Source organism: Neolamprologus brichardi, chromosome 5 (assembly GCF_056152115.1).
Source record: "Neolamprologus brichardi isolate AB-2024 chromosome 5, ASM5615211v1, whole genome shotgun sequence".
NCBI lineage: Eukaryota > Metazoa > Chordata > Actinopteri > Cichliformes > Cichlidae > Neolamprologus > Neolamprologus brichardi.
The window spans coordinates 21,752,006-21,823,201 of record NC_142108.1 but is presented as its reverse complement, the minus strand read 5'-3'; the positions used below and the strand labels follow the sequence as shown (position 1 = coordinate 21,823,201).

The following is a 71,196-nucleotide window of genomic DNA, read 5'->3' as shown; positions in this document are numbered from 1 at the left end:
ATGGTTTACATGTGAAATGTAGCTAAGAAAAAAAAGAAGAAAATGGGAAGTAACTTTTCAAGACAACTTTTCAAAAGCTCTTTTTATTTTTGAATGCTAACCTTATTTTATTTATTACTGTGTTATTATTAGAAAAACCTCCAGTTTGTTGTGAGAAATATGAATAATTGTTGTTGATATACTGTTGAAATGTACTTTTGCTTTACACTACTTTTTCTTATAAGCAAGACCTGCAGCACTGCATGTGGCAGAAGTCACTTCCCAAAGACTTCTTTCACACAGCACGACCACTGGTGATGGGTAAAGTGAAGGTAGTTATCAAACAGTCCTAACATGCTAATAAGGAATGAATGTTTACATGATATACACAAGATTTCCAACAATGTTGCTCTTTAAATTTGCTCTCAAGCTTTTCAACTTGAAATGAAATCCAAAGAGAAATATGAGGACAACATAGTTCACACAATCATTTGTTATGTGTAAATTGCAAAGTAAACCTTCTTATCTTTGTTGAAGTTTCAGAAAAATATAGTAGAGAGAATCAAAGCATCAGAAAGAATGTCGTTGTTTTTTCAGGACGTGAATTTATTTTAGTTTTTTTGGTCAACCTGTCTCATCACAAATCTCCCACTGTCCATATGCTGTGTGATTAATAACTAAGTATGTAATTCACTTACATTTCTATGGCACTAGATTACTACAGTCGTCCTTGGGGCACTTAATATTGTGAGTATAGACCTGACAATATTAAAGACAGAAGCCGAACCAGCCTCTATAAGCACCCGTCAGGCAGTACTGATGGGAATAAAAGCCTAAAAAAAATCCCGCTCAAAAACAACAGGAAGGGCAGCCATCTGCCTCACCTGGTTGCGGTTAAGGGAAAGCAAAGAAAAAAAATGTCTGAATTCTCTGTTTTACTATTATCTTTCCATTTTATTTACAGATAAGCAGAGGAGGAGAAATATAATAATACGAGCCAAGAAATGAAGGTTTCTCAGCAGCCGGTTTCTTTGAACAGTAACACTGTAATAACAGTTTAAGGCACCATGTATTGATCACAGATTTCCACTGTATTATTGTTGTATTTCTTTTAGCACAATGGGACTGGTATCTTCCATGTGGCGTGAACTTAATGTAAAATTTTAAAAGAACTTCAATATGTGTGGATCAATATGAAATATAAACGTATGTGACTGCAAGTGATCCACTGTTTTATCTCACAGTAATTAGACAGTTTCACCTTTCATCTCTTTTTATATTCTGACTCATACAATCTATTTTGTCACTACACTCTCAGTGGGAGAAATGACTGATTTTCCCATTCAGTTTAGTACGTAGGACCAAAAACAATCAGTGGTGACTACAATTCTCCATTTGATACTTTCTATGTGTTAAATTTAACACTAACACTAACCTGTATATTTTATAATCCAGAATCTCAGTAGTTAAGACGGTCTATATCATGGTATCACCATTTTTCCAGAAAAATTATGAACTGAAGGCCTGAAACAAGAAGCAGTGTGAGATAAATAAGGATCGTGTTAAACTGTAAATCATACAAAGCCAAGTTAATAGAATCGAAAGAATAAAAATAAAGTGTTGTGAATTCAATTTAAATACTTTCTTTATTCAACAGGTCTGGCAGTATTCAGCCTGGGTGTGGGTTGTGAAATTAAACTCAGCTTACATGTTGAAACCAAAAATAGCTTCTTCTTCTCACATAGGGCCAGGTGGGTTTGGGTAGGTTTTTTTTCCCTCTAAATAAATAACATCGTCATTTAAAAACTGCAATTTGTATTTACTTGGGTTATTATTGTCTAATATTAAAATTTATTTCCTGATATGAAACATTTAAGAGTGACATATAGGCAAAAACTAAGAAATCAGGAAGGGGTTAAATATTTTTTCACAGCACTGTATGGAGCTGGGAATGACTGTTGATCTTGCCTTAATGATGCATGCTCCCCATGTATCACATTGTACTGACATTAATGCCTCACTCTTGGATCAGCAAGGACAGTTACATGGTGAGTGACTGTAATATGGAAAGTTGTTATTCATGTATATTGGCCATGTATAATAAAAATTATAATAAGCACAGTTGTTTTTGCTGTTAACTTACTTTAATCTACAATATATCAATAAAATGCATAATGTCACATATGCAGCTCAAAGGATGTTGCTAATTAAAACAGCAAGCAGGGCATTTGCTCTCACTTCTGTTATAGTTTTAGTTTTAGCTTTCATCATGTTTTATGTTATTAAAGCTTACATTATTATTACTTTTTATTTCAAGTTGTTTTGATAATCAAAATTATTGCCACGGTTAGTGAGGCAAAACATGTGGAAATAGGAGTGAGAGGACCCAAGCGCAGACACACGGAGATGAGGTGGGATAAACAAAAAGCTAGCCTTTATTGTTGGATGCAAAAACACTTCAAAACAACTAACGAAAACCTAAACTGGGGACAGCTAGACATGGAACTGGAAACATAGAACTACAGAAAACCTGAAACCTCAAAACGCTTGGAGAGATACACATGGGATGATGAACAGAGGTATGCAGAGATAACGCAGACGATCTGCCAAGGAACAGAGGTCAACACGCACAGTATATACACACAGAGGGAAACGAGGAAATGGCACACAGCAGGGAGACACAGCTGACACTAATCAGATGAGAAGAGACCGGGAGGAAGCAAAACAGATTACACTGACATAGGACATGGACTTTCAAAGTAAAGCAGGAAACACACAAACATGGAGGCAAGGATGACAATAAAGACAGAACACAGAGACCTGAAACGTGGGACAGGAAGGCCCAGAGTAGACATAACACAGAACACAGGGGAGGCACATAATCAGTCTAGAAGTCATAATATAGTAAAGAACGAGGGAGCTAGAAATACTGAACACTGAAACCAAGACACTAGCAGTGAAAACTTATGATGAAATCAAAGATCAATAATAGTACAAAACTCAAAACACTGGGTCGCAGACCCAGGACTGTGACAGTTATTATCCAAATTAACCCTAAATCGTAAAAGGCCATTTAATCTTTCAACAATATCGGCTGGCTGCCATTATAGCTTACCTGATTGAGAAGCTGTCCCATGTACTGAGGATTAGAGTCATTATTGCAGAAATACAGCTATTTCTTATTAACTGATGACAGCAGTTCTCCTAAGTGAAGGTCTAGAGCAAACAATAGTCAGGCTAAATTTTAGCTGTGTTGCTGCTGTAATGTAAAAGTGACCACTGAAAGACTCTACAGGACGTATATTGTATGAAACCTGGAGGTTGGCACTTTGGTGATTGTATTTGTTTGAATTATTGTCATTTATAATACAATATTCAACACTCAGTTTGCCCCTGCAGAGAATCAAGATTCTGTTTTTGTTGTTGTTGTTTATGGAGTGCATGCTTTCCTATTAAGAACTAATGAGCCGTGTGTTTTGTAACTTGTTTATAGCCAGAGTGAATTTGAAAACGTTTCGGTGTGTGACAGATTAATCATACTTTTCTTATTCACGTTATGTTTTGTATTACAAGGTGTCAACGGGTCTTGTGGACGTAGTTTCAGTTTGTAAATCTGTCTGTAAAATTACAGATGCTCTAGAGGCGAAGCTTAAAAGAATGTAGAGTTGGCAGCTGGTCCCGAGTAACCAGTAACCAAGCCCTAACTGACAAACTGACAAATCATTGCCATTTATCTACTACAGTCAAGGTAAAGAGAGCATTGTTCTCTTTGTTTGAATTACAAGTGAATAGAAAAGTCAGAACATCTAATCTTGTTGTTAGTTAAGATAATGCTATCTTAACTAACAACTGTCCGTCAGAATAATTGTAATGTTTCAATGCATGAATTTACATGAATCTTCAGATTCCATTACAGTAGCAGTGTTTATTTATAAGAATATAGTTTTATTATAAGTTTATTTATAAATTAAATATGAATAAAGTAAATAAGTAAAATGGTAAATAAATAAGTAAATAAATAAGTAAAATTCATATTTGTAGTAAAGTCAAAGTATGTTTTAGCATCAAAATAGAGTTGAAGTATCTAAAGTAAAAGTACTCTTAAAGCAAAAAAATCTTAAAAGCATGCATACTCTTATACAATATAACAGATCAAACATATTAATTAATTAATTTGTATATAATGTGGATCATTTTAATTATTTATATACTGCAGGGCAGCTTTATTTATATTATAGCAGCACAATAAATTTGTAGATATATATTTTCAAACCTTTAAAATAAATGGAAAGTGCTATATTTGCTATATCAGGAAGTAGAAAGAAGCATAGCAAAGAAATATTACGCATACATTTATCTATTGTAATGTGTAACATATTTCATACATGAGATTTTATGTGTTTTTGAGACCTCTGCATCATCAGTGGGATTTTTTTTCCACCATTGCAGTTGTACCAGAGCACAAAAGCTGTGTTTCCTCATCTGTGAAAGCATCAGCAAAAGGACAAAACCAGAACAGCAGGGTGAAATTAAACTCCACCCCATTGCTGACTTACTCGACCTGAGACAACCAATAAAAGTGAATTCACAGATTCATGTGAGCAGTTGTGCAGAGAATACAGACACACATTGACAGATAATTACTTTCACTATCAGCATAAACTACAAAGTCTGCTCTGGAAACGAGCTGCAGAAAAGAGCTCCTGATACTGTGAGTACTAGAATGTTTGTGGAGGTCATTGAGGGGAAAAAAGGATTAGGTGGGTAAGGGAACTTTACGATTTTTTTTATCTGTGTATCTGCTCTGCTTAAAGCGTCTTTCAGAGAGAAAATGACCACACAGTCAGAGGACCATCTCTCCTGTCCCGTCTGCCATGACATCTTTAAAGATCCTGTTATCTTGTCATGCAGCCACAGCTTTTGTAAAGCCTGTCTGCAGAGATGGTGGCTTGACAAACCAATAAAGCAATGTCCGGTTTGTAAGATGATATCTTTACAGAGTAATCCACCCCGTAACCTGGCTTTGAAGAACCTATGTGAAGCGTATTTACAGAACACAGATCAGAGAGCTTCAAGAGGTTCCCAGACACTTTGCACTGTGCATTCTGAGAATCTCAGGCTCTTCTGTCTGGACCATCAGGAGCCAGCGTGTGTTGTCTGTCGAGATTCAGCAGTGCACGTCAACCACAGATTCAGCCCCATCAATGAAGCTGCGCACACTCACAAACAGGAGCTCCAGGAATGTCTGAAGCCTTTAAAGGAGAAACTGAAGCTCTATGAGGAAGTTAAAGGGAAATGTGTTCAAACTGCAGAACACATTAGGGTTCAGACCCAGGAGACAGAAAAGCAGATTAAGCAGCAGTTTACGAAGCTTCGCCAGTTTCTACAAAACGAAGAGGATGCCAGGATTGCTGCTTTAAAAGATGAAGAGAAGCAAAAGAGTCAAAAGATGAAGGTAAAGATTGAAACTCTGAGCAGAAAGATTGCAGATCTTTCAGGCACAATCAGAGCCACAGAGAGGGAGGTGAGAGCTGAAGACATCTCTTTCCTACACAACTACAAAGCTGCAGTGAAAAGAGTCCAGCAGCTATCTGTGCTTGATGTTCCTCAAATGGTTTCAGGTGCTCTGATTGATGTTGCTGAACACCTGGGCAACTTGTCCTTCAACATCTGGAGCAACATGAAGGACATTATTTCATATACTCCTGTGATTTTGGATCCAAACACTGCTCATCCAGATCTCATCTTATCTGAAAATCTAACCAGTGTGAGACGTGCAAGGAAACAGAAGGTTCCCGAAAACCCTGAAAGGATTTATCTCTATCCTTCCGTCCTCGGCTCTGAGGGCTTCAACTCAGATATTCACAGCTGGGATGCTGAAGTTGGAGACAGTCCAGTCTGGGCACTAGGAGTCTTTTCGAGATCTGCCAACAGTGAAGACAAAAAATGTAACTTATTAAAACTTGTTTTCTGTGATGGTGAGTACACAGCAAACTCCAGTGACGCCCCCCCAACTGTTCTCTCAATAAGAAAGAGATTTCAGAGGATCAGAGTTCATCTGGACTGGGACAAAGGAAAACTGTCATTCTCTGATCCTGATACTGACACACACATACACACCTTCAGACACACTTTTACTGAGACACAGTTCCCATATTTTAACTCAGTGAATCCACACCCTCTAAAGATATCACAACGTCCTCTCCATGTAGTTATGTAACGTGTGTGATGGTCGCTGTTGACAATAATCTTTCATCTTTCACTTTGACACACTTCATGGATTAGCAATGATCCCAGCAGAAAGAATGTAGACCTGGCTGTTGATCCTGTGCGACCAGTAACCCGTCAGGAACCAATTGTACCATAGATTCTATAAATAAGGATGTAACAACTATCATTGTTTGGTGGACTGAAGCAAACCTAATAGTATAATACATAACAAAATCCATCAATTTTCTTCTGCTTATCCAATAAGCAAAAGGAGCATTATGCTATATTCAATAATAAGATTTCATTTCTTTTAATTAGTGAGAGGGTTATTTTCCTGACGCAGCAAGACGACTCGTTTGGCACCCATTATTGCAGGTTTAAGGGATGTCAGCATTAAAGCCCTTTCACAATAAAATGTATTATGCACTGCACTGACTACTAGGTTTGAGGGGACCCCCAAAAAGGTTTTTGTGATCACTCATGGTTTTTACGTGTGCTATAAATGCCCACTCCTGTCACTCTGCATTTCTATTGGTCATGTGCATGTATGTCCACCAATGTGTGGTCAAAGTGTTCCCCACCTGGCTCGCTTATGGCACACTGCAGTCTGCTACATACAGCAGGAAACCATTCTTGCTTAAAGAATGGGTGTAACAGCAGAGTGGTACATTAGTCATGTTCCATGTAAAAGGGTTTTTAGCTTCATTTATTTTACCCAAATGTTGATCTTCATATACAAATGGGGCTTTTATCATTATAGATGTGCTCATGATAATTATTTGCATGCAAAGATTGATCAGAAAAAGATGACCCTTTATGCTTTTGCTCTTTTATTTATGTAAGGAAGTATTACAGGAAGTAACCGTGCTTCTTCGACCTGAAATTGCTAAATATCAATCTACATGTTATGGTTTGTTTATGTCTGTGTTAATCTGCAAAGTAAACAGTGATCTGGTTATGATGTAAATGCAAAAATAAATAAATACCTGATGTGCGGATGAAACAGATTTCAGCTGACTGTCTGAACATGACTCCTTTCATTTTTTATTCTCTTAGCACAGAAAGCAGCAGAGACCAAACTGTGGCAGCTGCATGGTGAAACTTTGTCTTTCTCTCCTTTGCTGCTCATTCTTGTCGGATTGCATTTAAGGTGACAAGAGTCAGCAGAGAGCTTCGGTCGATCTGCGGCTCAGGAGATTTAACCTGTAGCTGTAATCGCTATCGACATCACAGCAGCTTCCTCCTTCCTGCTGTGCGCCTAAGTGTGTAAATGGGACAGTTCTCACCAATTACAGCCCTCGTTCCACCTTGGGGGCATAGCAAAATAAATTTGGAAAGCTCTGAGAAGATGCAGAGGAGGGCAAAGCAATGTTTCTCATTGTTTCTAATTGCGATTTCTTTCGTGAGTCCTAAAGAATGTGTACTCTCCATTCCATTATATTATGAAGTACATGAAGGTAATGATGGTCATTGTATCTCATCTAATTATTACATCCCTTTACATGTCTGAGAGATGTGACAGACTAAACATTACCCATTGATCAATCATGCTTACAAGACTTTAATGTAAACAGACAATGGCAACTTTAGGGGTGTATACGACACTGGCTGTGTTGTGTTACTCAATTTCACAGTTCTGATTAACAGACACTGGCAGCGTTATTCATCTTTTGCTTCATCAGTTCTTGCAGTTGTACATAGGTGAGTGGTAGGAAAAAAGGCGTTTGGCAGAGCGCTCTGTGCTCATACTGGTCAACCATGCCAGACTTGAGAGAGCAGTCAGGTATGACTCCACCTGTACTGTGACCTCCCAGATGCAGCATCCATGTTTTAATGTTTTATGACACACTGTGTCACCCACTGTTGGCCGCACCCTAAACCATCTTAACTGGGCTTTGATCAGGTTGATTCTGTGTAGTCAAAAACCAGCATGAGATTGACACTGCACAATCAACTGCAGAAAACAGTTACCAGAAAATTCAGTATTTGTGAATGATGATTGGTAAAAGGGAGCAGTTATATCTTTCAGCTGCTCCTGTTAATGGTCACCTCAGTGAATCACCTGCCCTACAGCAACACTCAGCATGACCTCCTCCACTACATCCTTGAACCTCCACTGTGGTCTTCTTCTTTTCTTCCTTCCTGGCAGCTCCATATTCAAGATCCTTTATCCAATATATGCAGTATTCCTCCTTTTCACACGTCCAAACCAACTCAGCCTGAGTTGTCTCACTGATGTACCCGTTTCCAGTGTTTATACAGTATTATATTATCAACTTTTTTATTAATGGGATATAAATTTCAGCCAACAGTGTTCTCTTGCATCAGTTTCCCCCTAATGCTTACAAAAAAGTGACTGACACTTTCTGCACTCTAACAGTCGTATGAAAAAAACGAACCCCAAAGGCTGCTAGAGATTATTACAACCTACAGTAACATTTGTTGCTGTAAATCCCTCTACATCTGTCATCCGCCTGTTCATCATTTTTCTTAACTGTTTCTCTAACTATGGTTATGGGAAGTTGGAGCCCATCTCAGCTGAAACTGAACCTGAGGCTATGTACTCTCTGGACTCTGAAGCTTCGTGCTCTGAGGCAAAAGTGCTAACCACCTAACTTCTTCCGTCTATACAGAAATTATAATGTAGTTATAAAGACATTGAGTCAGGAGGAGATATGCGAGGAAGGAAAGGCTGACCTTAGACTTTACTTCATCGCTCAAGCTGTGCCCACTATTCTTTGGAAAAGTTGCAGCATATGGTAAGTTGCATTATTCTTTAAGTAATATTCTAATTATAAACCCAGAGCCATGCCTCCAGCAGTTAGTAGTAGGTGTTGATGAATAATGCAAATTTCTTTGAAATCGGATTCCTTCTTCTTCTTCTTCCTTTCTATGATTTTCTGCCATTTCTGAGCTCTGGAAAAAATACTAATATCGAGAACATTTTTTTAGTTTATTAGCAGAAATTCCCAGAAATCAGAAATTATTACTCAGTGGATTTATAATGGGTTTACAATACATGGGTTTACCGGCCAGTAACAACAGCACTATGGTAACTAAAGACCCCATGGTGTTTTTAGAATATATACACAGTTAATTTATGTGCAGTATTAGAATAAAAAATGAGGGTGTTTTGATTATTTTACTACTGAGATAAAATGGTATAAAATGTCAAAGTAAGGATGTCCACCCTCTGTATTTATGTATCAAACCATTCTGTTTCTCTGTCTGTGAGTTGCATTTAAGCCTTTAATCTGTGGCCTGAGGGGCAGAGTGTGTGTTAGAGTATGTGTGCGAACAGGTGAGGCAAATAGACCATGACAGCAATAATGCTCTGTGTAATGGAAACAACCAGCACATCACAGTGGTGGTTCATTCTGCTCTCAGCTTCAGTTTGCTCCGTGAGTGTTACATTTAAAACTCACCTGTTCAGTCCTACATGGGTGGAGGTCTAATAGGTTCAAGTTGAAAGTGCATCAGTGGGCAGGAGAGCAAGACACGGCTGGATTTCCTCTATAGTTTTGAAGTCCAGTGGATTTAATATTTCTGCAAATCACCATGATTTAATGACTACAATATTGCTTTATAGGCAAATTACTGTTTAGTAGATTGAGCAAGAGATGGTCTTTAGAGAGACAGTAATTCTGATATGGGAGCCAAAATGTGCATGCGTAGGGACCAATCGTGGTCATTGACACTGTCAATGATTTTTTTTATCTCGTGTAAATATAAAATATATAAAAATATTTACATATCTTGATGAGATGATGAGATAATGCAGCCGTGTGTCACATGAGTGTGTCCTCTTTTGTATTTATTATGTCTTGAGCATGTCATGTCCAGATTTTCTGTTTTGATCCCTTGAATTTCTGGCGTCACCACTTGCACTTACACATCTGCAATTTCAAACTTTAAACTTGCACTGAGAGCAAACATCAACCTCTATGGGAAATAGATCCAGTCTTAATGTCGAGAACAATCACTGTTAATGAGAGCTACAGTGCAAATAAGGAAAACTAGTAAATGTGGTCAGAACAAGACTCCCAGAAATAGAAGATGAAGCTATGCGGGAAGTCCACAAGAGCACAAGGAGACTACTAAATTTCTGTTACATGTTTTTTGGACATGGGTTACAATACATATGTAAAGATATGTAGATATAAGTGGTTATTTGTGTCAGTGTGCTTATCCCAGCGTTTTGTTTCACTATAAAGAGTTAATAAAAAAAACATATCTATCTGTCAGTTGGCATCTTTGCAATTCAGAAGTGCCCAGAATCCAAACAAGAATTAATTTAAGATCCAAATAATGAACATTTGTATGCAACACAAATATATGTATTGTTTTATGTCAGTCTAACAACAAAACATTAGCAAGCCCAAGGTGTTAACAAATGGTTCGTTGAAAAGCACTTCTACTAACAAAAGGTAACTGCTGCTCACAGCTGCTCAAAGCACTGAAGCAAAGCGCGCTACTGAGGAAAACTCTACAGGCAAACAAACACAGCTACTCACTAGCAGTTTAGAAACACACCTCAAGCTCACCACAGTACTGAAGCTGGCACTCACACTCTGAAACCGGGCAGCTCGTCTTCTCAGCTTTTATAGCTGTGTAGTTAATTGCTGCGTGGGCTGGTTTCTCAGGAGAAATGGATGGCAGCTGAATCGGTGGGAGTGAAGCACCGGCACACGGTAGGCCTGCTAAAGCCACAACAGGTGCAGCGTTAAACTGCCGACACTAATACAAACCATGGAATGCACAGAACATCTTTAATCTCTGCTGGAGACTCACATTGTAATCCCGTGTTCTTTTAAACATGCTAGTTCCTCAATTAAACATGTCACTACTAGAATTATAACAAAAACATGATCTTAATGGAAAATAACAACAACAAAAAAACAAGAAACAACTGCAACACTCTTCTCAATTCATCTCCACCCCTCCACCCTGAAGCCATCTAAGCCTTTCCCACCAGCCCCTTCTCCTCTCTCCCTTTGCTCCCTGTCTCCTCTGCCACATGATGTCCATCCCTAAAAGCTCAGAGTTTAATTATTCAGTGTTATGGGAGGTGAAGGAGACAGTTTCATGCCCGCTCTACACGTCTGAATTAAGAATCCACCAAGGTCACAAACACAAAATGACCTGCTTGTGAGTTTCCAAGATGTTGGGTGGTTAACACAGCTCAGTCTACACTGCTTGTTAATAAATTCACTGATCCTGTGTGCTGTGCCACTTTGATGGCTGCATAAATCATTAGAAAGTCATGCAAAGTCGCCGGTATGAGCAAGTATGTGGTACGTGTGTATGTACGAGGATGTATATATTTGTACAAGCATTTAAGTGAAAACAAATCCGATTTTGCTATACGCTGAATCTTTCCATCAAACCTCCTTTTTACTGCTGTAGAGCTGTAACAATACGCTTAAAGGACAAACAGAAGATCAAAACCACTCCTTTCCCCATATGGCCGGCAGAGCATTTGTATGGATGTAAAGCTTAGAAGTGACTCGCTAGCTTACCTTTTTCTAAAAACTGCTCACAAGTGGAAACACGTGCTTCCCCTGACACATTTAAATATCACCAACTGACATGCTGAGAGTTGAAAATCGATGCTTTGAAGCATCACTCGAGATTCCTCCAGTCAAGCTTTCATTTATCCATGTGACAACATGCATGCGATGCTCATGTTTAACTCATGAGCTCTGATTCCCTTTCTGCTGACCCAGCCTTTCCCTTTAAGGAACAGGGCCTTGTGCGTAACATGTGTGTAACATGGGTTCAGTGCTGGGATTTGACACACAGATGGATCAGGTAGATGGCTGTGTTGTGATTGGTAACTTTGTTGGGAGCCTTATGTGACTTCAAATCCACCCAACCATCAATCAGGCACAGATGGCAAAGAGCCTCGAGAACACTTTAACTTTGAAAAGTCATAGCTAAAAAATAAATTGCTGTGAATCAAATCATTTCAAATACATAGACATCGGCATATCAGCTGCATAATGTTGTGCTCGAAGCAAACAAAAACTTATCTTGAGAAACAGTTGGTGTCACTTTGTCCTACCCTTTCTAATTAAGTACTCACAAGAATCAGGCGCTGATAGACAGTCACGGATGAACATGCATACGAATGCTGTTCAGGGCTCACTTATAAAAAATTCAGCTTACATACCCATGTGCATAACATGGCATAGTACATTAGAACCAAAGCTCTGTGAAGTTCATCATTTATGAAAGAGGTATCAATATTGCAATATTGCAAATATCAAAATTTGAGCAGTGGAAAATCTTTGGTGACTAAAAACAAACCCTGAGAAAACAATGACTTCTAAGACAGAGCAGGTCAGCCAAAATGTGATTAAGTGATATGAAACAGGCCTGTCAGAGAATATACAAAGACAGAAAAACAAAATTACAGATAAGAAATCATGCATTAGTGTAATGATGAGCTAATGCCTCTCAGTAATCTTGTCTTTGATCCAAATGACAGGGACTGAGCGCAAAACCACAGCGCAACTTCAAACAAAGGACACCCCGGAGGATCCAGCGGCAGTGACTTTTCTGGCCTCAGAGCAATAAAAGTACATTTGGTACTCATTATCCATAATGTGCATTACATGTTTTTTTGTGCATGTTTTTTTTGTGTGTGTGCTTGTTTCAGACTTCCTTTTAAGCTTGTACACCAAGATCCAGAGGGAGACATTTCTGTCCAGAGGAAATGTCGCTTTGACATTTACAGCATTTATCAATTTCCATAGAAACAAACAAGAGACACTGGGTGTATGAAAACATGTATAGTTTTTGGTTTGGCGTTTCTAAAATCTAGTGGATATTAAAAGCAACTTCCACCAAAAATTCAAACTAAAAATTGTGGACTTATGGGACAAAAACCAGAGAAAACCAGTTTCAAGCAAAAAAAACACAGTACCATTAATGTCTCCAGGGCAGTTTGAAATCTGCCCCCGAGGTACATTTGAGAGGAAAAATGTACTGTCAAATGTAGCTGTTAAATCAGTCACCTGCTCTTGTCAAGTCTATTTATCTGCACTCATCATTATAATTAATGCATCAGATGTCATGGACTTGGGAAGCAGAAACGTTTGCCTGTCAAAGAGCCTCTCACTGTGATTTAAACTTATACAACAGAACTGATACAACCCAAGTAACACGTGCCGATAGAAGCGCTTATAAGGATCTCAGCACAATTCATCTGCATGAACAAATAACCAGACCCTGCACAGCCCATAATCTTCACGACAGCTAGCACGTCTGTAATTACATAACATCATCCATGAAAATGATTTGAGATAATTACTTCAGCTGTCAGCTCTGCTCGCCACTGTTTGAATATTGATCTTTTCCATTTTTTTAATAATCCTCTCTTTCTGTATGCCTCTTTCATTGTAAATGTGTTGCAATTCACCACCCAGTTAATTCAATTCACAACTGTTACAGATTATACTTGCTCATTAAAAAGCCCATTGTGTGCAGGATTTAAGGTGTTGGTATTGTCAATACACAATGTGTGAAAAATATGTCTATATATTTTTTCAGGATTACAATGGGCCCTTTATACCAACAGAAAAGCAGATCTTTTTCCACAAAGTCCACCATGTTTCTACAAAGTGTTCTCATTTAGAGTCTCTAATGTTGGTACCATAATACACTGACATTAATGAGATGCGATCATCACTCTAGATTCATAATTTTTCAATGTGCATTGTTGCTGTTGCAAAGGGGTGTCGTTTTTATCTATATAATATTTTCCTGAACATAAACCAAGCTCACTTTAGTTCATAAACATACAAAATAACGACCTGGGGAAAGAATTGAACCCAAACAGGATAGAAAGAGTCTCATTAGAGATTTGCACTCACCACCTCACAACTTCCTGATGCAGAATTTTATGTCTAAATCTGAACCATTTTATCTTGCTGGGGAAAATTTCCGTACCCAGTAAATCCAACGATGGTGATGAAAGTAATGATGAGACACAGACATATTTGTCAAAATCTGTTCCACAATGAGAATGTGTTGTGTATGCATAATCTGTGCTTTAAGGTTGATGGTCAAATTAGCCTTTGGCAGTTTTGTGTTTACCTTTTGATTCCCTTGTTTTCACTGTCAGACAAACCACAAACATACCTACTAATAGTTATTAAAATGGTTGTGGCTTAAGTTAAAATATAGTTCTTCACTAACACTAATCTTGCATTTTAAAAATATGCATACTTAATGCATTTAAATATGACAAGTTGTCCATATTTGACAGAATAGAAGTGCAGACTTGTTTCACTGGAACCAGAAGTGCAACAACATACAGATGATGCAAAGGACACCGTTAGCCCTTTAACACTTGGCTGGGCACAGTTTTTAGGGTTTTCCATTAGGTGGTAGTACCTGTTACCAGGTACTTTTTTGGTACCTATTTGGCTGTGGTTCCAAGCGTTCTGAGGCAATCCAAAAATGTGACATCAACAGACAATATGCCACCGACTGGCTAGTCAGAGGCATCACTTGATGAGTCGTGAGAGCGTGTCCTTCATGAAAATCAAAACAGCCATTTTTGAAACCGGGCAACACTGTGGTCCCTGAGTCTGACAAAAAGCCGAGTCTGATTTTTAAACTATTGACCAAGGAAACACTGGCTCTAGACAGCATTTTTTGCTGCCCCATGCTGGAAAGGGAAGTTTGGATGGTTGCTATGGACAGTCTCAACTGCCTCAAAGAAGGAGATATTGTAGCTGAAAAAAACAAACGAACAAAAAACCATTGCCCCTAAACACAAGACAGAAAACTATAAAATAATACAAGGATGTCATTTACTTCAGCCATCGGCGTACAAATGCTAATCTGGGTTATTTTCATTTTAATTAGCAGATTTTCTCTTTTAAAAGATCTGCACAAAGCAACCTTTTTAATGATGACTGAACAGCTCATCTTCAGTCTCTATGGAGTAGAGCTGCACAGAATGCATGAGTGCACTGTTCACAACAATGTCTGTCAAAACTAGAGAGCAACTAATACATGAAGTGTTGTAAATTCATAAATAATAGGAAAATTGAATTGTGCATCCGAAATAAAGCAAATCTGTCTGAATGTTAAGGGCACGCTACATTTTAATAATGTCTTTAGGTAGAATATAAACATTTCTGAACACCATAATTGTTAAAAAGAATCCATTGTGGAAAACATCATGAAACTTTTAACTAAATTCTTCTTTTTTTTTACGCTGTAAAAGCAAAAATGGGCAATTAATGTAAATTTGACTTCCACCTCCTTTCCCAGAAACAATGCCTTTGTTATTTATGTAAAAGTTTGCATGTTTGTGTTTTCCAATGCAACAAATAATCATTTCAAAAAAAAATTCTATTTTGTTTTTCTATTTTTTTTTTTCTGTTTACTGCCATTTTTTGTTTTCTGCATTGAAATACAAAAACAGAGGATGACTGTTGAAAGACTGCTGGCAGACCTGTTCCACCTCAGTGATACCTGGGGGATATTTAATGGGTGTTGTTTGGGTTGTTTTTGTTACTTTAAAGGACACACCAGGATTTTGCAATGGGAAACAGAATGAAATACTATATATTTCTGTTGTTTGGTCCAAGCGAAATGTACTATTTCAAAATTTTAGGTAATTTTGAGGTCTATGGTTGAAAGGATTGGAAATACATCCAGCCACCAAATTTGATTTGACATTGTAGGTTGATTGTTGTTTTTGTTATATAAATATTCACTTGTAATATGTTTGTGAATCATTAAACTTATCATATAGGATCTGGAAGGGTTACAAGACACCATCGATCATCACAAACCACACATTGTTATTGCCACAGGCTAAGGATGCAAAAGTTTCCACCATCACCAAGGGAGCAAATTTCGCTGGCTGTCTGAACAGGCTGCAGCCCCAGGCTGTGTGTGGTTCTGCTGAGCAGGGGTTTTCCTCTCAAAACTGAGAGGTTTGCTGGGTGAAGACCTCGGGCAAAATAGTGCATCGTTTATATGCAGTTTATGCATCAGAAACTATTCAATAAACTGCATTTTTCATAGACAGAGGAGTTAAGATAAGAAACATTGGAAATATCAGAAAGTCGAGTTGATCTTTTTCTCTTCCATCTGTGCTTGGATTCTCAGTCTGGGTCTTTGGCTGGCTTTTCTTATGGTGTGTCACACATGTCTATTGTAGAATGGAAATTTTTTTCATACAGCCAATCAAACTATAGTCTACTTATTGTCCATACTGCAAACATTGCTGTTGTATTTTCTATCTCTCTGTGCAGGTATGTCCTATGCCCAGACTGGACAGTTTGCTGTTCTGTGAGTTGTGCAGTTAAGAAGCATTTGAAGCTGATATTTTCTGTCTCTCTGTGGAGGCCAGGGCCAACTATACACCACAGCCTAAAGGCAGAGTTGGCTTGCTGAGGCCGGGGTGATTGCCAGCTTATTACTTACAGGGTGGTGGGTCTGGGAGGACAACTGCTGTTTCCTGTCGGAGTTGTCAGCGTGTGAAGTGTAGCTGATTGTGACATAGCTCGCCCTGGCCTTGCACTGTGTTTTATCCCTTTTGCCAGTGGGGCACTGAAAAGTTTTATCCCTTCATTTTTTTAAACATTGTAGCAGATATTGTTTCCTATTGACCTCAGCAATTTAGCTAATAACATATATTTTTGGAATTTTATTGGTCGTCATCGTTTGCTCACAGCTGAGACTCTTGGTCAGACTGAGAATCTGTGTGTAACAAATGATTTCAGCTTTGTATCATAAGTACAATAGAAAGTCTCACTGAGCGATACAGCGGCCGGCTATGCAACCAGCTTTCAGCGTGGTCAACAACACAGTGTAATTACTGCTGCTGCCTTCTTTTTATCTAACATCTTAACATATGCACGTCTCACTTTGAGGTTGTTAAACAAATGACCAAACAAAGACGCGCTGTGCACTGCACATCAGTTTGCGAGCTAGATAACTAATTAGCTGCTCACATTAAAAGCATGTAACTCTTATCTACATATACTTGTAATACCACTCTGGCTGCCCAAGACAAATATCTACAGTAAAGGTACTTTCACTTAGTCTCTTATCCCTTGCAGTGTAACACTGGCAGTCTTGTAGCCTGCTTGCTGCAGAATGCAGAAACCAACAGAAAGAAGCTGCTGTGATTATCAGTAAAGGGCTTTTTTCTTCCACACTCTATTATGTTTACTTTCACTGCAAGTTTTTAACCACGTGAACTTTGCTTGTCTGTCTTCTGATTGCTTCTTGCTCTGAAAGTAAGTATTCTCATGCGTCTTTGCAGCTCACCTCACTGTCACGCTGAGAGTTCAGTTAAATTCATACAGATCAATAAAAGTATGAAAGCATCCCACTCTCTGTTCATGAACCCACACCAACATCCTTTGACCTGAAAAAAATCATTCCTGACGTACGAGTTAAATGAAAAAACACTGCGGCGATGGATTCCTCTGATCTGATGGTAGAGTTCAACAGCAGTACCGCACTCCCAATAGTGAGCTCCCATATTTAATCAGGGGCCTTGATGCGCAAAACTGCTGCTGTGTGCAGTATCCCATCATGTGTTTGATTCATCAAACACAGACACACACGCGCAAAAATAAATGTAGTCTTCAGCGGATATATTTACTCATCGAGAACTGAGAACTCAACAAGGCAGTTTGATTATACAATGAGATCAGAACAGTTTCTACTACAGAAACTGAATCTGAGTTTGTCTCACTGAACATACTGGCAATATGTGAGTAGGATTGTTTTTTGCAGTATGCTTTGGGTCATTGTCCATTTGCATGTGTGCAGCATTGTCTGATGAGTCTTTAGCTGATTCTGAGCAGAGAGCAGAGCCGTGTTCACTTTCATCCAGCTGCTTCGTTCAGCAGTCACATCATCAGTGAACACTAGCGACCTGGTTCCATTGGAAGACATAAGTGTCAGAAAATTAGAGAAATTTGTAGACTCCATTGATGCATTTTCTTCAAGACTGTGGGGGGCTGGAGCCTGTCCCAGTTGTTACAGGCAGAGTACATGAAAAACACATCCCCAATCTAACATTCATACAGGCAGACAGTTATTCACAGTTCACAGTCACGTCGAAGGTCAGTTTTTAGAATATTCAATTAACCCCATACAAGTCTTTAGGCTGTGTTAGAAAAACAGAGTACCCAGGGAGTAGCCACGTAGACACAGGGATGACATGCAAACACAGGATGTGAGGTGATCCTGCTAGTCATCATGCCACGCTTTGTGCTCGTTCTATTAGATGTTTTCTGTCGAAGTCTAACCTGCTCTTCTCGAGTGTAACCAGTGATTTGCGCCTTGCTGTATCGCCTCTGTGTTTCCATTCACGGTGGTGTCTCTTGATTGTAGACTGTGACGATGACACGCCTATCTCCCGGAGAGTGTTCTTTACTTGGCTACATGTTGTGAAGGGTTTTTCTTCCCCAGAAAGGAATACTGTAATTATCCACTTCAGTTGACTTCTGTGGTCTTTCAGGCCTTTTGATGTTGCTGAGCTGACTAGTGTATTTGTTCTTTTTGAGAATGTAGCAGATTGTTGATTTAGCCACTCCTGTAGTTTTTGCTACCTGTCTGATGAGTTTATTTTTTATATCCTTCTAATGATGGCCTCTTTCACGTGCACTGACATTTCTTTCTGACCTCTTAGAAATGATGTACTTGATGTTCACAGCTGATTTTTTGAGAAAGCGAGCGATTAGTTTAGTAATTTTCTGCATCCTGAAAACTCCCAAGACTGTCTATTTAAAGCTGTTGGAATCATACATAGGGACAAAAACCAGCATTACAGAAGATCACACTTGTTTCAGACACGCATCAAACAAATTTTAAATATTAGACAAAGATAACCGGAGTAAATAAAAATTCAATTTTTAAATAATGATTTCTTTTATAAAGGGAATAAAATGCTGTCTATACCTGGGCCTCTGTGAAAAGGTAATAACCCTCTGTTGTTTCAAAACATTTCTGTAGCTGCACCCAGGCCTTGTTATTGCCATACAATTGAATTCAGTTCAATTCAGTTTTATTTATACAGCATCAAATCACAATAACAGTTGCCTCAAGGAACTTTATATTGTAAGGTAGACCCTACAATAAAACAACAGAGATAGCCCCAACAATCATATGTCCCCGTATGAACAAGCACTTTGGCAACAGTGGGAAGGAAAAACTCCCTTTAACAGGAAGAAACCTCCAGCAGAACCAGGCTCAGGGAGGGGGGTGAGGGAAGAAGACAGGGCAAAAGACATGCTGTGGAAGAGATACCTGTTAAATTAAGTGTCATATGTTTGTTTTTGTTTTTTTTTTAACAAACATGCTTGTTGTGTTTACAAGTTTCTATAATAAAGGAAGTAAATTAGTACATGCCGTTACCCTGTCAGACCAGGGGTGCCGCTAATGAGGCTGGGTAAGAAAGAGGGGAGAAGAAGAAAGTAGAGAGAGGTAACGAGATGGAGTGCCGCTGTAAAGCCTGAAATAAAGTGTTGAACCCAGACATCGCCTCCACTGCCTGATTATGAGCTTTATTTACATTCCAGTTTCCACGATTTTGAAGAGCAGACAGGGAGTTGACCTAGGTGATACTGTCTAGCATACAGGCAGTGGACTTTTTCATCAGATTATTTAACACAATCCTGGAGAACAAGAGGATGTCTGAGGGATTGAAAAGAAGTGTACTGGTACCAATTTTCAAGTACAAGACTAATGTGCAGCGCTGTATCAACTACAGAGGGAGAATGCTGATGAGGGAGAAGCTACAGGAAACAGTAGCTGAAGCAGGTTAAGAAGAGAGTTGGTGATCGGTGAGCAGTTGTATGGCTTCATGCCATAAAGAGCTCTACAGATGTGACTTTTGCCCCTTCTTGTAAGGAATGAAAGTAAGAAGTAAGACAGAACGTGTGTGAATGAGAACATGAACATGCAAGGAGTTGTGGTAGTGACAGTGGACAAATGTATCTCCCTGGAGTCAATCATCCAGGGCAACAGAAAATGCACAAGACAGGCAAACAACACAGTACAAGCAGTGTGGATTAGGTGGAGACAACTGTGAGGGGTGATTGGTGTTCAGGAGGTAGAGCAGGTCATCTACTCATTGGAACGTTGGTGGTTTGAGCCCTGGCTGCTCCAGTCTGCATGCCATATGTCCTTGGTCAAGATAGTTTTTCTTTCAAGCAACAATCACCAGCAGAGACAGTGACTTCTGGGGCTGATTAATACTTTATTACCTGCCTGCTGTTAAACAGCAAACATCCATCTGCAGTTAAGCTTACAATGAACTTCACTTCTTTTAAACAAGTTAGATGTTTTATGTATCTTAATATTTCAAGCTGGATGTTTGTTGTTTTATTATTTAGATAAGATCTGCTTTCTTCATCTGTGTTTCGGAAAAATGTCTCATGTCTATGTTGTAATAACACCTATTATTACACACAATACAATTGTTTTTAATTTTTCTCCGGTTTAAAATTGTTTCAAAATATGTTGGGGGTCATAGTATATTTCAGGTTTTATTGAATGGTTTTGTTTATATTTGGGATTTTATAGCTTCATGCTTGCAGAGAATTTTCCTGTTTCTGTGTTCACAATTAAAAACAAGTCCCATAAATCTATTATATCTGTATTTAAATCTACTGTTTTTAATCTTTAATTGTATTTTTTGCTCATATTTATTTATTTGTTTTTACTATGAACTTATTAAGTGAATTCTATTTTTTGTAACTCTGCTTCCACCTTCTGGAATTTGCAGGTGCAACATCTACAATGTGAGAAAATTTGCTCTCTGTAATCATTCCTTCTGTTCATATTGTTGATTTTTTTAAATCCCTTAAAAATATGCATAAAGGGCAAAGAATGGAGACCCTAAGGTTAAAATGAAGCTTCACTGTTGCCACTTTGATAAATAAAGTGAGTACATGGAAAAAAAAAAAAAAAGAAAGAAACATCTTTTCATCATGAATATGATTTCATGTAGAAACAGTTTAGGGGGTACAAAGAAAGCTCTTGTTATTAAAGGACTGTAGCTTTGAAAGATCTTAGTTTAATTAATAACTTTTTACTTTATTGACTTTATGTATTTGATTTAAAAAATAAAAGCCTTAAATTTCACCACAAAACCCTCACAATTTATTAGCTTTCAGCACACAAATCAAATTATCCATCCATTCTATTCTGCTTATCCTTATAAGGGTAGCGGGGACGCTGGAGCCTATCCCTATCCCAAGGTACACCCTGGCCAGGTTATAACCAGACAGGGGCTACAAATTCAAACTTCAAAAATGGAAGAAAAAAAAAGATTAAATTAAAAAAAATAAAAACAAAGCAGAAAAGAAGCACACATCAACATGTGTCATTCTAAATTATAGTGTACATGAGATGTGACCTACAGCTATGTGAAAATACAGCAGGTCTCAGTTTTCTGGCATTGACACCCATTTAAATTAGATGATTTTAGATGCTCTGTCACCTCGTCATTAAATCTTGTGTTTCTGGGCGGCTACATTATAATGTGTTTTCACTGTCTGCCTCTGTAAAAGTAGATTAAAGATATTTTTAAAATCCACTCTCAAATAATGATTTTAAAAAGTGTATTTATAATCGCATTACCATCATTTCAGTCGTTCACAGTGTCATAGGTCAGCCTACAGGGAAAAAAAGTTTAAAATAGCAGCAGATAGAAGTGTGACATCAGCCTTTGCAATTTAGGTCAAACTGTCTGAAAAGTCCTGGAGCAGCCACTAGGTGGGGCTATTTTCACATTTTCTTAAAAAAAACAACTTTACATTTCATTCATTGCTAGAAATCTGGTCGGAAAGCAGCTGTAAGGGTAAAATCTGTAAATACTATTTTTATGTTATTAATGACGGAATGTTACAAATAAACGTTACTTAACACCCCCCCCCCCCCTAAAAAAAAATGTTGTGTAAATTAGTTGTGTAAGATTTATGTCAAGTTAGCTAGCATCTTATACATCCGATGTACTTTTGTATCTAACTTCATAATAAGAGACAGTATGAAGAAAGTAAATAAGCAGTACGCTACTTATTGCCACTGCAATAGGCCCATATTCTCCACTTGCAGATGTATTTATTTTAAAATAAATAAATAAGCATAAAGTTGTATTACTTCTTTCTTATATCTTAAATTATGAAAATATGTACATTTATATTATATAATGTATTTTATAGTACTAGGATGGTGTAGTGGTTAGCACCATTACTTCACTGGAAAAAGGTCCTAGGTTTGAATTCGCTGTCCAGATGGGATGTTCTATGTGTCTGGGTGGGTTTTCTCTCCAGGCAGTCTGGCTTCATCCCACAGTACAGTGACATGCATATTAGTTTAACTGTTGATTCTAAACTGTCTGTGGGTGTGAGTGGTTGTCTGGGTATTTAAACTCTTCTAACTCTGATCCTTGCAGCTTCATTATTACATCTCTCTCTCTCTCTCTCTCGCTCATTTACACACATGTATTCTGTCTTGTTTTTACTGACCTCTGAAATATTGTATGCCACAGTTTATGGCAAACTAGCAGTTCAAGGTGTCAGAAAGTGGTTACTTAAATAAACCAACTGCATACAAATAATGCAAAACTCAAAATAAATCTAGAGTAATTTGAACGTACTCAGTATTCAGTAATTCCCTTGTTTTTTCATACATTGTAGATATGGAGGGCAGGGTCTCAGCGATGTTATTTTGACAGCTGAGGCCGAAGGAGCAAGCGCTTCACACTGGCCGTCTTTATTTTGAAGTTTCAGACCGGAACAAGCTGTTTATCTGCCTCAACTCCTTCCAGAGCAGAGCGAGAACCGCAAAGAAGATGGCGGCGCTACGAGCGGTGGTGCTATCGGGGAACGGGAGGGCTCTCCTCAGCACCCCGAAAACTCTCAGGGCCTCCAAGGTAGTGTAGTAGTATTTATCACACGTGAACGTGTTTAGGACACGATTTAATAGAAAACCGGTACTGTGAGGTGTCTTGCCTAAGGTTAGCTTGGTGCGGACAGCGGGGTGAGACAAGGTCACTCGTGTTCCCACACTTTTTAGGATTTGGCCAACAACTGTAGCTTTAATTTCTTAAATGTTTTATCACTCATAACCTCTTGATAGTGATACGGCATCAGTATCTCCAAAATTAAATGCCACAGACAGTTTAAAGCAGGTTCTCCTCAATGTGTTTAGGAAGCTAGCCGGTGAGCTAAACCATGATGTCGTGTCCAGCACCCGGCAAAGGTGCAACGTGGTTAAAATATACGTTGGCCAGCGATGCATGAAGATTAATGTGAATTGTTTGGCCACTGTATTTGTGCATATTTAAACTCAGCTGACGTGGGTCGCGATTGTTGACTTCTGTCAGTAACGACACCCGCTGAAGTCGCTGAGCTAAACAGCTTGCTAAAGAGTTAGCATCTCAAGGACTGAAAGGACTTCCGGTGAATAAAAACCGTCCTCAATTTCAATCCCCAAGCTAAATATCTGTGCCCTGTCTACAATTCACTGATGCGCGTTTCAGACGATGGATATAACCGAAAATACCTAAGAAGCTGAACATAATTGTCATTTGGCCCCAACTGAGCTTGTGACCTGGTTCAGGGACAAGGAGCCGTTTTTCAGCTTTAGTTTCTTTGGGATCATTTTGTTTGGATTATTGGGGATATAATCTTCAGACTGCGAAGATGTGGTTCCCAAACTCTATTTGCTTATTTACTAATGCTTAATCAGAGGAAGTATCCCAGTAGAGCTGGAGAAGGGCATAGCGAGAAATGGCTAAATGGGGGCATTCCTGTTAGTAAATGACATGCATGCCAATCATTAGGCTATTAACTGCTATATTTATTTTCTTACTTAACTGAAATAAAGTACCCTAAATTAATGTTGCCAAGCATTATTTTATGTCAGAGGTGGAGGTTGGTGTGTTATGTTTGTTTTGCTGATCTGAGGATACTGTTATTGCATGCTGCCATTAACACCTGGTTACAAAATCAGCTGTGAAGGGCAGTTTCATAAGGACAACCAGACTGGATTATAAAAAAGGGCCACTCAATTAACTAAACCTTGCACACAAACTTCTCTACCTGCAGCAGGTTTTGCTCAGCCTTGGCCTTCAGCTCATAGCAATTCTTCAGAGTAGAACAAGGATTATTCTTGTAGTCCACAGAGAGAGCTGTGTGATGTTGAAGGATACCAGCCAAAAGGTCAACACAAAGCAGGAAGACCTTAGGCTCCCTGGGAAACTGTAAACTTGAAAAATAATTATGTACTCAGACCAAAAAATAAATTGTCAAATGTACTTGGATATCCAGTAGCCCGGTAGACTTGGGCGCCATGCCCAAGCAAAGTACATTTCAGCTCTAATATAATTTAAAGTAACTGAATCTAATGGATAGTCGTCTGTAGATTACCCTTATTGGATGAGTTTCTTAAAGTAACTTTTTGTGCTTATTTCCATTCACAGGCCAACATGTCCTTCGCCAGCCTGCCAAGGGGGAAGAAGGTTGCCCTGACAACGCTGGGTGTGGTCACAGCCGGTGGAGCCGGGCTTGCACTGATATTGCACCAGTCGGTTAAAGCATCCGAGTTGGAGCTTCATCCCCCTCAGTACCCCTGGAGTCACGCTGGACCTCTGTCCTCTCTGGACCATGCTAGGTGAGTTGAGTGTATACAGACTGTTCAAGTGTTTGTAAACATCCTTCGAGTGATGAAAGGTACTGAATGTAAAACTGCCACTAAAAAAAATTAGCTGGCTTTGAAGACTTGAGTTTGCAGAGAATTTCACTTTATTTACGTTTGTTTTCTTTATACAGACTGAATTTTTCATTGAAAGTCTGTTTTGGCAGTTTCAGACAGCTCTTATAAAATAACTCGTTATGTTTCATATCTTTCTCTCTGCCTCCCACAGTATTCGCCGTGGTTACCAGGTGTATAAGCAGGTGTGCTCAGCTTGCCACAGTATGGAATACCTGGCTTTCAGAAACCTCGTGGGAGTGTCGCACACAGAGGACGAGGTGAAGACCATCGCAGAAGAGGTGAGTCTATATGTGGGGAGATGTGATCCTGTGAATAGTCTTGATTCTGCCAATATTCTAATTTAATCACATAATGGTATTTTAGTCAGACCGAATCTTTTTTTTTTTTTATTGTCTCATTGTTTTTATCTTTAGAAGTAAGTTCTGCCCGTAGGTGGTGACCTATCTCTTCTCATGATTTGTGTTTAGGTTGAGGTAGTTGATGGTCCTGATGAGAGTGGCGAGATGTTCACCCGGCCAGGAAAGCTGTCAGACTATTTCCCAAAGCCCTACCCCAACCCCGAGGCAGCCAGGGTCGCCAACAATGGCGCCCTGCCTCCAGACCTTAGCTACATTGTGAACGCCAGGTAAGTCCTGAAAACCTGTGTTTACTCTGAAAGGTGCAAAATCTGCAGTATCCTTAGCATTAACTCGTTTCACCCTTCTGCTCCCTGCAGACACGGAGGAGAAGACTATGTGTTCAGCCTGCTGACGGGTTACTGCGACCCTCCTGCAGGAGTGACAGTGAGAGAGGGACTTTACTACAACCCCTACTTCCCTGGGCAGGCTATTGGCATGGCCCCACCGATCTACAATGAAATTCTGGAGTATGATGATGGTAAGAAGTGCAGGTGCATGTTTGGATAATTTTCTCTCCAGCTACAGAAATGGGAGCACTATTTTCTGTTTTGTTTTTTTCCCCCCTCTTTAGAAAGAGTTTCAGTTTGTTAGAGTGAACCAAAAAACGAAGACATGCAAAACATGCCTTTCCTGTTACCTTTTAATATACATACACTTGTGTTTTTGGGTCTCACTGCAGGGGCCTAATGAGCTTCCTGGTAGGGGCATAGGAGACTGCAAGGGCCATGCTGTCTGGTTAGCTATGACTCAAGTTTGAAACTAAGAGTGCAGGGTGGATTGCTCAGTAGTGATCATATTGTCTCAGGCGAATTTAAAAAATAAAATCGTCATAAAATATAATGCTGGATGGAAATGAATGTGGGAATTCACCAAATAGACAGTAAAAAGCATTTAATTGGCTTTTTTTTGTCTGAAGTCTTCTGAAATTCATGGATTTCAAAAACACGTGCAGCTCTCTGCTCAGTGTATCCTTTTCTGGCAGAAAATATTGCCCACTCGTTCCGCAGGTTTACTTTTTTAAACACTGGTGTTTATAGATCAAAATCTGTTCACCATTCTGAGAGGATGTGACAGAAAGACGCCTCTTTGTGACTTGTGGCATTCAGAGTGAGGCCTGAGTGAATCCATTTGCTGTGTTGAGTAGCATATTTTAAGTGTTTCTAGTGCACTAAATTGGTTAAATCAACTCTTTTGCTGCACATAAATGGTTTCAATAACTTTATTGCAATGTAATTTGTTATTACATTGATAAATGAAGCATGACAGTTTGGAGGGGGGGGCTTGGAAGGAACGAATGAAAAAAGTGTTGTTGATGTTTCTGTTCTCTTGGTTTCATATAGGAACCCCTGCCACCATGAGTCAGGTTGCTAAGGATGTGTGTACTTTCTTAAGGTGGGCTGCTGAGCCCGAGCATGACCAACGCAAACGCATGGGACTGAAGGTACACCTCTCACCAACTAAAGTGCCTATTTTTTGTCTTTGCCAGCACTTAAAATGACACCCATTCTTAATTGAGTGATACTCCAAATTTAGATATGTTTAATTAAATCAACACATGCAACTCTGTAAGATATTTTACAGAAAACATGTCGTGGGTATAAAATGCATTAAAAGTTTTTATGTCATGCACTAAGCTGTACGACTTCTTATGACTTTCCTGTCGTCTCAAGAATATTTAAAACATAGAAAACACGTCTAAGCATGGATCTTGGCATTGGTTAATGTTTGTGTTCTCTTTCTCCTATCAGCTGCTGATGGGCTCAGCTATCATTGTGCCTCTGCTCTACTACATGAAGAGACACAGGTGGTCTGTGCTGAAGAGCAGGAAGATCGCCTACAGGCCTCCTAAGTAAATGGAACAAAACACCTCTCACACACCCCAACCTGGGCCGAAAGCGGAGAGGGCTGCGTTCAATGACCCCACAATGCTCACCATGTGATGATCTTAGCCACATAATTACTGAAAAACACAAACATGCCTTTCTGAGAGGGGGAACAGAACTTGGAGTGGATGTACTATGTTTATTCTTACAGAATTTTTTTTTTTTTTTACTAAGCTGGTGGCATGGTAGAACAAATATTTTGAAAGTTTTTTTGTTTTGTTTTTAAGTATCCTGCATATTGTGGTTCATGTTTGTTTCAGATTTGTGGTGTTCTTGAACGCACCTGCTGCAAAGTTTGTTTGATCGGCAACGAGTTAACTACTGGTAGCAGTTCCTGTTTTGACATCTCGTATCAGTCTCTTTGTCACATTTGACTGCTAAGTTGATTGACTGTCCATCTTTGTAAGATACTCAATAGCAATGCAAGTGGTGAGAAGTGAAACATCAGGGTGTGTGAGAAGTCATTCTTCCACCGTCTTCTCCACAAAGCATGCTCTAGACTTCAGTTTTATTGTACAAAATAAATTATCTTAAAGGAACCTTTCTGTGGGCATGCATTTTATTTCAGACCGCAGCAAAATTCACACATTTTAATGCTGCCTGTGACGTTCTCCTTCTAAACTTTGTCACATATTCATTAAACAATCTCCCGGCTTCTGACCTCCAGAGAGAAACGTCTTCAACTCTCTATTTCATTAAACTACAGAAAAATAAAATCAGAGTCACATAAACCGTTTACATTTTTCTTTCTACATGGATGACCCTGCCGCGAATCTTCAGCAGCACCTTCAGATTTCTTTGTTGTTTGAATTAAATTTTGAAAAAAACAACAATTGTATTGATGTCAAGTAACATTTAAGACTTTTTTCAAGCACTTCAACACATCTGAAGTTTTGTTTTCAGACACATTAGCCATGTTAAAGGAAAATAGATTTTTCAAATAATGTGCAAAGTATGTAGAAATAAGACATGATTAGAAAGGAACTTAAAAGGAAAAATTACAATATTTGTGAAATATAAGTGAAATTTTTACATATTTAAACACGTCTTCCAATACTTTGAATGGCATCATTTGCACATACATTCAATTTGCACATTATACTATGATTAAATCCATACATTCAGGTACGTGTTTCCCACAGCTACGTGGTGATGCTGGTGTAAAACCTGTAATTTAATGTATTTGAATGACAGCTGGAATGGCTACAAAAGGTTTTCAGTCAACACTAATTGTAAATCCTAATGAATGAATCCTTAGCACGATACTCCCAAGTTCCTCCCTCAATGGAATCCACACTTCCAGACAAACAGATCCAGGAGACTGATAAACTTCACTGAGGCCCTTTACTTTATACCAAGATATTTCCAAACGTCATGGCAGTGATACGTTTCATATTAAACTTTTACAAAAATCTTAAAAAAGTGCCTTTTTCCCCTTTCTCAGTGCATGTCCAAATTAAACCTTATATTGAAATAGCATCCAATAATAAGCACACATAGAATGCATAAATTAATTATACTAAATAATTATCCCACCTTAAAGTGCCAAAAAAATATATAATTTGCATATGAATCTTAAATATTGCTTAAACTAATGAGTTATGAAATGTGACCAATTTAAAAATGCTAACCCTTTATACTGATCACATCAAACATTGAATATAAAACTAACAGAAATCCTTTAATTAATTAAAAAGAATGGATTTAGACTCCTACACTAATACTGTCTGACCAGGGCTTTAGTGCTATTTTCTTGGGTATTATCTTCAGTGGATACACATTTACAGTGTTAAAATATGGAAACAGCTTCTCTGTGAAAGTGTGTGTGAAGGTGTGTATGTGTGTGTTCGTATCTAGGTCAAAGAACGACAGTATTCCCCTGTACCAGTCCAGGTGAACTCTGACCTTTCTGGGCTTTGTTTTCAGTGTAAGAGCCAACGAGGGATCCGATAAGCACCGTGCTATGTAATTACCATTAAAGCATCCTATTCTCCATAAACAGGACGGGCGCTTTCCCTTTCTCTGAACGGACTCTGCAGCAACACCCACAAACCAGTCCTCGCTTTCTCCAACCTCAACGTCCCAGCTGTGAGTCCCTGAGTTAAAGCCCTAAGAGGCCAGAACAATGCGACAGTAATCAAACCTCTCGGGGTTGTCAGGGAGCTTCTGTTCACTTTCACGTCTCACACTGGTCAGATCTTCAGACAGAACGAGTTCTGGATTTGCTGCATTGGGATCCAGAATCACAGGTGAGTAGGAAAACAGTTTCTTCATGTTGTTACAGATCTTGAAGGCCAGGTTGCCCAGGTGTTTGGCCACATCTATCAGAGCTCCTGGAACCAGCTGTGGGTCATCCAGCAGGGGGCGCCGTTGAGCTCTTATTGTTGCGATCTTGTAGTTCTGCAGGAATGAGACGTCTCCAGCTCTCAGCTCATTCTCTGTGGCACTGATTGTGTCTGAAAGACTGTCTATCTCTCTGCTCAGAGCCTTAATCTTCTCTGTAATCTCCTGACTCTTGTGCTGCTCTTCCTTCTTCAGAAGAGCAATTCTGTTTTCCTCTTCTTCTTGTAGAAACTAGCACAGCCTCTGAAACTGCTCCTTGATCTGCCTCTCTGTGTTTTGGGCCTGGACCTTGACATGCTCTGCCGTTTTCTCATAGTTTTCTTTAACTTGTTTAAAAAGTTGCAGTTTCTCTTTTAAGGGTTTCAGGGATTTTTGGAGGTGAGCTCTGTTAACTGATGCAACTTCATTAATTGGTTTGAATGTGTGTCTGGAGTGCTCATCTGAATGCAGACAGACGACACATACTGGCCGCTGATGGTCCACACAGAAGAGATTGAGATTCTCACCGTGGAGACTGCAGAGGGTCTCAGACACTGCAGAAGTTCTTCTCTGTCCCCTCTGTAACACTGAATCACACAGTTTTTTCAATACTAAGTTGCAAGTTGGGTCACTCCTTGATGATGTTCTTTTACAAACTGGACACTCCTGTATTCGTTTCTCTGTCCACCAGTTCCTCAGGCAGGCTTTGCAGAAGCTGTGGCTGCATGAGAGGACAACAGGATCTCTAAATATATCACGGCAGACAGGACAGGAGAGATCATCATTTGATCTGAAAGACATTTCTCTCTGGGTGAATCTGAAAGCATAGAAGGAATGTAGTCAGTCACAACTTTATCCTCACTTTACCTTTGGATCATGCCTTCAGTAAAACTTACAGCAAACTTCAGCATACGGTGTTGTAGCAGGTTGAAGTGCCAGAATTATGGAACCTCCTCCTGCTCTCTCACAGTAGATGCTGCTGATGAACACTTCATAGACACCTCACCTCCACTACTGGAACTTCAACATTATGCACTACATACTGTACATTAATGCCACTGTTTTGCACAATATCGAACTACAAACCTCTGTATATTTTATATATTTTATTGCTTACTCTATTTAATTTGTAAAATATGTATACACACACACACGTAGAAAAACATATTTAGTATACACATCCAGTAATGCATATACTGTTATATATTGTACATATGTTTATTAGTCTCAGATTGATCCATTCTTATATTTTGCTTGTTTTATGTTATTGTATTTTTGCACAACTCTGTTGCTTGTGAAGCTCGCACACAAGAATTTCACTCGCATGTACTGTACCAGTGTACCTGCACATGTGATGTGACAATAAAAGTGATTTGATTTGATTTGATGTGATCTGCCTGAGCTAAATAAAGTTTCGAGTCACTTGAGTGTGTGTGCTGGGCAGGAGGGGATGGGGGTGGAAAGCAAGATGCGGAAAAACGACGAGCTGTTACTGGAATATCTCAGGTGTGTTACATAAGGGGCGGAGCTTTAACTCTGTAAATATCAATATTAAATATAATTTTTGCTATATCTGGCATTTCCGCATAATGTATTCCTCACCAGAAAAAGCTGCATGTGTGTGATTGTAAGCAGTAGTTTTTCACATTGATGATGCAGAGTGAATGAATAATAATACATCACATTTAGCGTCACAGGGTTAGTAACTGTCATATATTCAGAGCTAAAATAAGGAATTAATATTAACAAAACAAAATATGCTTTCTCTTCCACACATGACAAAAATAGACTTCCACCCTGTTATTAACGATAAGATAAGTCAAGACAAGATAAGGTAACCAGTTTACTGCTATGTAATTTTTTTTATTTTGATTATTTTGATTGTATTTTAAGGTTGTCTCAGTCATTTGTTTCAGCAGGAGTAAAATCCCAAAGCCAATTTAAATGAATTCCAAAGTCTTTATTTAAGAGAGGAATCTTTTCACTTATTGTAATTCACCCTTCTTCCTGCTCGGCATAAACTATTTGTCACTCCCTCGTTTTCTAGTGAACATGTTGGAATGTGCAAGGGATTTTTGATATGCTGCTCTGCAGAAGGAACTAGCGGAGATAAAGTGAGAAAGGCTGGCCTGTATAGAGTGTAAAGATATTTTAATGCGAAACAAAATTATGTGTAGCATTTGGGTTTGACATCAGGGTGTTTTAAAGGCACCAAAATCAGTTTTTATTGGTCAAATTTAGTTGAAAAATATGTAATTTGTAACAAAAATGACTGACAAAGAAAACACTTATTATGTTAAATTTTAAACACAGCACAGCAACAATAGCATTTACAGATGCACAAAAAAACTTAGAGTACACACTGTGTCAGTCATGTCCTCAAATTGTTGGTATGTATCTATGTGTCCTCACACACAATGTTAGGATTTTAGCATGTATACTGTATTCATACCTTTGAAAGTGGCAGATTTACAACACACATAGCCTGTCATCCTCCTGAATGACAAGCTATGTGTGTCCTTATTTTCCTTATTATGTTGAGACAGAAATATCCTTACTCGTTCTTTTTTTTAGTGCTTTAAAGATAACATGCTGAAATTGTTGTTTAAAAATTGTGGTGCTTATATGTTGGCTGTGTTTGTTTCCAGAGTTTGATGGTTGTGCAGTTTGATTTTGGCCCTTGTGTGTCCGTCTTCAACCTCATGCTGGTGTTTGAGGAAGTGTTGATGCTTTAAATCAGACAGATCATTATTATTCCCTTTATTTAAAGCTCCCTGTGTCTGTTGTGTGTTGCTGAATCCCCACATGTCGCAGAGTGCAAACAGACGAAATCTGAGACTGATTTCACACGGGGTCTTAAATGCCATTTGGGAGTTGGCAGTGTTTGTACCTTTCCATTTTAAACAATGCTGGAAATGTTTCTGAAAACCATTTACAGAGAAAACGAGAAGCTGTTACTGCTGTTTTTACATTTCTGTTTCTCATTATTTTTAAATTTGGACAAAGCCAAGGAAGGTGTTCTTCTTTTGTCCCCGGCCTTGTAATAAGTAATGTTGAAATATTGCTTCAACTCTACTGCCACAGTCACACTGAGGTTTAGTTTAAGTGGCTTTTCTCTCTGCATGTAGTCACATCCGTCCCACCTTTCATTCATGGATAAATAAACAAGTGTGCTGTTGATTTAAAGCTGCCTTAGGCCTTCATTAGGAGCTAAGCTGTTTCTGAAAAGGGTTTCCTGCCTGCTGATTCAGACTGCATTCAGACACTACAAGCTTCATCTGCATCACAACACAAACAGATTAGGCTAATAGCATTAGTGGATCTCACTGGATCATTATTATCATTATCATTATTATTAGTTTAACTTCTGCCTCAGTCTTGTAACAGAAGGATGTAGGGTTTTTTTACTGTGAAAACTAAACTGATTTTCTACTTTGCTAATTTAGAAGAAAAGGAGTCAGTGTTGCTTTGTATTTGTTTCATGGTGGCAGTTTTCAAAAAAAGACTTCCCAACCTAATCTCACACATACACTCATACAGTTTATCATCTGGGAGAGAAACTTACACATTGGCACAAATGCTGTCAGATGAGCTGTTTTTGTTTCCTGTGAATTTTGCAAATACTTTTGCCGTCTTGTATTTGACTGGAGTTAAATATTTATGCTGTCTTTAGGTCACACAGACACAATTAGCTGAGATTAGCTCCTATGTGGAACCTCAGGGAATCTTATTCACATGGAAAAAAAGACTTCTTAGTTCTAATTGGTGACCATTGTAAACCCCCATTCCCATTTAAACCAGCAGTCATCAGTTTGTTGTCCTGCTGCTTCATGCACCTCAGACTAAAACAGGCACTGGCCTCTTCAGTTTATTTTAGACCACAGAGCTAAAGGACCACAGTGCGATCAACTACTGCTTGATTTTTGGATTTGTTCTTTCTTTACAACGACATAAGATTGGTGTTTGCAGGCTGGGAGCCCTCGGCTTTCAGGGTTGTTTATAAGTCAGAGTAATCATTATGGCGTCTGTGACAGTTGAAAGCAGTCTGGCATTTTCAATTGATCGGATTCTGGGTTTGGAAAGACCCGGAAACTGCCTGAAACTCCACAGACCCTGGGCAGGTAAGGAACAAAAGGTCTGAAGAATTAGTAATGGGTAGTCTGTTCGTTACTGATGAAGTGCTAACCTCTGGTCTGTAATATGACATGATTTCCAAAGCATTTAAAAACAAAAAAATCTAAACTAAACCAGTTATCATATGTAATATTAAAGTTTAGGTTTAAAGGTTCATTTTTGTCTGTTTTTTTGTAGAAAAAATTGCAATTAGATTAAACTGAATCACAACATTGATTCATCTTGGTGTCATTATAAAACTGCTCAGTCTGTAATTTTTGTAACATAACATCCTCCAGTTGATACTAAACCTTGAGTGTTTCAGTCTGACACTTTCAGTATTTTTTTAAAACCTGACTGGGGGCGATTCCTTATGTCCCATTGCTGTAACAGGAATCAAACTGAGTTTATTAGTCTGTTTAAATAAATCCATTGCTTTTGAAGAACATGCATTATTTTCTCCTCTTTCATGTCTTTCTTTGTTCTCCTGCTTGTTCCTTTCTTGTTGTCCTTCATACCATGTTTCATTTTTATTTTACAGTTGAGCAGTGGCAACAAACTGGAAGTAACCCACTAAACTAAGCTTTCTCTGGCTCATAACACAAAACTATAAATCAAGCCAAAGTAAATTAAACATTTATCTACATAATTTTTCTTAAATTATATATTTCATATTTTGCATTTGTAAGATTCATCAATGTGAAAAGTAACTCTTACTTCCAGTGTTACTTTTAGAATTTGGCTTAATGCTGCCTAAATGTTGCGTTTGATTATAATTGCCGCATTAATGTGAAATGCTCTTTTATTTTTTTCCATTAAACCAGAAAATAATGTGGAGAGCGAGAACAGAGAACAACAGCAGCAGCTAAACTCCCAGCCGACATCAAACTGGTATATCGGACGCAGACCACGCACTGCCTTTACCACCAGCCAGGTAATCAGTTTATCAGCCAGTTCTTCAATAATTCTGTTCAATCATGATACAGTGATCACGACATCCATCTATTATAGGAGGAAATACAGGTTTTTTTTCTGGGTTAATATCATTATGTGCATCCTCCCAGGTGAATATACTGGAGACAGTGTTTCAGGTGAATTGTTATCCTGGTATTCAGCTGAGGGAACAGCTGGCAGAGAGACTCGACTTGGATGAGGACAGAATACAGGTAGCTTCATACAGAATATTGAAAAACTAAATGTATTACCGCTTCACGTTTGTCATTCCCTGCCCTTGCTCCTACTACATTTAATTTCAGGACCCAGTGATTGTGCTTTTCCTCTGAAACTCCTTAGATTTCATCCATCAAACTGTTTGCAGGTCTTACAGGTCAGCTGTGAGGTTTAAACACTACATGTTAGAAAACAGATCTGGATGTGTGTGCTTAAGTTTCACATAGTCCTGTGCCATCTGCCATGTTAGAGTTGGAGTTGATAAATAATTTGATTCAATTGAGCTCAGTTTCATTTATATAGCACCAGATCAGAACAACAGTTGCCTCAACGAGCGTTATATTGTAAGGTAAAGACCCTACAATACTACAAAGAAAACAGAAAACCCCAACAATCATATGATCCCCTATGAGGAAGTGCTTTGGCAACAGTGGGAAGGAAAAACTCCCTTTAAACAGGAAGAAACTTCCAGCAGAACCAGGCTCAGGGAGGAGCGGCAACTAAACCAACTGAACTGAATTTTTACCCAGACTATCAGAACTATGAAAATGAGAAATAACATGTCTGCACTGTTGAGAAGTGTTTTAATAAACAGTACCAAGCAGAACTATCTTAACTGTTGCAAAATAAGTTTCTGTGTCATGTAGTTACTTTTTTAAGGCTGGGGCTTTGTGTTTAGAGTATCAGACTTAGTGCATATAATAATGTGTGTATATATAAGAAACTTAGAATAACCCAGTTTCTCTCTCTCTCTCTCTCTCTCTCTTTCTCTCTCTCTCAGATCTGGTTTCAAAATCGACGCGCCAAACTGAGGCGTTCGCTCAGAGAAACCCGACTGCAGCTGGTTCAGACAGCTGTGGCTGACCTTGGGGTCGGGCACGAGGTCATTGGTCATCTGAAGGTCAGGTTGGGCAGGCGAGGTGACAGAGAGCTCCTCTCTCAGGTTGAGGCAGAAAAAGAAGGCTGACTAAGGACTTTTTCTGTTCCTGCTCTTATGCAGGATTTATTGTTCTACTGCTCCACACATCATCAGTTTCTTTCAGGTTCTGTCTTTTGTCTTTCTTCTGTTCAAAAACATGACAGTGAAAAAAAAATGGAGACAATTTAATGTCAGAGTTGTTTCGCACTGTTTTATCTCAGTTAGTGGTACAAATACAGGTAATTGTTTTTTTTGGCACTGAAAATAAATTCCTCAAGTTGAACATACTGATAAAATATAATGTTTGACATTCTGGAGATTTGGAAGTAAAAATGTTTAGTGAGATCTGCTGTAGATTGGTCTGTGTAATGCTGTCTCTGTATAATCTTATTGTGTCTCACTGTGTAAATAGGTCTTTATTTTATTAGCAATGCACATTTTGATTAAAAACGATTAGGCTATTGAATCTTGTGTTTGTTTGTTTTTTGCACCGTGTATCTTTACTTTAGCATATTTGCAGCAATGGGCCAGCATTTATATTTTGTCCTTTAAGTCTTACTGAGAGCTCAAAATACTCCTTACTAAAAGCTACTTTGACTATACATCGCTTTGAACATTTTTATCTAGATGAGAATCACCAGTTAGCCTAACATGTCTTTGAAATTTGGTAGCATCCAGAGAAAACCCATGCATCTGCGACCCCCAGGGAGAACATGCAAACTGTTCTAACCTTCATCCTTCTTGCTATGAGGCAACACTGCTCACCACTGCACCTCTTTCACAAATCCTCAAATGTTGAGTAATTATGTCCACACTCAAGCATGACATTTTTGTAGTGCTTCCATCTCAGATTTTGACTTTTGCAACACCTACTATTAATATGTCTCTTTCCCATCCCTACTGTGTCTCACAGGGACATTTAACTATGCGACTTGGGCAGGTTTGCCACCTTATTAGTGGTGAAAGACTGCGTAACAGTGAAGCTGGGCCTCTCTCATTCAGCCAAAATAGCTCTCACCCAGTACCTCTGGAGTGTTGTATCTGATGTTACGATGTGGGCACTGATCTTTTGGGTTCTCTGGGTTGCAGGATGTATGGATTAAGCTTGTTCCACCTCAAAAGATGCATCACTGGATTTGGTTCTGGGGAGTCTGGAGATACGATTAATAATTTAGGCTCTTTCTCAGTTTTTTTCAACCCATTCAGGGTTGCGGTGGGACAAGCATTTAAGAGCATACAACCTCACCATCCACCAGTCCATCACTGGGCTAACAAAGTGAGACAGCATTTTTATGCCTTAAGCCAAATTAGAGCCACTGAGTAACTTGAAACCACAGTGCTGTGCCTGAACCCAGACAGGAACTGCAAAAACATACAAGCTCCTTCTGGTGCCTGACATTTGATACATCAGCTGAAACAAGTATGAATAAGTATCAACATATGTGGGAAATATCCAAAAAGTATCAAAGCATAAAAAATGACAAATAATTGGCCACAGTCAAATAAATAATGAATTTCTTGATATCTTCTGTATTAATGAATCGTTAATATTTCTTTCTTATTTATTTATTTATTACTGGTGTTACTTATAATGCAGTTATTGATTGTTAATAGCCTTAAATGTAACTACTGATAATCACCACAAAGGTGATTATTGTTGTAAAATGTATGCAACTGTATGTAAACCAGCGTGTCCACAGGTAGACCTTTGAATAAAGAAAACAAGGAGCACAGGGAGGAAGAAAAAAAATACGCGGCCGACGCTGATTGGCTCAAGCTTGCCCCTCGCGTGTCCCGGAAGTGAAAGTTGAGGGCTGGTGTGTGTGTCTGAAGGAATCTGTCGGTAACATTTTTTGTAGCGGGTGATTGGAGGTTTAGAAAATGGACACGTTAAATAAACTGAAGCAGTTTGACGCTTATCCTAAAACTCTGGAGGATTTCCGAGTGAAGACGTGGGGAGGGGCGACTGGTGAGAGGCTTTAATTTGTCACAGAGCAGCAGCCATTCATACATACAGCCTGTTAGCTGCAGCGGCTAACAACAAAGCTATTTGCTTCATTTCTCCTATCAGTGCTCAAATACAGTACACATGAATAAAGTTACAGTCTTAGCATGCCTGTGGCAACTCAAGGGAAGCCTGAAATCAAGCAGAATAGATGTCTGTAATATTTACATTTCCGATAACAGAGTAGCGATGCAGCTAGCTCAGGAACAGTTGAGCATAAAGTGTGGGTGCAAATGCAGAGAAACCGGTTTAAAATCACACATTTTGAGGAGTTTGTGTCACAGGATTTTTGTGAAGGACTTGTTGTGGATTTTGCATATTTTTACAAGACGGATGACTAGTTTGTAATCATTCTCCTGTGGTTTTTATAGAGTAAAACTTTATTAATTCGAGAGAGGGAATTCAAGAGGTAGAAACAGATGTGAAAAGGCTTGAACTAAATTAATTATACTATGATGACAATAACATAAGAGATGGGACAAGCATCATTAGAAAGGTTATATACAACATATCTATTACAGCGCCGTATGCAGACATTTGCTTAGAGACAGGCTTGTTATCATGATGTGTGAACTACAACAGTAAGTATTGTGCAGTTTGGTAGGAACTAAAATTGTGTAGAGGATGATTTATAAATAATGTGAGGTATAGTAGACTTTTTAGTCTTTTTGATCTTCCAACAGGGCTATTGTTATTTATAATCTTGGGATTTTCTTTTAAACTAGTGACTGTTAAATGACTGTCAAAACACATTGTTTTGTGAATATGGAAGAAGAAGAGGGATGTATTTGTATCATCTAAACCAGGGGTGTCAAACATAAGAATCACAGTAGACAGAGGTTCGCCTCACATTTGGACCTTTGTGTTTACCACTTTCATCGTTTTTCCTCAATTGCTAATTCATTTAATTTTCAAACAGTTTTTGCTTTTGCTGTTCAGATTTAGGGACTGGAAACTACTTGCTTAGATTTCGGGGAAAGTTAGAACATGATCCTTGAAAAAAGAGCATTTGGGAGCATCAGTTCCGTCTAACTGTTGACCCAGAGTGTCATTCAGTGATGCCAAAGGACAAGACCAAATTTCAATATCGCCTTGACACTGCTGTGAAGCAGCAGTGCTAATCACTGTACAACCATGCTGCACAATTGAGTACATTATGTATATTAAATGTATTCTGTAAATATTAAATGTAATGGTGTCAAAAATATCTAGACCAAGATGTAGTTATTCAGCAGAAGATCTTTGATCTATTCCAGCTGAGCTGACTGTGGTGTAGGCTAGTTTATGAACTTATTAGTGCCATATTATGTATGTATATATGCAGTCTGTATATGCGAGAATTAGGTGATATATGAATATTGGATTACTTTTGGAAAGAAGGTACAAGTAATAATAATGCTGCTTCTTTTCCATGTTATTGTTGTACAGATATTCCTTTCATGTAATCACTTGGTTATCGTTCAGAGTTTTCTCATTATACAGAAATGTGATATTGTGTGGTGTTAAAATGCATACTTCCTCTGTGTCTCTGCAGTGACTATAATCAGTGGTGTCATCATGCTAATCCTGTTTGTCTCTGAGTTGCAATACTATCTGACTAAAGAGGTGAGTTTATCCACTTTATTTTGATGTCCTCTTTAGATGGTGTCATCCTCCACCCTGTGAAATTAAACCCAACACCTGGCACACAAAGTAAAAAATAACAGGTCCAAATCTGTTTTTTTACACTTGTTTCTGAGCTTCTACATGTGCAGGCCAGTGGTCTAATCAAACATGTCAGAAAATTCATTAATAGAAATTTCACAGCTATTTTTGAATGTGCAAATTCTAGATAATCTTTTCAGTAAAATGTAAGAAAATATTTACTGCCTTGTTTCTAAATATGATGATTATTTTTGTTCTTGTTCTCATATATGATACCAAATGAATACTTTTGGTTACAGCAGGCAACTTAAGTCTCATACTGGGGCTTAGTGCAGTGTCTGTTTATTTCTCCTTGATAAAGTAAATTTCCAATTAAATTTCCATTATGAATGAATCTATATTATCTGCAAAGAACCATAATCATAAATCTGGTTTCCTCTGATACCAGTTAACTGACACTGATGACGTGGTTTCCAAGATCCTGATTGTGTTAATTTTTTCTACCGATGATTAAAGGTACAGACTGTGGTGATAAAGGTGGCCTGAAATACCTGTTAGACTGCTCTGATGAGTCTGCACGTGTAAACAGTGAAATAGACTAAAAGTCTACACACACATAAGTGTGAAGGACAAACAAAAACAATTTTTTTCCAGGGTTTTCTCAGAAACTCTACTGTGTTTAGTGCAGAAATGAAGACTAACTTTCTGTTTCTTTGGTGTTTAAAAAAACAAAAAGCATCAGAGATAAATTGTTCCCTGACTGATTAAATATGTTTGTTTTAACTGGTGTTTCTGTTTTACGTGGATGACTAAGTTAACAATCACCTGTGCCCGGCAGGTCCATCCTGAGCTGTACGTCGACACGTCACGGGGAGACAAACTCAAAATCAACATCGATATTATTTTCCCTCACATGCCGTGTGCCTGTAAGTTCTCTTTTCTCAAAAAGCTCCAGACTGATGAAGTTAGCATGCTAATCATAACATATGTTAATGATAAAAACCTACATCTGCTTTTTCTCTTGGCAGATCTTAGTATAGATGCAATGGACGTGGCTGGTGAGCAGCAGCTGGACGTTGAACACAATCTGTTCAAACAGCGGTTGGATAAAGAACTCAAACCTGTCACCCAGGAGGCAGAAAAGCACGGTAAAAGATGATGTTACGCTCACCATTAAGGTGCTGATACTGTTCAGCAGATTGGTCAGTGTGTGGAGGTGTGCATATTTGGTTTGGCAGCGCAGTGGATTAACAAATAATGTGATGATTTTTTTGTTAGATTGTTTTTGTTCAGTTTTTTCCTTTGTTTGCTTGTTTTCTTGTTGCAGAGCCTCTGCATCTTATATGTCTCTGGGCATAGTTTTAAAACAGACGATGAGTCAGCGAACTCTTTTCCTGCTTATTTTTTTTGCTTCTCAAACATAAAAACATTCCAGTGATTAACATGCATCACTGATACACACGTAAGATCTGTGACTTACAGTTCTTTGATGTATAAGCTCATATGTATTTCTTCTATAGAAGACCTCAGTCAACAATACTGTAAATGCAGGAGGCACCGCTATTTAAAAGCTGTTTGTGGCTCTTATAATATAGGAGCAGTTGAACCTTTTGTTTTGCTTAGATGCTGCTCAGGTCTGTTCTGATATCAGATTTCAACTTGAGGATATCATGGTCAAAAAATTGACTAACAATATTGTTGCAGTATCTATAGAAAATTGGAAATATTTGTCAGTTTCATCTGTAACTTTGCTTGTGTGGTCTCATTATTAACTTCAAAATACAAATATATGAAGATGACAAGAATCTGTACAAAAAGAGCATTTCTTATATTTTTTATAATATTGTCATATTTGCATTACTGACATGATATTGGGTCTCTTTACTGACATATATTTAAAAAAAAACCATACAACTATGTAATTTAGAAAGGGTTTATCTTCCTCAGAGTTATGTGCTGAAGTAGGGATGTTGTTTGGCTGCTAATCATCATGATTATTTTGTGTTTTATTGTTCAGAGCTCGGTAAGGCTGATGATGGCGAAGTGTTTGATCCCAGCACGCTGGACCCAGACAGATGCGAGAGCTGCTACGGAGCTGAAACTGAAGATCTCAAGTAAGACACAAACACAGGCTGCTCTTTCTGTCTCTGTTTACTGTATGACCCTGTGTTAACTCGCCTTGGTTCTTCTTGGTGTGTGTGTCCAGATGCTGCAACACCTGTGATGATGTGCGCGAAGCGTATCGGCGGCGAGGCTGGGCATTCAAGAGTGCAGACACCATCGAGCAATGTAAAAGAGAGGGTTTCACTCAGAAGATGCAGGAGCAGAAGAATGAAGGCTGTCAGGTTTACGGCTTCCTGGAAGTCAACAAGGTATGAAGTCTTACACGTCATCCTTAATAACATGGCAGGGCTGTCAAAGATCAGCAGGCTTGTTATCTCTCGGGAGGACATCCAGTGTTCAGAACGAGAATACTACTGAGATGAGTAGTCATCAGTAGTATGTCATACCTGGGACGACACAACTCAGAAAGTCTCAGAATGATACACAACTGTGTAACTTTATGTTGACGTAGCTGGTTCTTGCATTGCAAGATCCAGAATTTCCAGCCTTTGAAGAAACTGTTTTGAAAGTTATTTATAGACTTACATAAGTAAATGTCACATGATCTTTGAGCAAAGTTAAAATATAACAAGATAATATTAAAAAAACAATTAATGTAGCGTTTTTGCAAGAAAGAGTTTAACAGGAATAATATGTTATAAATGTAACTGTGGTTTAAACAAAAACTCTTTTGCAATGCTATCACTTGACATTTTTATCAAAGTGAATTTAATAAATGGATATATCTATGTATACATATGTCTTATGTTTTGTGGTGGGATTTTTTATGCTTTAGGTGGCAGGAAATTTCCACTTCGCTCCAGGAAAAAGTTTCCAGCAGTCTCATGTCCACGGTAAGCTGCCACTCCATTCAGCTCACAGACTAACCAAAGGTTTTTAACACCCTTAGTTTCTTTTTATTTTACTAATTGGCAGAGCTTTGTAAGTAATTATAGTCAGAAGCCCAAAATACCTTTAAAAAGCCAGAATCTATAGAACTGTTGGCATCTAAGATATGCATCAAGTTTCTAAATAAGAAGCTTTTTGATGAATTGATGTTTCTATAGGCAAAGACACCCAACATATTTTATCACAGACAATTCAGCAGGGATCTGAGACCGAACACTGTAGTCTGGAGTGTTTCACCTGGATTTCATCACCGCGCTGTTTGAACGACACCTAAATTAAACAGAAAGAATCACTGTGACTATATTTTTCCAAATAAATTTGGAGTGACTAGCAGACAAGTTTACGATGCTATCATAAGGGTGTTTATAAACCTTTGATGGGTATGTATGTTCATCAGTCTCTGTCTGTATTTATTCATTTATCCAGCCATCCATCAATCAAATGTCCACATTGAGCCACACATCTAAATATGTTCATTAAAAACAGCTGCAGAAAATCATGCACAATAAGCTAGCTTATTATTTTACATTTTGAAAAATGTAAAATAATAAGAATAAATATAAATTATTTTGGCTTTAGCATTTATTACTTGTGAAATAAATATGACAGCAATTTGTCACTATTCAGACTGCTTTGTTGAGAATACTCATTTTAGCTCAGTGATGAAGATTTTGACATACAGTAGCTGGGATTGCTACAGTGCAGTCAGCTGATCTTGTCTACCAATACAGGATCTGAGACACGGACTCACCGGTCAGCGGATACAAAATGTAAATTTAGGCTTTTTTTTTTTTTTTTTGAAAAAGGCAATGGTCAGTGTGTTATATTATCTAAAATCCATTAAGTTCTGAAATCATAAGTCATTTATTTTGAAAAGGTTTTATGATTTCACAGGCAGAAAACAATACATTCTGTTATTCATACTTTGCAATTAATGGAAAGAGGTACAAGTGACACTACATGTCATTCGTGTTGTTTTTCATGCACTGCCTGGGAGTTTGACTGAACCCACATCAGGTTTTACAAAGCTGACTGCAGTGTTTCATGATGGGTGTCATATTCTGTACTCAGAGGTTTCTCTTTAGAAGATAGCTGAACTTTGAGTTTGTAGATAAACCAAAGATTATTTCTGGAGCTAACAAATCTGTTCTGAACTGTTTGTAGCAGATTTATTTCGGCCAAAGTACAATTTTCTCATCATTTTACCTCTCACATAGTGTTTGTCTACGTTTTTATTCCTTTTATTCATTTCTTCCTTGTGTTTCTGTTGTGTTTGCCATCATTGTGTATGCATTTTGCTCATTATTGTGACTGGAAGTTATTTTTTTGTCTGCCTGCTAAATGTTTCCCTCATATGTACAGTCACCCCATGAGGTCTAAGACACTTGTTACGATTTATGCTTTGACTGGTTCATTTAGTAAAATTGCTTATGTGTACTATCAGGATGTGGAAGTTGGACTTTTAAAAATGTTCTGTTTCAAATTAAAATGAAACATCTTCAGCTAAGACACAATAACAGTGGGTTAGGGCATTTCTTATTCTCATTGATGACTTAGACCTCATGGAGTACCAGAGCAGGAAATTAACAATAGCCAGCTACCACATGCTAAAAACATTTATTTTTATTTGGCAAATCTGCCACAAAACTACTTCTGATCTGACTCTAAAACTGTCTGAATACCAAATTTAAAAGTATAAAGAATAATGTGTTTTAGTAAAAACCTGGCTGGTAAAACAGTGAAGGAAGCTGACGTTTTACTGCACTTTCCACTGTTGATTTTAGTTTCCAATCTGGAACATAAAACACTGACCTTTGTTCTTAAGTTGCTAATGTGAGATCATGACTGAAACTCAACGGTGTAATATTTAAATGCTTATCAGAAGAAACAAGAGACAAGAATCACTTGAGGACTGTAAGCGAGGCTGTGACTGAAATAAACCAGCTTCATCCTTACTCTGGTCCCAAATCATCTCCAGCCTGGACTGACCTTAAACCCTCTGTACTGTGTGTGCCTGGGACTGCACAATTACTCCGACAGGATACAAACTGTTTTCTAAATCACAAGGGGCTCAAACCTTTTAGAGCTGACAAATATAATCCTCCTCACCTGGATATTTTTCTGTGCTGTAAATCTCAAGCTTAAAAATCAAAATGTATAATGGAGTTAAGCTTTTAATACTCCTAAACAGCCAAATCACAAACACAAAGAGCTTGTTTTCATTGCCCGAGTTAAGTTATTAGTTTCTTAATACAATAACTCTAAAAATATTGAGCATAAAAACTCAGTTTGTCAAAGTTGTGCAGCCCCTACTGACACGCCCAACCACATTAATGTAACATGGTTTGCTGTCTTCCTGCATTACTATTGTGACTCTTTTCTCTTTTTTCTGTAGTGCACGCTGTGGAAAGTAAGTCCATCCTTTTTTGCAGATTTTATTTTTTTTTATTCTTTTGAAGAACAGCTTTAATGCAGTTTATTAGCCTGGTTATTGTTACAATAAATAGTTGCAGATAATGAAGAACACTGCTCAAAAAAATGTGGGGAAAACACATTAACTAAAGACACCCTGAAAAACAAAAGTGAAAAAGGCTCAACCATTTTTTCAAAATCAAACCCAGGAACCAACACATCAGCATGAGGTCATACCTAAGGACAGTCAGGGTGTTTTTGCCTAACCTGTAGAGCTCTGTGCGGCTTTTCTGGGCCCTTTCCATATTTGCCACGTGTGCTTAGCGTGTACTTGCTCTCATCTGTGAAAAGCACAGGCCACCTGTGATGGGTCTGCCAATTATGGTATTTTATGGCAAATGCCAGTCAGGCTCCACGGTGCCAGGTAGCCTGTTTTAGATTGCCTGGCTAGAGACATTCAGACCAGTGCCATGCTGGAGGTCATTTTTTTTTTAGCTCTGGCTGTCATCATCCTGCTTCATCACAAAGGAGCCGACACCGGTTCTGCTGATGAGTTAAGGATCTTCTATAGTCCTGTCCAGGTCTCCCAGAGTAACTGCTTGTCTCCAGGAATCCCCTTCATGCTCTTGAGGCTGTGTTGGGAGACGGTCTTCTGGCAGTGGCATGTATTAATGAGCCATCCTGGAGGAGTTGGGAGTACCTGTGCAACCTCTGTAGGGTCCAGGTAGCGCCTCATGCTGCCAGCAGTGATGCTGACTCTAGCTAAATGCAACACTAATATAACAAAAAACTGTCAGAAATGAAAAAGATGGGGAAAATGCTAGTGTCCTCCACCTGTAAAACCATTCTTGTCTTGGATGTTGTCTCATTGTTGCCCCTCTAGTGCGCCTGTTGTTAATTTCATTAAAACCAAAGCAGCTAAAACTGGAGTTTTACTGACTCGATGATGTTCTCTGATTAAAGAAGTGTTCCTTTAATTTTTTGAGCAGTGTACTTACTATAATTAAGCAAAGTGATAAAAAAGCAGAAGCTAAAAACACAAGTGTTGGATTTCAAGGGGAGTGTTGCTGATGGGTGTTGGGGAGTCCTGCTGCATTTGTGTAAAGCCTTTTGTTACTTCTAAGGGGACCTATTATGCCTTTTCTGATTGGCTGTCATACACACACACATACGTGTGAGTGTGTGTGTGTGTGTGACAGTATATACTCCTCCACTGGTGGACGCTCTTATTAAACATAGCTGAACTTTAAAATAATGAGGTCAGCACACAAGTAATGGTGTGAGACAAAAGATCCGCCTTCTAAACACTCAGTTTCACCTTTTTCCCCCCTACTGGCTTTGTGTTTAGAAACGGGGGATGTCCCTAATATAGTCCTTTTACTTTAGTTGTGAGCACAACAAAGTAGGCTTACAGGGAGCAGGAAGGGAAAACTTCAGAGAGAAGGTGAACTGAGGAGTTGCACTCAGTATAAGATGAATTATTTTTGACTGTAAATCATGCAAAACTACTGCAGTAGAGTCAAAGGGAGCCGATTCTGCTTTATTCCTGCTCCATGTGTTTTTTTTCTTTAAGTCAGCATCATCTTTAAAGTTTGAAAATGGAAAGATTGTGTAGGTTCAACATAACTTGACTTCTGTAGACTGCTCCTCTTCTTTGCTTGATGATCGAAGCTCCAAGTTACATTGTGTATAATAATGGCAAGCATCTGTGGACCTAACATTTCTGGTCTCTGTGCTGTTTTGGTCCCCTGACTGTGTATGAGAAGTAAAATTTCAAATTGATCAAATACATAATGGCACCTATTATACTGGACCAGGCTTACAGCTTGTATAAGAAAAAAAAAGGTATTTTAAATATGCTTTTCTGAATTAGAAGAGGTATTACTTTCTTTTGTCATAAAATTGACTAAACCAGTACCTTTATTACTGTACATACAAGTAATAATTGCAATACAGGGGTAATACATGTGGTGAACTCAAACCTTTGGCTACACTAAGTTTGCCCTGATTGGCTTCTGCACTGTGCAGCTGTCACTTGTTTGTGTGATTGTAGTTTTTCCAAAAAGGTGACGAGTTTGTCTGTGGAGCCATTGTAGAACTTGCTGCTTGTCAGTCCCTCTAAATCCAACCTCCTTACCATAAAAGTGCCCTAAATTTATCCAATTTTAGATACTCCAGTATTTGACGGATATCTACCAACTCTGGAATGAACTTTTGTGCCAGGGAGCCACAGATTCATCCACAAATTGAGTCAAACAGCTGAACAAAGGGGCACTACTCAATCACACAAGCTGATTTGAACACATTTTATTTACTACACATGGCCTGTATTTGCATTTTTTTTTACTTTTTAGTAAGTGATTTAAAATGGTTTTGTTTCTTTTGCAGTACACGACCTGCAGAGTTTTGGCTTGGACAATGTAAGTAACATATTTTCTTGATCTTTTCTCATAATACATACTGCAAGTATGTAACAGTCCAAGCTATCTGGCTGTTTCAGCAGTGAAAATTTATGCTTATTGCTAGTTACTCAGAGAAATTTCTGAGATCTGCTAACTTGTAATCTCTCTTTCTGCAGATAAACATGACCCATCTGATAAAACACCTGTCGTTTGGTAAAGATTACCCCGGTCTTATTAACCCCCTGGATGGGACTGATGTCACAGCACCACTTGGTGAGTGATACAAGTTTTTGTTTTTAATATCAATAGTGCTGCTGACGTCAAAGCAGGAGCAGCCTGGCACTTGCTCTCAAACGATTCAGGGTTTACTTCTCGGATTAATGTTTCCAAGTTGGACTAACCTGTCAAACAACTGTTCAGTGACAAAGGTCATGTTTAAAATAGAAGGGTGGCTGGTAACCAAAAGAAACCAGCATTGATAAGAAAAAGTATTTCCCTGTTGTGTCACTGAACTAAATATAATTACCTGTGTTACCAATTGTTTTTTGTTTTTTTAAAGGCATCAAAAAGTAAATCACATGCCCCCTGAAAACCATTTCATGAATTTGAACTTTTATTGACAAAACTAGACTGTTGGCTGAGAACATGGCAGCACTGAATGGACAGAAAGCTGTGACTGGAAGTAGTTGAAGAGTCCCATGGTTGAATATTTGTATATAGGTCTTTCCTCTTGTCTTCAGCAGCGAATACCCATACCAATGGCCATAAAAGTGCCAAACGTCCCTCCACTCTGCATCATGGTCTTTCCTACTCCTCCCATGAGTTCCCGGCCACGCATGCCGATCCTGGAGAGAGAAATAACAGTCTTACTTTTTATTCACGTGACCTAGAGTGAGACACTCCATATTTAGCCTTGAGATTGATACATGTTAAAGCTTTCATTTCTTCATCTAGTTGAAGCAAGCAACATTTACACCAAATTTAAAAATTCCATATGTGAGCATAAAACACATTTTTAATAAGATTGTTTTCAATTATTGTAGCAAAACATCTTGATGCACAAAACACACTGTCTGTATTTACCACTTAGAGCAGCACAATACTGTTACATCTTATATAAACAGTTTGTTCCCACACCAAATTCAAACCTACCTGAGACAGGAGAAAGTACCAAACATGGCACCAGCAGCCATTCCTACTGCAAAACCCATCATGAAGCCCATTTTGACCCGATCAAAGCAACTTGGCTGGGTCTGGCCATATGGACCTACAGCCACCGGCATCTACAGAGGATTGCAACAAAAAAAGAGGTTAAAGACCAGCTGGATAAATTATCATCTTATGTATTTGTTCTTATTCAAAAATTGTGAAACAGACCCTCTGGAATCCTTAATTCAATCTGTGAAAAGTGGCTTGTGGTAGGTCTACAAATGATGACCTGTGAGATTATAATATCTGCTAATTTCATCAATATTAGCTCTTTTATCTGCAAAAACAGTGCCAACAGAAACACTCCAGATTACAAAGCCATATAAGTAAATGCACTACAATTACTAAAACTGATAGCATATCATTTTTGTTGACCATTTGATTAGATTAACCAGTGCAAGTTCTAGATTGCAACTTATGATTTACCATTTCTGAAACTCAGGGCTGATTCTAGTATCCAAATGATTTGTCTGATAAAGCTATTCATTCCCCCTTTTTGCCAGGAGAAAAAGCACTTCAGTACCCAAATGCATGAACTCTTCAAGATGTTTTTCCTCATGTTAGCCATAAAAATGTAAACATCATGAAATAAATCTCAGCCAGCGCTGTCAGTAAACGTAATCTTCTTGGCAATATCAGCCAACAATATTATCCCCATATTAGAAAATTACATGTGTCGGGTTGTACTCTTCTGAAGAATATTATTCTTTAACTGGCACAACCAGGGCTTTGAACTTTACTTATGAATTCACGTGTCAGAGGCTTCAATGCCTCCGATTTATGTCAAAATAGCAAGAAAACTAGTGCTAGAAGAGCAAGATAACAAATAAAAATAGTACAGTGTATAATAACAGATTGTATTTATGCACAAGAATGATAACAAAAATAACTAAAAATGGTGTTTAAAAAAAGAGTAAAGATTGAGATTGTATAAGTAGTGCAAACTGCATTAATATAAATCTAAGAATAGCTGCAAGGATGTAGGTGAGCAGCTGTCAGGGGTAAATGTTCAGGTTGAAGCTTGTAAACAATCTCAGATCACTGCAGGGTCGTCATTACAGCTCAAAGTGCGGCAAGAACCTTGTTGAGTTTTTTGGAATGAAAGTATTCAAGTATAACAATTATGTACAAAGTGTTTTGGGTTTCTTTGCCTTAAGGTCACCGAGTTAACCCAGTGATCCCAGTTGTACACGCGTTCCAGTACTCTGCAGTTACCATCAGCAATTAGTAGTCATCATTTCCAGCTGTGCGCATTTCTGTATGTTTACTGACTTTTTGGATACACTTGTGCATCGTTGCCAGTAATATTATAAAAACATACCCGAGATTAATCTGTAATTTAAGTCACTCAAGTTAAAACCACTACAGCTTAAAGACATTTTAATCGGTTGCGTTGACTCGCATTAATACAAATCAGGTCGAAGACTTACTTTGTTCCCTAGCTGGGATACTAGGCTAACGTTAGCTTGCCCATGCGTGTTAACGTTTGCCGTTTAAGGGCGCTTATGTAAGCAAAGATAACAAAGGAAAGTGTGGTCTCCTTTGACGAAACCTGTCAAATTCACATTTTTCTCTCCGTGTGGTTTGTTGTGTTAGCCTAGCATGCTAACGTCACCTGTGGCCTTGACAGATAGACGAGGCCTGGTCCCACCGACAGCCTGTGTGATTTCTAAAAAGAATGAGTCCGAAGTCACGCTTACCTTTAATTGTGTGTTTAAAACGGAGGGGTTTTTTAGATTTGAAACTTCAGGTTTCTCGTGAGCTTTTAAATGCCTTTCAAGCAGACTTCCATAACCGGATAGAGGAAGAAGAAAAAGATAGAGGAAGGTCATAAAGAGCTACGGTAACGTGGAGGGGGGTAGCAAACAGCGCCATCCTGTGGTTGTGTTTTATTTAATACAATTTTAACATTTATTTCCATTAAGCAGCTAATTGTGTGAATGCATTCACACTATTGTGTTCTTTAACACATCACTGTTACTCCTTTGTTTTGAGGTCAGTTTTTTAAAACCTGTGATGTAGATTTAATCCAAATTTAAATCATATGTTTTGAGTACAGAACCCCCTCCTGTAATTTTCAAGATTCTGACAAAAAGCTTTCCTAATCAAAAAACATTTTGGTTCTTTGGGATATAATAATGGATTTGCGGTTCCTGGTCTTCCCTGTCCTTAGTGCCTGTGATCCAGAAATCAATCTTAGTAGCCAGCAGAAAGGGTCTCATTTCCTGAGGTATAGATGAGAAGTGGCACAAAGCTGAAATATAAAAATATTGTCTGGATAAGGAATCTTCAAACAACTAGTTCTATGCATTCATTTGAAGTTATTTGACATGCTGTGATCCAGCTTTGTAAGCTTCACTGTGTGTGTGTGTGTGTGACTCCTCTTTTAGGGTTTGATGTGTTTTCAGATTGTACTGTGTTGTAAACTGAATTAAAAATAGTCCTAAATATAAAACATGTCATGAACACTTGTTTTAATATCTGAGACAATAGAATAGAGCTGTGGTTGGGTTTGAAGTCTAGATTTTTTTATTATGTTTTTTAATGTGGCTGCTTTCATATTTTAATGGTAAAAACTTTCCTCCTCACAGCATCAATGATGTACCAGTATTTTGTGAAAATTGTTCCTACCATCTACGTGAAAACTGACGGCGAGGTTAGTCGAACTGTTTCTTCATGTTTACTCTTCAAATGCACCAAAAGCATAATATGCGATTTTAAGAAGTTATTTAATTAAAAAACAAACAAGCACACAATTACAGCCTGGATTACTCGGGTTTTTGTTGTGTTTTGGTTTTCCCTTTTTTCACCAGGTGGTAAAAACAAACCAGTTCTCAGTTACCAGGCACGAGAAAGTGGCCAACGGGCTAATAGGAGACCAGGGGCTGCCAGGCGTCTTCGTTTTATATGAACTGTCACCCATGATGGTTAAATTCACAGAGAAACACAGGCAAGTTGTAACAGTAGCTTTCATTATTGCTGACCGATTTTCAAACACGATACGCTTTTACATTGTGACTCTGCCAATGCAGTAAACCTGTTTGATTTAGTAGATAGGTCATCTATAAGACTCAAGCTACCTTCATAGGCCGCATCCTTCGAAGGACCCGGCTTTCACAGTCTACGTGGGCTGGGTCCTTCAAAGACCGGGAAGGCCGTAAGTGCGAGGCTATGAAATGGGGACGGTCTAGCCTTCAGATTTGCGTCACCAGCTGTCTTGGTGGAGGTTAATAAACTCAGCCGTCTGCTCCTTGCACGCTAATATAGAACACGACACTGGAGTAAATTCTCGACCATCTCACACTTCTGTTTAATCAGTTTTGTTTGACGTTTATTCAGCTGTGTGAAAACTTTAATCAAATAAAACACTGAAAAATGCCAAAAAATAACACTTTTGTTATCTAAGATACTTGTGTATCATGTTTAACCTGAGTAGCGAAAGACCACGGGGTCTGAAAACAATGTGCCAGGAGTCCAGTATTCTCGCCTCGACCTCCCGATTAACCATCAGGCTGGTGGGTAAAAGATGGCTACGAAAGTGTCAGAGCACTTTTGCAAGTATGCAATGTCTTGATAAACCGAGCAGATATTTGAAGTTTACACAGCTACAGTCTCACCTGAAAATATGTTAAAAGTTTATTTTGTGACCCAGAAAGAATTAAGTCGCTGCCGTCATTGTTGGAAACTGGAAATGGCTGAGCCGCGCTATGAATTCTGGGATAGGTTGGGCCATGAAGGATACACCCAACCCATCCTTCAAATTCGGGTAAATGAAGGATGCATTTGTCGGCCACATTTGGAGCAGCCTTCGAATTGGGACAGCCTTCGTAGCCTGGCTGTGACATAATCGGCTTTCAAATGCAGCCTCCGAAGGATGCAGCCTATGAATTGGGACATACCTTAAATATTTACTCGCCAAGCGAGTAAATATTGAACAAAAAACTCCCTTTTCACTGGAAGAAACCTCCTTCATAACTAGACTCGGGAAGGGGCAGCCGTCTGCTGAGTTGGTTGGGGATGACAGGAGGGAGACAGGAGAGTTTACAATATACACAGTGTAACTGTACATTGTGTCTAGTGGAGGTCATTAAGTGCATTTCATGAGGAAATGTAGTCCAAAAAACTGGTTTTGTAGTCTGGACATCAGATATTTAAAAAAAAAAAAGGCAAATAATCTTTATTCGTGGGAGGAAAGTGTTTAAAATGATATTTGGTAATAAAATGAAGGGTATCATTATGTATTTTTTGCCAAATCTAAATACCAAATAATTTCTCTCTCCCTGTTCAGGTCCTTTACACACTTCCTAACAGGAGTTTGTGCCATTATTGGAGGAGTATTTACAGGTCAGTGGTGCTATTTACATATGCTTTGTGTTATTACCTGTGCAATAAAATATGTATATATTATTAAAAATGTAATCAAACTGTGTCTCTGTGTTTATCCTGCCTCCTGACCTGTGCAGTGGCCGGTCTGATCGACTCGCTCATCTACCATTCAGCTCGTGCCATCCAGAAGAAGATAGAGCTGGGGAAGACATCCTAACAGCGCTCCCCAGTGGCCTCCACGGTGCAACACAGACCAAGACAATGACAGAGCCAGAAGGACAGAGAGAAGAAGGGCAGAAAGGTGGAGGGAGAAGTTTGAAAACGGGAGCACAGCTCTCCATCTCTCTGTCTTCTCTCAGGTCGAGGGAGAGAAATGCAGAGAGAGACAGAAGTTTTAAATCGTCCAGGTTTTCAATTTCTCTGCCTCTCTTTTTGTTCTTGAAAAAGTCTGGAGAGGAACTTGCGCGCTTTTGAATTTTCCTCTCCACACAGGACAGAGACAGAATCAGAGATTGATTTTTCTGTGATTGATTACAAGCACAGCAGCAGATGCACACCCAGCCTCCGGGGGGGAAAAGGACCTGCGCACCGGTCCACTGTAAGATCACTACACCGAATGATTGTTAGAGAATCATGGTTGATCCCAGTGTCTAGAGGAATGAGAAAGACAGGCCATCTATCACTTATTCACTTCATGTAACCTGGACTCACTGATGACATTTTATAAAATTGAAGCCCCAGTAGGCCTTAAAAGTCACAATCATGGAAAATACAGTTCGTGGTCTTGATTTATCAAACTTTTTGAGATTACAAACTCATTATTTTGGTTATGTTTGTCTTATTTTATCTTTCTTACTCTCAGCAAGTTCCACAAAAAGAGCTAAACCAACCATGCTCCATTGCTGCCAAGTGGCTGTTTTGAATAACAGTTGTAAATCAAATGAATGACGCTAACTAACCAGCTATTTTAAGAAGTAACTGGGAAGTTGTTGTTTTTTTAGTATTTCATATTTAGATAGTCAGACATTTGTTGCTTTTGGTCTTTTTAAAAGGGATTTATTGACAAGAAAAATATTAAATTTAGCCTGACTTACAAATTCTCATCACATGTTCCCTTTATGTCTGTTTCTGTACAAGTGAGAAGATGAATTTAGTGTTTAAATATTGCTAAAATGTAATTAACCCCTCTGTCCCTCCAAAAAAATAGACTCACGCTAACACCTAGTTGATTCCTGAGATGCACTTTCCCAGTATATTAGTTTCAGTGTTGTTCCTGTGTTGAATGTCTAAAAGTTCAAATACAGCGCATAAACAAAATGTCCGGTGAAAAGATGAAAAATGTCATTTTCACCAATTTATTCTGGCGATGTGGCCTGCAGGTCTTCATCAGAGCTCTTATAAATACCCTGGCCATGTTATAAACCAAGCAAGACCTGAGTGGAGTAAAACACAGGCGTGCTAAATAGATGACAGAAATGTTTCAGTGTTGTATAAATGAAAGCTGTGTAGCCCAGCCCTCAATCTGTGTGTAGCTGGGAAAAAACGAAATGATAAAATCAGAGCACTACAAATATTCCCACATAATTTAAAGACACTATGTAAAGACGTCTGATTTTTCAATCTGCTTTTTTGAGTTGACTTAAAATAGCCTCATGTCGGTGTCCTCCATCATTATTCCACCACCAGAGGCAGCTGTCTCAGATAATCACCCCTCTTTCAGCACAGCATTAGAACTATTTGAATTGCTGAACAATAAATGAATTCAAAGACGTGATTAAAATTGTTACTTTCTTGCTAACAGTTATAACATTTAATGCCTCAAAACTATTACTGGAAGTTGAAGGAGTCATTAATTTAAAAATTCTACATATGGCGGCTAAAAAACAGATGTTGACTCTCTGCCCACCTGATACCCGAGGAGGAAAAACTAATGGGGATTGAATAAAACTCCCTCGGATTTACTGCTGGAATATTTGTTAAATTGCACCGTTTCCTTGCACAGACTTTCATCAGGTTTACACACATAGGGACATCATCTGAGTCTGAGGATTACTGGTCCGAGGTTAGTGTAAGAACTCGACGCTATGACATCTCACCGGGTTGGAAAGAAAATACAAAGATGAATCACAATAGCTGACTGGTGGTGTGTGGTTCTAATGACACATCTTCCAGACTGCACTCTACGTATCCTCCTCTCCTCAGCATCCCCTTGACCGTTTTAGTCATTCAATTTTCTTTCCCCCCTAAACCTGAACAGTGAGATTTGGTCACATGACATTTTACAGTGACTGTCAACAGAAAATTGTTGTAATTCATTTACGGTTATAGAGGAAGTTGCCTCCTTAGAGGCCAAAATGACCCCTGACTCTTCCCATAATGTGACTTGGAAATGAAATCTTTCCCATGATTTTAACATCATTTTTTGTTTTCGGGATGTGCAGATGCACTGATCACTGCCTCAGGAGAGGAGCTGAATCCAACAGTTCAACATTTTGAACACAAAAAAAGATATTCTTGAATTAGAATACCGAGGGAAGCGGTTGATTTGTTGAGGTTTGTCTATTTCTCTCATACAACGGGGTAACTAAAAATAAATCTGCTCACTAAGACTGCGGTTAAATTATTGTTTGTGAAATGCGGATATTAAAAATTGTTTGCAGCCAGTAGCTTCAGATGACGATATTCCTCCTCATCCCCGTGACCCGAGTGTTATTCTCATCCAAAAGCTTCAGGCATTAAATGAGAGGGGTCAGCAGGCAGCTTCAAACCACAAGAAGAGAGCGTGTAAATGTCGGGTTGAGTCTGACTGTGTTCCTGACTCACGTGTTGAGTCACCATGTGGTGTCCAGATGTTTCTGCCAGTTTGAACTTCGCCCCGTTGTTTATTCTGAAGATTATCAGACTGAACAGAAATCTGGGTTTGAAATTGTTAGTTTGGAAACGATCTTTTCAGGCTCGGCTTACATCAATGGTGAACAATTTCAAGAACATGCTGTGAGCTTTTTTGAGACTTGTGTTGAACTGAGGTTTTAGTTCATTTCATAATTTTGGGGGAAGACCAACTTTCAGTCCAGCGTTGGGTATCTTTAGCTTTAGATTCTGCAGCTTGGAACTGGGAATCAGAAGCTCTCCCTCCTGCTGTGTTCAAGGAAAGCTGGAAACCCTCAAAGTCTCACTGGACCTCTGAACTCAAAGTTCAGTTATCTGTCAATGCAGTGTTGGCCAAAAAAAGTCAGTTGCAAAGTCATTACCAGATTTCCTCCCAGTATTGATGTTTGTTTATGCAAATAACTTCTTCACAGTTCTTACTTGATCAAATCTCATCAAACTGTCCAAGTTTAAACTTGTTCTCAAATATGGTTCAAGTTACACCCACCTTCTGTTTTAACTGTTCCATGTATTGAGTCATGATGGTCTTAGGAGGACGGCAAAACATGGTGTGAATCTGTGACTGAAGCTCATGTCAGTGTGGTGGGTCCTGCTTGTTATGACTGTATACTCTAAGGATCTCTCTGTGTGTAAAAGCTTCTGAAATCCGGTTGATTTTGAAAGATCCCGGTTGTTCTCAGTTGTTGATGGTTGTTTTGTTGCACCTTTTAACATCATAATCAGGGGCAGGGGTCGTGTGTGTGTGTGTGTGTGTGTGAGTGTGTGTTTGTGTGTGTATGTGTGTGTATGTGAGAGAGAGGGAGAGTGACAGAGAGAAATGTATTTATATTTTGATTGTCCTCAAACAGTTTTTAAAATGACAGACAATAAATGTTGAATACACCAGCTTCCACTGTGTGTGGGTTGTTGTTGTTGTTGGGGTTTTTTTTGTTGTTTTTTTCCATCCATCCATCCGTTTTCCTAACCTCTTATCCAACGGAAGGGAATGGAGGGATAGAGTTGATGCTAGAGGCAGGGTACTCCCTATACTACACACCCCCGCGTCCACAGCCAATTTAGATCTAACATTCGTGGACTGTGGGAGGACGCCGGAAAGCCTAGAGAGAGGGGACGGTGCCAACACTGCATCACTGTGCTGGTTTTAATATTGTAATGTAATCTTAGTACCATCTGTACAATTAATCAAATCAAACCAGAAGCAGAATTTGGATCTTTCAAAGGGAGCTATTATACTTATTTCCAGCTCCATGGTTTGGTTCTTGGACTCTAGATTAGCTTTACATGGTCAACAGTTCAAAATAATCCTTATTTATCTTATGCCTTGGTGTTCTTGTGTGGAGATCCTAAAGACAAACATGGACACAGCTTCCATGTCCGAAAAATTAAACCAGTGCAGAAGTGTCTAAAACTTGCATCCTATCTGAAAGCCACCTGATGGTGATAGCTGTGGTTCCAAAAAGACTTCCTGTCTTATAGAAGTCTATGGGAAAGTGGATCTTATCTTGACCTCTGTTTGTTTATGGGCTCAGTCACTCATTTGAACTCATCCCGAATGAGAAATTAAGCCTGTTATATAAATTTCTGTCATACTATGTTTAAAAAATGGAGGATTATCTGTGCTATGAAACACTCAATGCCTAATGATTTGTCGCATCAAACTGTTTGCATGTCCAATTGGAAATCTCTGAATCCCTGCATTGGCCCCATGACGGGCTGCAAGGACTCAGAGATTGGGCATGCAAAAAATTTCAAAGGATTCAAACCAGAACCTCTGAAACCAGTAGGTGATGGAGCTACATCCATCTTTCATACCATCTGTGGTGCATTTTCTCAGATTGTCCTCTGAAACAAGTTGTTTTACCTCCCTCTCCCTTTAATCTGGCTTTCAACTGATTGGCTGTCAAAGACATCATACAGGGAGATGAGCAGAACTAAATATCTGAAACCGAGTCCTTAGAGCTGAAGCCTAAACTTCTGGTGGGTAGGCTTTGCTTGACCTCCTTATTTATTTTTTTATGTCCAAGAGATTAACATATGGCCTTTATACATTGATTTGTTTTGTTTTATTTGTTTTTTGTTTTTGTTTTTTTGTTTTTTACTTTTTTTTCTTAATTATAACATTTTGACCCCAAAGTAAGGCAAAAGCCTGGAAGATGCTCAAGTCACACAGTGATAAAAACACTAAATTACTACTCCTGAGATTTGAGCATCTTATATTTGGCTTCCCTTTATCATAGCAGAGCTGGGATAAAGGGAGGTTACTGATTCAAAGAGAAGCTAGTGACTTTAATTGTCCTGCTGAATTATTATTTTTCCATCTTTACATAATAGAGTATTAAATACATTCGTTCTTATTTCTTAATCGGCAGTAGTTACATCAGCCACTAGATGGCGACTATATACTTCAACCAGTCCGCTTGTTTCAACTGTCCACACACACACACACACACACACACACACAGAGCGATGGAGCATCTGAATGAAATTACAGCTTGCTTGAGTAACTTCCTGTGTGTGTGTGTGAGTGTGTCAGAGCCACGCAAGGCTGAGCAGTTCAGTGTTACAGTCCACAGACAGTACTTGGATACTGGAAATATAACTGCGTCTGGGTCATAGTGCTCTGTGAGTGATGTGAACTCAGTCACATGTACCTAATGAGCCCCAGAGGAAACAAAAATGCATATTCAGGTTCATAAAGCCCTGCCTCAGCTGTTGGGTCGTGACTTTATGTGGGGTCATTTCCCATCCAGATGTGGTTGTAAGAGATTTCTACCCATGATTGTGTTTTTGGTGAAGATCTGTGAACATTTAAAGCAGTTTCTTAATTAACTCAACTGTTTTTAATGAACTGATGATCTTATTTTAAATTGCAGAGTTTTTAAAATAATTTTTTTCAAGTTTTCTATGACAAATACAACACTACAGCCTTAAAAGACTTGCTTAGTGCTTAACAGTTTGAAGTATTATGTGTTTAATAGTAGGGCCAACTTGATCCAGACAGCCGAGAGCTGTATACTTAGAACAATAGGGTCCCCCCAGACCGTGAATCAGATAATCAGAAGAGAATGGATGGAGGATGTTATCTTACAATATTTACTATTCTAGCTTACCTGCTTTCTGTCTTGGGCGGTCGAGACATCAACCTGAGGCCATCTTTGGGTTTAAATTGAGGTACGATGTGACACCTGAAAGGTCTTAGGTTTAAGGCGTTGTTGTTTGTTTTCAGGCTGAATTGTCCTGATCTCTGCTCCCTGGATTATACTGAAAAGTAGCTGTTTGTTTCACTGATGTCTGCCTGGACTGCGCATGTGTTATTGGTGCCCTTGTAATGTAGTATCTGCATGTGTCAGAATAAATTAATGAAACATTTGCCCTGATGGTTAAATTTACATCACATTATGCCCAAGTGGATCCTCTCAGACTTTTGGGCGTGGAAAGTCCTACACTGGTGTAAAAAAATGCTTGAAATGAGCACAACCTTTTAACACTGCTGCTGTCAGGTCAGACTGGTTTCTGAAGAGGGTTCAGAGGTCAGGTTTGACTACAGCTCCTGGTGCAGTTGCGAAATATCAGCAGCTTAAGAACACTTACAGCTGGTGGCACCGTGGATGTAAAATCAAGATAAGGGATTGTTTTCAGGTTTTGATGTATTATGTTAGGTTGAGTTTATGGCTGGCCTGGGGTTCAGGGTGTTTTTATAGTGGGTGATTTGCAGGTTTTGGCTGTGGGTCAGATAGTAGAGCAGGTTGTCTGCTAATTTGAAGGTTGGTGGATTGATCCCCAGCTCCTCCTGTCCATGTGTCCTTGGGCAAGATACTAGATACTAGAATCTCGAGTTTCCCTAAGTGTCTCTGTGTGTGTGAATGCTGGATCCAAGTTCTTAAGTACAGATAACAGCATTGTATGAATCTGTGTGTAATTTTCTGAATGAGATTTTTAGTAAAAAGGAGATATTTAAGTGCCAGGTTATTTACCACTGGTCAGATGTTGTCAGATGACCCACAGTCATAATTTTTTTTATTGAAAAGACTAACCTTTGGTCACTTTTTGTTGTGCTTTAACACTGTGATGGCCCAATGCATCTGTGATTTACTTTAAGGCATCTGAACTCTTCATAAAATAATCCCCTCTATCCTATGATGAAACATTTCTATCCTGGCAGGAGTGGTCTCTTCCATGAATTCAAAAGCCCGATCCACCAGACACAAGGGATTACTAAATTGTTCAAGTAGGCGTGTCCTATTTAAGCATCCAGACCAGCATCATCAAAACACCAAATGAGGGAATATCTTTGAAAAAGTGGGCTCCGTCCCTACAGCAAAGATTCAGACTTTTGGAGAATGATCCTTTGGCAGGTTGTTTAATTTGCCCCCGCCCCAGTATGTAATGAGTAAAAACATTTTTATGTATTTTGAAGATACAACACAAAATATACACTTTCATCAGTAAAGTCAAAAAGTCCTGCATCCACATGTGGCTCTGAATCACTTTGTCAGTAACTTTCAGAATAATCCTGCCAGCTCAGAGATAATCTAAGCCAATCACATGACCTCTTAAAACATAATAATGGATTGGATTGGATTTATATAGCGCTTTTCAAGGAACCCTAAGCGCTTTACAATTCCACTATTCATTCACTCTCACATTCACACACTGGTGTAGGCAAGCTACAGTTGTAGCCACAGCTGCCCTGGGGCAGCCTGACAGAAGCGAGGCTGCCATATCGCGCCATCGGCCCCTCTGGCCAACACCAGTAGGCGGTAGGGTAAAGTGTCTTGCCCACGGACACAACGACCAGGACAGAGAGCCCGGGGATCGAACCGGCGACCTACCGGTTACAGATGTGTATAATATATAAAATATGTGATGTAGCTTTTTATTTTTGCAATTTTCCCCCAAAAACCAAACAAACAAAAAAATTACCATGTGTGCATGGTATTATTGTTTTTTTCAGTGCAGTTGAAGGGTTGAGCTCGGCCGTTTTCACGCTGCAACTCCTCATCTGCATCTCATCTGCAATTTGAGTTGAAATGACAGATCTGGCATATATCCTACATCTGTCTGGATCTCATGAGGAAAGAGTGAAATTTTCATACACTCTAATGTGTTGGGTAATGTTATGAGTTTCCTGCAAACTCATTTATGTCCCAATACTGAAATTAAACAGGCCAAATAAGCTGTTATGACACTGTAGAAACTTTTGTGTTCATCTGTGCACTTTTTCACATAGTTTTTCAGTGTGGATGAAGTCACTTGAGGTCTCCACTTGCTGGCAGTAAGTGCTATAACAGCATTTCCACTGAGGGAACAAACTAACTCTTACCCAACTCGTCTTTCTTGCTCATGTGTGATTTATTATTTGTGAAGTCTGAGAACAGATTACAACAAATCTTCTTAATTAAACACCTACGCGCGCAGTACCTCATATGGTGTCCCACCCTTCAGCACACACCCTTCTGTGGCTGTGAATTCACATGCTGTAAACCGCTCGCACACTCACACACTCGCACAAGCACACAGACACATTTTACGATAACCTTAAATTATCATTATCAACTTTTGCTCATCTTCACACACAGAGACAAAAGGTCAGACAGAGTTTGCGTGTGTTTAGGGTATTTTGTGGCTTTGGAAATGCCAGATGTGTGCTGCGCTCAAACTTTAGGGGCTGGAACTGATTAAAAATTGAAACCTTTTCTGCTAGTTTTCTGTCTGTGGGATTAAGCAGCAAAGATGAGAAAAAGAAAAAAATCTAACTTTAACCCTGTAAAGCCTGAACCATAATGTACCCCGTCTCTCACACTGTAGTTGCTGGAAAAAGCTCCGGCCCCCAATGACCCTGGATAGATGGATAGATGCATGGAGTTTTTATTTACATAATCTTTGCTAAAACTGGCTGTTTTGTGTATTGCATAACAATATATTGTGCAATTTATTCAGTTTTTTTAATAGAAAATTATGGTGTATAGGTCTAGAAACCTCATGTATAAAATATGACACACTTGACATTGCAGGATTAAGATATTTCAAGCAGCATGGCCTTATTGTGGTATTGGAAACAAAGAAAGAAAGAAAGCAGCTTTAGCCTGCCTACAGCTGCTGTGCATCTGCAAGATGCTTTGCAACCCACTTCTACCCCAGCTCACCCTTTCATTATACCTAATTAAAGTATGATCTGTTGTCAGTGATGCCTGATTGGCTTTTCCTGCTGCCTTCACCACTTCCAGCTTCCCACATATACACATACAATGACAAGGAGCTCCCAGACCAGAGCCATGCCATGTATGCCCATGTTACGAACCTGCATTGTATGTCTTTGTTTTGTGCCATCAATGCATCTGGTTATGTTAATTCAGCTGTGCCGGGGCCCTGCTGCAATTGGCGCATGGATATTCAATTCAATTCAATTCAATTTTATTTATATAGTGCCAAATCACAACAAAAGTCACCTCAAGGCGCTTCATAGATACAGAGAAAAACCCAACAATCATATGACCCCCTATGAGCAAGCACTTTGGCGACAGTGGGAAGGAAAAACTCCCTTTTAACAGGAAGAAACCTCCGGCAGAACCAGGATCAGGCAGGGGCGGGGCTGTCTGCTGCGACCGGTTGGGGTGAGAGAAGAAAGACAGGATAAAAGACATGCTGTGGAAGCCAGACAGAGATTAATAACAGATATGATTCAATGCAGAGAGGTCTATTAACACATAGTGAGTGAGAAAGGTGACTGGAAAGGAAAAACTCAATGCATCATGGGAGCCTACGTCTATTGCAACATAACTAAGGGAGGATTCAGGGTCAGCCCTAACTATATGCTTTAGCAAAAAGGAAAGTTTTAAGCCTAATCTTGAAAGTAGAGATAGTGTCTGTCTCCCAAATCCAAACTGGAAGCTGGTTCCACAGAAGAGGGGCCTGAAAACTGAAGGGTCTCCCTCCCATTCTACTTTTAAATACTCTAGGAACAACAAGTAGTTGTGCAAGTAGTTGAGAATATATATATATATATATATATATATATATATATATATATATATATATAGCTCAGGAGTGACTGGTTCCAGCTGGAGGACCCGCCCATTAAATGGAGGCTGGAGCGCTGTGGCGAGAGAGGTTCTCGCGTTTCTCCCAACGTCCAAGCAGTACGCCTGTGACAGCCGCTGGCTGCAGTCACTTGGTGACAGGTGAGGAAGTGGAGTGGGTAGGGGTGAGCTGCCGTTTATTTTAATCACCCGTTTTCTCCTGTTTTTGAGTAAGTTAAGGAGGTCATACTCTGTCTTTATTCAGTTATTATTTAATCAGTTTAGCTTTGTTTTGTTTATTATTTTGGTGTTGCCCGTTTCCCCCTTCCTATGTGTGTCCCGTTTTACTTCTCTCTGTGTTTCCTGCTTTATTTTGAAAGTCTTGTGTTTCCATGTTCGGTGTGTTTAGTTTTGCTTCCCCTCTGGCATCATGTTCATTTGTATCAGCTGTGTTTCCATTTCCCTCTTTACCTCTCTCCTGTGTCTACTTTTGGGTCCACACAGCAAACACACCGGCCCACCAGGTAACATTTTCATTTCCTTTAGCCCTCGGATTATTGAAAACACCTCATACGATTCAGGAAACATTTCCCAGATCTGGAATTGTACAGAATGTTTTGTAACAGTCAAGGGAGTAAAGAATAGAAACACAGAAATTGGTTGAAACAGAGTCTGATTGTTTTGTTAAAAAAAGGAGAAAAAAAGTAAAACTGTTCTCAGTCGCTGTTATTCTAGAAATGATCTCATTACTTCACTTCCATTAAACCGTTATGTCTCCCACCCTGTGTGGAATGAAAAGGAATAGTTTTCTCTTTTTTCTGCCTTCCCATTTCCCATCCTTGCAGCTTCCAGAAAACTGACGCATGCACTGGAACGACTTTATAAACAAATGAGATAAGATTAAATGTTACTGTAGAACATCTCCCACTTCTGCTCTCGCTTACCCTTAGATTTTCTTCTTCCTCCCTCTTCAGGGAGGTTTGCCTGTGATCTTTAGACTGTGATTATCAAGTTTGACTGCATCAGTAATAAAGTGGACAAAATTCCTGGAATAGTTTGTGTGCTGTGGTCACTATACTTCAACACTTCCATGTACATGTAGTGCACTCTGTTTTTATAAGCTATTACAAGAACACACTTCCAGTAAATCTGGAAAAGTGGAGTGTGGCTCATATTGTACTGTGACCAAAAAAAAGAGATTTTGTCCTGCTTTATTTGGCGTAGTGCTGCAGGTTTCTTTCTCAAAACACCTTCACCACTTTCTCCGATTCACCTCCAGGTAAAGCTGTTTCCTCATGTTGTGAAAGGGGGGTGTGACAGGTAGGTAGATACGATGCAGACTGCACAACCTTCTTAATTAAGATTCATTTTGATTCCCCAACATTTGCACAGTGCAGCGCACATATTTCCTGAATGTGACAGTAGTTTTAAAAAAAAATTTTGTGCTGGGTAATGTATGGAAAGCTCATTTTACTGGGATCAAGGAAATAAAACAAATTACAAAATGCTAAACAAACTGTTCAAGTGCTGTACTATCTTACATAATATGCAATCTCCTTCTAGTTTGAGCTAAACACTAAAATATACATCTGATTTTAATCATTTTAATAGGTATTTGGTCATAAAAGCTAATAAATTTTAATTTTGACCCAATGATGGCATTAAAGGAATATTCAAGGAATTGCAATAGTTTCCAGAATTCAATATCTGGGCAACAAGCTTCAGTGAAATCACCTTTATTGCTTTGCTATTAGAAGAATAAAGTTTTCAGTCACAGTTAGGGTTAGGCATCAAAACTACTTGATTTGATTCAGAAAAATTATCTTGGTTTGAGTTTGAATGGACACATTCAGCACTATTAAAAATCTCTTAAGTCTGACAGGCAGAAAGCCCTAAGAGCAAAGTCCTTCCGTGTGCCAGTTCAGCTAGTAATTGTAGGTTATGAAAAGCCAAACATGCCAAAAGCGGAGTAGAGCTGTTAAATTGGTACAATTCCTTATGGTTATATTTTTGTTACTACGGTACAGCTTGTACCCTTAGATTAAATACAACAGCAGGGCTGTAAGGGTCTTTTTTTTTCTTGTGTCTGTGTTTTAGTATAAAGCTTTGAATGACATAAAACCATCAACACTGATGAACACCAGTGGTTCTTTGAGGTTTAAAAGCACATCAAGTCCATACTTTCTCTCTTTGTCAGCTGTGTGTGTTTGTGTGTTTCCACATACTCATCCACCGACTTCCTGTCTCTGGATTATGATGCCATCAGAGCGAGCCACTGAACTATCAGCTGGGATCTACTAGCTTCGGATGTTAGCTTTGGGATTTGGGACACACACACACACACACACACACACACAGGAAAAACCTCTCACAGTGGTTTGTTGGTAGAAAAATGAAAGGCGTAGTCAGTTGTTCTGGGGACCAGATGTTCTGTCTGGAAACCAGGAATGAAAATGGACAGAGCAGAGCTCAGTTTGTTACACAGAAAAGAAAAATCTGATGAATTACTAATAATCTATAACAGGTGGGATTATCTTATTACACAATTGCCAAGTTACTACACATTCAATCTAAACCGCATCTACTTGCTTCAGCAGGTGGTGAATTCCCTCAGTGCAAAGCACTGATTTGGTGATTCACAAGTGTCTAGACATTAAGGCTAAAACTGAGCTGCAAATTGAATATTTCTTAGCATGTCTAGGATACACCTAACAATTTAAATACAGTCATTTAATGTTGTTGAACAACAGTCAGAGCATTTAACAGACAATTTAAAAAAAACCTCCTTTCAGGCAATTCAGCCAGGTGTTTGAAACACTGAGTGTTTGAAAACTATTGTAGAACACAACAAGCTTTAAGTTTGGCTTTTTATTAACTTCCCAGAATGCAAAAAGCACTGGTACTGTTACAGCATTGTTGTTTACTGAAATAAAACTACCTGCTGATGTGCTAAATGTGCTAAATGTAGCTAAAAAGGCACTGGAGGTGTGATCAGAAAATTACCCCAAAACATCACAACAGTGCAACGCCCATCACTGTAAACTGTGCACCACAGTAAAACTGGCCAGTTTTACCTGCATTTACTTTTCTGTATAACCTGGAAAATGTAAACATCTTCTATTTTTTGTGAGATGCATAACCAGATAACTTTCAAGTACTAACACGTCATACAGATGTAAGTTTTTAAATAAAAATGTAATAAAAACTGTAGTTTTATCTGTTTTACAGCATCTGTACTTTTTTTTTTTTTGTTATATTAGTTGTTATATTTGGTATATTTGGTATTTGTTTTATTTGGCTGAACCATTAACTGCCTGTGTGGCATCAGCTATGAGGACTGCCAGGCTGGAGCCCATGAAAATGTATTTTTCTTGACAGCAGGCTGTTTTGCATTAAAATACTTATTGGACCTAATTATTTATTAACTAAAGCTGGAACATTCTCTGGATTATTCCAGCTCTGTTAATTACTCTCATTTATGCTGCTATTAAACGATCTTTCTTTCACTTTCTACTGGCTATTTGTTTGTTTTAGTGAATAAGAAACAAAATTATTGTACACAGACTTCCCCTTTCCTGAAAGTTCAGGAAAGTCTTCTTGCCAGTGTTCATAAAAGACAATGTTCTAGATAAAAAAAACCAAAACACAATATGCATCTAACGCAGCCAAACAAAAGGTGCAACGGGTAATTGGTGTGAACGTTAGATGGACAGGAGGACCTTTGGGTATCCTGTCATTTTTGTCCAGTGTCAACAGCAATCACACAGGGTAACAGGCTACAAAGTGGACCAAAGGGATTTTGGACAGGATGACTGATGAACTTCCTTTACCGATTTCCTCTGCCAGCTAGATGCAGACAGTTTTAAAAATGACCATACTTCCCTTGATGAACAGACAGCTTTATTGACTCATGGTTGTCGTACGAAGCTGGTTCATTTCTCCCCACAACGAAAAGGAAAATATCAAACATCCACCAAATAGCACCAAAAAAAAGCTGACCATCATTTTATTCTTGATTTTTCAGGCATTACTGTGCCTCTGATCTGTAATGACTCACGCTGAGGTTGTTCTGGGCTTTTCAGCTTATGGAAAAAAAACATCCAGAGAAAAACACACAGTGATGAATGTTACTGGACCAAAAATGGTGGTTTGACAAATAGTTGTTTAGCACATTTTAGCATTTAGCACAAGCCTTTATGCTGATTTTCAACATTCCTGTGGTTAGTTAAAAAAGTCATTACTTTAACATGAGTAAATACCAAATAAATGTTCAGTGTTATAGCTTTTCAAACTGCTTATAGCGAGTCACTTTTCACATTGTTGATTTTTATAAACTACTATATGAATTTGGTTAATAGTAGGTATTGATAAAGAGTTAAGTGCAGGAAAGTGTGTAAGTTAACATGTTGACTCCCAATCCCGCTATACATTAATGAAAATGTCATGATATTGTTAAATAAAATGTAAAAAATTGATCATTTCCTGGTTTCTGCTTTCTAAGCATTGCTTAGGACAAAGATGCTACATGGTGATATTAAAAGAGCACCAGTCAAATATCCAGTGGGGCCAAACAATCTATAAAATGTGCTGTAAATATAAAACGTGCTGTTCATTTCTACAACATATCTACAAATCCCTTCTGTACCATTGTATAGACTATCATTTATGTACTGTGCTTTCATTTTAGTGCTATATCTTGACCACCATAATAGTATGCATCTGTGCACCTTCCCTTTCCTGAATTAACAGTGTTTCTCCTGTGAGTTGTATAAGTGGATATTTGGTTTAAGACAAGTTAAACATTATATCTGTTTCTATAGTTTGTGAAGTTATTATAACATAGTGCTTATTCTGCAACACTTGGTTCAAGATGATGGCATAGCAAAGCTTAGACTAAGACAAAGACTTAGACAAAGCAAAAGGAAGTCATTGCATTTGCCCCCAAAATCTCAGAAATATACTTTAATAGGCATTGAACTGGCCTCCAGCACTATTGTGAGGAACCTTGGAGTCAGTGTGTTGATCAGGATACGTCCTTTAACTCACACATTAAACAATTATCTTAGACTTAGTCTTCGATGTATTGTTAAAATGATTAGTATGTTGTTACTTACAAATGATACAGTACTACAGTGCTCAAAGGAGCTTGCAAAGAAAAGCGTCTGGACTTCTTTAAGTTAGAACCTTAGAACTGAAGAAGCTTCTCGGATGAGAGGTGAAACATCTTCAAGTAACTTAACCTCTTAAGCCCCAAGCCTAACTGATCTCCTGCCTTTTGCCCCCGTATCAGGGGGCGTTGGGGCTTAAAAGGTTAAAGAAGTCCAGATGCTTTTCTTTGCAAGCTCCTTTGACTACGATGACCTGGATGACTGAGAACCTTCACAGACATATGTCTACAGTACTGTCATTTTTTGTTGTTCTCCTTGGAAAACCTTCAGTAGATCCAAAAAACTGAGAGCACTAACAAGAACCAGAAAGACGTGAACATTTCCCCTATATTAACTGCTCCTCAGTGGCTCCCTGTCAAATCCAGAATTGAGTTGAAAATCATTTTCCATACATACAGTTCTGGTTTCTATAAGCACAATAGGAGATGGAGCCTTTAGTTTTCAGGCCCGTCTCCTGTTAAACCAGCTCCTTTTCTGAGTTTGAGTTCCTGTTGTCAAAACTGTCGCATCCATAATCAGATATGTGCTCTGACTGCAGAGGGACTTCCCATGAAGCCCTTAACACTTCTTCTCAATTCCCTCCTTGTCTCACCCCATGCATTTACCCAAGACTTTTTGCATGCACCTCTTATTTCTGCTCTCGTAGTTTGGATTTTGACTTGGATGTTGTTTATAGTCTTTCAAGCTCCAACCAGTCACAGCAGATGGCTGCCCCTGTCTGAGCCTGGGTATGCTGCTGATCTCTTCCTGTTTAAAATGAGTTTTTTCTCCCCACCTTTGCCAGGATTTTGCTCATAGAGGATCATGTAGTCAGTAGGGTTCTGATACTAATATTGTGTGGTATAAACTTACAATATAACACATTTGAGGTGACTGCTGTTGAGAACTGGTGTTATTTAATTAAAACCAAAGTATTATTATTTTTTGCTGGTTTGCTTAATTCTCTGATGAGAAAAAAACCCCCAAGTGAAACATATCTCAGACTGCTTTGTCTGAGTTTCACTTCATGATATCCTAACAAGCTGTTTTATATTTAAACTTGAGGAATTAGGAGTCAGTCCTGACTCTTAATATCCCTCTTTTTTATTTATTTATTTTTTTCTTTTGTTAAGGAGGAACTGAAGGCAACAGACAGCTGTCTAATGAGTCAGTCTACCATCAACTATTCTGAGGAGGAACTTCGGGTTTTTCCAAAACATACATGTTTCAAACAATAATAATCATAATTACGAAGTTCTACATTCAGTGTTCTTTAAATAGCATGGATTCAGTCTGCACATGTCTGGCTGGCTGTGGTCAGACTGCTGACAAAACTGTTATTGTTAAATCAGTTACACACCCTCTGTTACACACTGGGATGTTTCCAGGTCACATTTCAGCTCTTTGAGAAATATTAGTGTAAGCGGCCAAAACAGAGTTTTGTACTTCGAAGCAGGATTAGGGGCTTAGAGGGGTTACTTCAAGTTTAACACTGGGTTTTCTCACTTAACAAATGGATTTGGTGCTTACCAGAGTAGACTGTACACTACAAGGGCAACTTCTGCTGCAAAACTAACCTGCTCCAGAGTAGGTGATGTACAGGATGTGTGAGATTAATTTTGTAATTGAGAAATTAAATTAACTTTTAAATGTAAGACTTTCTGATAGGTCAGAAGGAGACAGAGGTGACAATCAGGGATGCCAACTGGCAGCATAATAATTAAGAAAAGGAAATACATTTCTCTAGTAATACTTTAAACATGAAATATTCACACATTCACATTTGTGTGAAACAACACAAATAATAAGCGGGTAATACTTGAAAAACCCAAGGTCAGCATACTGTCTTACTGTAGACAGTCTTCAGCCTCCACTAAATCCTCCTGTGGATCCTGTGGTGTTGAGAAGTGTTAGGAGAGAGAAAAGGCAGAAAATGTTGGACACACCTGTGTAGGCACCTGTGAATGCATTATCTCATAATGCATTTACAGTTTTTTTTATTATTCAACTTAAATTATGGAAATTATTATTAGTTGTTGTTGTTGTTAAACAAAACGTGATGAGTAGAGGTGGGCAGATCAATCCAAATATCGATTGTATCGATACCAACATTGGTATCAGTATCAGATCAATACTACCGCAAGTGGATCGATACTTTGTTTCTATCCTCAAAGTCCAGTATGTATCCCACTGTCCATCATTCTCTTTTGCAATTCCACGATGACAGGTCGCCAGTCTGTGGCAGGTCTAACACAGAGAGACAGCCAGTCAGTTACACTCACATTCACATCCACAGACAATTTAGAATCCCCAATTAACCTAACCCCACTGTATCCCACTGAACTGTGTTAAATACATTTTTATCTTTTTTTTTTTTTATGAAAAAATATCATCACGTTAATTCTTTATAGCTTATGGCAGATTTAAATGACAGAATAAATCAAGACAGACTGGTCTCCTCTACACAAGCTCCCTTAGGTTAAAAGTATCAGTATTGGTATCGCCAATACTGTTCTTAATTTACTTGGTATCAGATCTATACCAAAATTTGCAGCATCTCCCAGCACTAGTGACGAGTGTCATTAGTGACTATGAATTTGTGCAATCATTATATTCTACTATAGTAATACATGATCAGTATGATAGTACACATTCAGAGTTGGTTGCGTATTTTAAACTTGCATGGTTTCAGTCTCATTTGAGTCCTCCATCTCCCGTCTGCTTTGGCCATCAGCTGACCTGTGACATAATACAGAGGCTAACATTCAACAGAAAAGCCCAAAAACATTATTTTATAGACTTTTTTAGATATGCTCTCTGACTCTATATTTATAGTCATATATCACAAAAAAATAGCTATTTCTCTGATTGTTGTTAATTTAGTCATTTTATCATACTAGCTAACACTCACAGTGGATAACATTGCTTAAACAGGCCAGACAACTACATGCCGTAATGTAATATTAAGCTAATATTCCATGCAGTCAACCCAGCAAAAAGTCAGATTTTGAGGCCCTTTCTTGTAATTTCATAATTTTGGATGAAATGACATTAGGATAAAACACTTTACAATTAATTAGTTGTTCTTTGTTAATACTTTGGGTTTGTTATACTAACGTGGCATCAGTAAACATGTCCAAAATCAAGCGTGTGCTGATAGCATACAACATACAGTCTTACGGCAACTCTAAAGCCATGTTAGGCCTTAAATAGTAATATAATTCAACAGGACATCCCTAGCTCTACACTTTTATAGCTGACATTTTGCTATCTTTCCAGTCCTACTGACCACAGTGTCTAAAGCTCACCAACTTTAATCCAGTATTATTCATTTGCACTGTGAAACCTCTTTGGATTTTCTGCGCAAAC

General features: G+C 38.7%; 5 protein-coding genes and 1 pseudogene across 6 annotated transcripts; 4 read left to right on the top strand and 2 right to left on the bottom strand.

Moving 5' to 3' along the window:
- Window positions 1-4,810: 4,810 nt before the first annotated feature.
- LOC102783453 (nuclear factor 7, ovary-like) lies at window positions 4,811-6,199 on the top strand. Its single transcript, XM_006783468.2, has one exon. It carries the CDS (start codon window positions 4,811-4,813, stop codon window positions 6,197-6,199), a length of 1,389 nt encoding a protein of 462 aa, XP_006783531.2.
- Window positions 6,200-22,975: 16,776 nt separating this feature from the next.
- cyc1 (cytochrome c-1) lies at window positions 22,976-27,777 on the top strand. Its single transcript, XM_006783030.3, has 7 exons — window positions 22,976-23,113; window positions 24,665-24,855; window positions 25,109-25,235; window positions 25,425-25,582; window positions 25,673-25,833; window positions 26,696-26,796; window positions 27,104-27,777. The coding sequence occupies exons 1-7, from the start codon at window positions 23,033-23,035 to the stop codon at window positions 27,206-27,208; spliced, it is 924 nt and encodes a 307-aa protein (XP_006783093.1). The 5' UTR covers window positions 22,976-23,032; the 3' UTR covers window positions 27,209-27,777.
- A 1,165-nt stretch (window positions 27,778-28,942) lies between these two features.
- LOC118453671 (E3 ubiquitin-protein ligase TRIM39-like) lies at window positions 28,943-30,361 on the bottom strand (annotated as a pseudogene).
- A 3,217-nt stretch (window positions 30,362-33,578) lies between these two features.
- On the top strand, window positions 33,579-35,810 carry LOC102783743 (homeobox expressed in ES cells 1-like). Its single transcript, XM_006783469.3, has 4 exons — window positions 33,579-33,681; window positions 34,498-34,607; window positions 34,738-34,839; window positions 35,625-35,810. The coding sequence occupies exons 1-4, from the start codon at window positions 33,579-33,581 to the stop codon at window positions 35,808-35,810; spliced, it is 501 nt and encodes a 166-aa protein (XP_006783532.3).
- Window positions 35,811-37,563: 1,753 nt separating this feature from the next.
- Window positions 37,564-56,546, top strand: ergic3 (ERGIC and golgi 3). 2 transcript variants are annotated; one of them, XM_087840875.1, is made up of 14 exons: window positions 37,564-37,731; window positions 39,302-39,372; window positions 40,250-40,337; window positions 40,440-40,559; window positions 41,429-41,525; window positions 41,618-41,783; window positions 42,311-42,368; window positions 44,819-44,833; window positions 47,224-47,255; window positions 47,414-47,510; window positions 51,038-51,102; window positions 51,260-51,396; window positions 52,735-52,790; window positions 52,910-56,546. In XM_087840875.1, the coding sequence occupies exons 1-14, from the start codon at window positions 37,644-37,646 to the stop codon at window positions 52,987-52,989; spliced, it is 1,170 nt and encodes a 389-aa protein (XP_087697001.1). In that variant the 5' UTR covers window positions 37,564-37,643; the 3' UTR covers window positions 52,990-56,546. The 2 variants fall into 2 exon arrangements, with proteins under 2 accessions (XP_087697001.1, XP_087697002.1); XM_087840876.1 differs by lacking the exon at window positions 44,819-44,833.
- On the bottom strand, window positions 47,829-50,306 carry romo1 (reactive oxygen species modulator 1). The gene is made up of 3 exons (XM_006783031.3): window positions 50,147-50,306; window positions 48,390-48,520; window positions 47,829-48,082 (listed from the first exon to the last, which is right to left on the bottom strand). Exons 1-3 carry the CDS (start codon window positions 50,276-50,278, stop codon window positions 47,974-47,976), a joined length of 372 nt encoding a protein of 123 aa, XP_006783094.1. The 5' UTR covers window positions 50,279-50,306; the 3' UTR covers window positions 47,829-47,973.
- Window positions 56,547-71,196: the final 14,650 nt, after the last annotated feature.

Excerpts from the sequence above, each read along its gene's own strand:
- LOC102783743 (XM_006783469.3), top strand. The coding sequence starts at position 33,579 with ATGGCGTCTGTGACAGTTGAAAGCAGTCTGGCATTTTCAATTGATCGG. Across the intron at positions 34,608-34,737 it reads CTGCCTTTACCACCAGCCAG|GTGAATATACTGGAGACAGT; the intron begins GTAATCAGTTTA and ends GCATCCTCCCAG. Across the intron at positions 34,840-35,624 it reads TGGATGAGGACAGAATACAG|ATCTGGTTTCAAAATCGACG; the intron begins GTAGCTTCATAC and ends TCTCTCTCTCAG.
- cyc1 (XM_006783030.3), top strand. The coding sequence starts at position 23,033 with ATGGCGGCGCTACGAGCGGTGGTGCTATCGGGGAACGGGAGGGCTCTC. Across the intron at positions 23,114-24,664 it reads AAACTCTCAGGGCCTCCAAG|GCCAACATGTCCTTCGCCAG; the intron begins GTAGTGTAGTAG and ends TTCCATTCACAG. Across the intron at positions 25,834-26,695 it reads AATTCTGGAGTATGATGATG|GAACCCCTGCCACCATGAGT; the intron begins GTAAGAAGTGCA and ends GGTTTCATATAG.
- ergic3 (XM_087840875.1), top strand. The coding sequence starts at position 37,644 with ATGGACACGTTAAATAAACTGAAGCAGTTTGACGCTTATCCTAAAACT. Across the intron at positions 47,256-47,413 it reads AGAGTTTTGGCTTGGACAAT|ATAAACATGACCCATCTGAT; the intron begins GTAAGTAACATA and ends CTCTTTCTGCAG. Across the intron at positions 47,511-51,037 it reads TGATGTCACAGCACCACTTG|CATCAATGATGTACCAGTAT; the intron begins GTGAGTGATACA and ends TCCTCCTCACAG.
- LOC102783453 (XM_006783468.2), top strand. The coding sequence starts at position 4,811 with ATGACCACACAGTCAGAGGACCATCTCTCCTGTCCCGTCTGCCATGAC.
- romo1 (XM_006783031.3), bottom strand. The coding sequence starts at position 50,278 with ATGACCTTCCTCTATCTTTTTCTTCTTCCTCTATCCGGTTATGGAAGT. Across the intron at positions 48,521-50,146 it reads TTTTAAACACACAATTAAAG|ATGCCGGTGGCTGTAGGTCC; the intron begins GTAAGCGTGACT and ends AATCCTCTGTAG. Across the intron at positions 48,083-48,389 it reads GGTACTTTCTCCTGTCTCAG|GATCGGCATGCGTGGCCGGG; the intron begins GTAGGTTTGAAT and ends TTCTCTCTCCAG.